Genomic DNA, 71,789 nt, shown 5'->3' on the forward strand with positions numbered 1-71,789 from the left:
GATGCTTATTGAGAGATTTTTTTTTCCACTGCACAGAGACATCAGCACAAAGAAAGCACTGAGGACCAGAGGTTAGCCTCTGATGTGCCAATATACAAACAAGAGTCCCAAACCTGCTGAAATGGTCATTGCTGTAATAACCTGATTATAAATGCTGATTAAACAAACGCATACAAGCAAAAATGCAAAGGTGAAGAAAAATTAGCCTCTATGATTTAAAAAGAAACTGCTTGTTTGCATCTTAGTACATAGAAGCACTACTCATTTTAATAGGCCACGAAAACGCTGTAGGGTAAATTACTCTACAAGCAAAACATGCATAAGCAACATGTTGAAGATATTTGCAGCTAAAAATAAATAAAAATAAATAAATAAATAGAAAGCCTAGTATCGGCTACAATCTTTGTCTCAGTATCAATGGTTTATATATATATATATATATATATATATATATATATATATATATATATAAATAATTTTGCACTGCAAAAATGTTTGATTTTTATACTCAGTATTTCTGTCATGTTTTCCGGTGGAAATATCAAAAATAAATAAATAAATAAACCAAGACACATTTACTTTAAAAAACAAAGTGCCTTAAGTCTTGTTTTGGGGGGGGGGAAATCATCTAAATAACTGATTTTATGCTTAAAAAAATATATAATTATGAAAAGAGATAAATTAAATATGTCAGCTTGGAAAGAAAATTAATTCAAAGGAGAACAGTATTATTTTTCTAACTCCACTGATGGATATTTTTTCGTTTCAAGCAGATTCATTTCATTTTGATATAGGTTTCAGAAAACAAGACTACAAAAATTTTTGAGGTATTTTGTCCTCTTAAACATTAACGTTAAATGTTAATTTAAGAGTGTTTTTGAACTGGAAAACAAGACAAACATTTGAACCCCACTGAACACTTTTGGAATTAATTGGAACAGCAACTGTAAGCCATACTTCATCACCCAGCTTTAATGACGCTTTTGTGTTTGAATGGAAGCAAATCTCCTTTGCCATATTCCACAACAGAAGAGTGATAGCTGTTATGGATGGTCACTTCTCGGATTTGACATGAAATGTTGAGTTGTACTGTACATTCACTATGGGTGCAGTGTATGGGTGTCTTTTTGGCTTAATAAATAGAACAAATAAAAACATTTACTGGCAGAGAACAAAAGAAAATATGAGAGAAGATAAAGATGATGACATTTAATGATGTTCCTTTAATGCAACCAGTTTTCCTGACCCATCTGCATTCTTGTCAAGCTGTGGTAGGATCTTGATTGTGTTAATGAGATAGTGTGAGACAAAGAAAAGCAAAACTAAAATGGGCAAACCACAATCACCTGAATATCCTTCTGTGTTAAAGGAATCAGAACAGAATTATTTATTTTTGTCATTTACTTACCAACAATACAGTGAATGGGTGCCATCAGAATGAGAGTCTAAACAGCTGATAAAAACATCACAATAATCCACCCATTCACTGCAAAGGATCCATTGGTGAGCAAGTGATGCAATGCTAAATATATCCAAATCTGTCTAATGAAATAACAAACTTATCTACATCTTTGAATGGCGTGAGTGTGAGTGCATTTTTTTTTTTGCGTCAACTATTCAAACCTATGAAACTGATAAGTGGTTCAACATTGAGACATGAAAGTGCTTGCTAAACACTATAATCCCCAAACCTGATTCTGAGACATTTAAATAGATCACCACATTACAATTGATGCTGAAATCCATATTTAATGAATCTCAATACACAGTCGGGTAAAAAGGTTTGGTGTGAACTTCCATGTACACTTGACTTATCACATCCAAAACAAGAATTTGCAATTCATTTACAAAATGTAACCAGGGCAGAAACAGCAACCTGAACAATAAATATACAAATTGTGGTCGGAAACCCATTTAACAGATGATTCTTATTAAAAGTGATGTCATGTAGATTGATTGCTGCAATCTGGGATTAATTTCCATGATCAAGCGCACAGTGATTTTACATGGTAAATGTGATCAGAGGTCTCAAATCACCTCTGCTTGGGACTGAACTATACATTTGGCAAACACATATTAACCGCACACAATATATTCAGTTTAGGTAGAAACAGCAGCTTTCAAATCACTAAGCAAAAATGGAGTTCAGCAATCATTGCTACTTCTAGAATTAGATCACTCGCGAATTAAAATTCTGCCATTATTTTCTGACATTCCAGAAGCTTTTCTTTCTCTCTGTGGAACACAAAAAAAAAAAACCAAACAAAAAAACATCTGCTCCTCATGCAGAGCTATCATATGACTTCAGAAGACTTGGATCACTTTTATGTCCACTCTGAAACATTGTGACTCACAGTAAGTACACGTTTTCATTTTACAATGACAATAAGGGTGAGCAAATGATGGCAGAATTTCAAATTCTAGGTGAACCATAGCTAAAAATGAACCTCTAATTAAAGATGTCCACAATTACAGTGAAAAGGAAAACTGTAAACTTTGAGCATCACAGTTGAAATGATATTATCATGAACTGGCAGTGAGCGGTCCATCAGTGATTGATCACAGTGCAGAAAGGACGACTGAGAACCACGTTTATGGATCAAAAGTACGCAGCGGCCCTCGTGTCACGCTTTTCTGACAATACGTCCAGTTTTCTTCAAGTCTCGCCTCCCTGTCCACACCGGCTGGCTACTGACTCTCCATGTTCCATGACAGACACGGGAACTGTGGGTAAAAATAAAGTTGATAGCCTACAGTTATTGTGGCAAAGACAAATGCAAAATAGTCTTTTTTTCAGTGTTTTACTGAAACACTTAAAATGCTGGATTTCCCAGAAGAATGAACACTTCATTATTAAGGATTAATCAAAGTTGCTTCAGTCATGTTAAATATATTCACTTTACATGTAAGCAGAAGCATATTTAGGTTACATTACAGAAGGAATAACGTTACGGAATAACAAGAATGAGGAGGTTGGTCAGAAAGAGTTAACTCAAGGGAGATTTTTAGCGAGGTGGACCTCTTACCTGGAGCAGCACATTAGGCGTTTATTAGGTTTGGCTGCTTGTCTCCTGTACTGCATCAATCCACACACCAGCTCGTGAGCTATCATGACGTAAAGTAAGAATATGAGCACACCAGGGTCCATCCTGCCGGTCAGTGCAAGTGTTCACTATCTGACAGTTTTTTTTAAAGCAATGCAGGCTGCACAGACAGATAATAGTAATGTAGTCACAGCATTACTGTCACTGCAGCTCCGTCACGCGCCTCAAAAACAAATCGCGATATTTCGCTCCTCTCCACTGGTTTTTATAATCCTTTCATTCGGAACACAGCAAAGCTTTATATCTTTCACTGTTGACGTAGCGTGAGGATTTTGTTGCTTGAATTATCCACCTGAAGCCCTTTGACAGACGGATTGGGAGGATGTTGCCGTGGAGACGCCGTTGCTAAGAGACCTCGTGATTTGGTTTCGGTTTAGCGTCTGTAGTGTCAAGTTTGAAAAAGAAAATATATCATCATCGTATATGAAAAATGTGCTACATTCAGAATGTTTTTTTCTATCTATCTATCTATCTATCTATCTATCTATCTATCTATCATTCATCCACATACATGTTCAATTTGTTTATTTACACTTCAAGATATTTGTAAAATTATCCACAAATTATCTTTCTCAGTGATGTCCATGGAGAACCCAAACAACTGATACCACGAAATCTCTTAACATCCGAGAGCTCTCAGTCCCTCCATTGAAGCGGTGTGTACGGTCTACTGTCCATGTCCAGAAAGGTAATAAAAACATCATCAAAGTAGTCCATCTGACATCAGAGGGTCAGTTAGAATTTGTTGAAGCACGAAAATACATTTTGGTCCAAAAAAAAAAAACGATGACTTTATTCAGCATTGTCTTCTCTTCCGTGTTTGTTGTGAGTGAGTTCAAAACACTGCAGTTTAGTGATATCCAGTTCGCGAACTAATCATTCGATGTAACCGGTTCTTCTTGAACCAGTTCACCAAATCGAACTGAATCGTTTGAAACGGTTCGCGTCTCCAATAAGCATTAATCCACAAATGACTTAAGCTGTTAACTTTTTTAATGTGGCTGACACTCCCTCTGAGTTAAAACAAACCAAAATCCCGGAGTAATTCATGTACTCAAACAGTACACTGACTGAACTGCTGTGAAGAGAGAACTGAAGATGAACACCGAGCCGAGCCAGATAATGAAAGACTTTTATTGTATGGTGCTTTAGAAATCATTAAATCACAATTTATATTTTGTAGTTAAGCACAGTAATCTACCTTACCAAGATATTGCAAGATAACAGTACATCCAAACATTTCTTCCAGCTTAAATTAATTACAAATAAGTGATTGTGGGAATTTCAAAGAACACTTCTCTGGACTTTAATATCATTTCAGGATATCAACATTGCACTATATAACTTTTTATGGTTTGGACGAAGTACATGACCTGTTTTATTTCATCATATTTAAAGACCAGTGGACATAAAGGAATATAAAATAAACTAGTAAATAAACTTTATCTTTGTTTGCTGCCATGTGTTAATCTACACATTAAATTAAAAACCAATCAGACATGAGTATGACCTTTCTAGTTTTGGAGTAAACGTCCCATCCATACATCCATCCATCTCAGAAATGTATTCAAGTTCTGTGCTTTCTCAGCCTTGGCACATCAAGACTTGAAAGCTACGTTAAGAAGTTCAGTTTGAAATAGTGTCCTTATTCGCAGCTGTCATTTATCCCATGTAACCCATTCAATACCCTTCGTCTGCCCAGGTCACCTCATAGTCTGGGTAATGGCTTTTTATCTTCTCTGTGGAAACAGAATGATTCGCTTTCCCAAATCCCTGAAAAATAAGAGGAACTGGTTGAACTAATGGAACTAACTCAAGGAATGTATAATCGTATAACACTGGAGCATCATGTGTATGTACCACAGAATAACCGTAGACGTGGATCTTTTTTGCAGCACTGTCATGTTTGATTCTTCCACCTCCGAGACATTCACAATCCAGTCCTCCACCTTTCTCCAGTTCTTCAGCCACATGGTCATAGATATCAGCTGGAGGAGATACAATGTTATGAAGGTTTTGTAGCTAGACACAAAGAAACGTTTGTTCTCCTATCAAATGTGTGGAGAAAGTTCCTAAAACCTGTAATACATATCTAAAAGTATATGAAAATAAACACATCTGTATTTAAACAAACTCAAGTGCTTTTTTGCAGTAAAAAACGTTAGTAAAATTAAAGCTAGTAGTTGAAAACCTAATACAGAGAGAGAAAGAAAGGAAGAAAGATAAATTAATAGCAATAAATGAAATGCAAAATAGATTATTAATTGTCGTAAGAAACAAAAGACCAATCACAAAGGAATATGAACAAAGGAGACCAATCACAATTCAGTATGCTAAACATGCCATTTCTCCCTTAACACCCGTCATTCATTCAAACATTTTAATAAATCCCTACCATGATACTCGGCCCATGCGTATCCTCTCACAATATCAACATATGAATCGTCGTCTTTGCTGTTCACCCGTATAAGGACGTATTTGAAGACACCGTTGGGATCTAAATCAACCTCTGGGATTTTAGCGAGACATTCGGCAGACATAATTGCAAAAGCGGGACTGAAAAATCCCAATACTACAGCGAAGTTCAGTACAACAACAGAAAAGCACTTCATTTACCACTGCTGTGGTTCGACGTACTGGAATGAACGTATTCACATTAGCGACACCTACTGGGGCGGAGCTTAAATACATGCAGCGGCAACCGCAAGGAACAGAATCACAACACAGAATGTTTATATCACATCAAGTATGATGGTGTGCTCATGCAAAACATACATATTATTTCTATATAATTTAATGTATGCTGTTTGGATTTATTTGTTATTTGAATAAGTTTAAGAAAAGGGGAAATGTATACTGTACTGAGATTACAGCAATAAAAAGAAAAACTAGTTAAACTGTCAATACAATAAAACTGTGGTAGCATTACATTAACCATCAATGTGTTGAAAAAATGTTACATGATTTAGTATAACTGCTAAATGATTCTACCATGTACTTTGTACCATGGTATTCTTTAAATTAATTCTTTGTACTGCTGTTTTACACTCTGATCAACACTCACTAGATGCCACAACACATGCTCATTTTGTGCAAATGTTTATTTCTTCAGCCTATGGAAAGCACAATTGATGCACAAACTTTTTTAATACAAACAACACATTTTGGAAAGATCATATTTGCAAATAAGAGTGGTTACTCTAGAGAAAAGTGCACTCCGAGCACCTCTCTAGAGCTCTTCAGGAGCTCTGTGGCTGTATCAAACTCTAGCGGTATCGTCTTCCTTTCAGCTTTGAGTTCTCGCTCCATTAGCTGCCATACAAAATGTGGAGGGGATAATGATTAGTTTAACAATTTTATATTTGTAACCCATGGCAAATATAACTATAAAATAAAATCAAAATACCAATTCTCGCTAACTACCTGAAATGTAGAGAGCTCTAGCAGCTCACTGATATCGTCCTCTTGTTCGGTAAGTGGCTCGTTGATCTTCATTGCAGCCTTGGCCACATCTGGATGGTAATGCTTCTGCAAAGTCTAAGAGAAAATTGGCCTTTTTTCATAGACATCCTTTTAAAATAGTCAAAGGTTAATTCTTTGTGGATGGTAAGTCGGTCAGAATGTCAACGTCAGAAAGGAAAGTATCAAATAAAGAACAATATGAAGAGGCTTACCTTGATCTCCCATAGGCTGCTCTCCAGAGCATGACACTGAGCAGGATCCTCCTCTTCCATCACATACGGGTCGTCACAAGGCTCTGATTGAAAACATTAACAAGAACAATTTTTCAGAATTAATGCTGAAAAAAAAAAAAAAAAAAAGTGCTCCTGTATTCCACCTAATAAACTCTGTTTAGAATTAAGAGAATTATACTAAAAATAATAAAATAAATAAATGATCTCATTGTTAGAATGAACACTAATTAAAATAAAAACAATATATTTTAAACCAACAATTATTAGCAAATAAATGCATAATATTTTTTTGTAAATAAACAAGCACATAAATAATACAAATGACAAATAAATACAAATTAACACACAATACATTCATAAAATATGTACATATACATATGTGTAAATGTATAAACAAATATATATTATATATATAATATATATATATATGTGTATATATATTTTAACAGTGCTGTATGCAAGTTTTTTACTCTACTAAAGCATAAACATACCATAATATGTTTGAAGATATTTAGGAAACATGCTAAGCTAACATATTTGTTTATCTGAAAAACAATGCTACAGTCAGTTATTCTCCTTTGAAAATGTGCGTTCCGGGCCAGATTGTCGGTCTTTGTTTTGGTTTGTGAAACCCGCCCTCTGTTAGTTTACCCAATTGTATTTTGGCACTCCGGGTTGCCAGTTGTCAGAGAAAACAATGCATTTCATTTAATCCACTGTCATGTGTGCTCATTCCTGTTGGTGTGCATCAAGTCTAATGAAATGGGGCTGGGTGAAATAAACCTTCTCCAATATTTTGAATTTGGACTGCAATACCTACCGTATTTTCCGGACTATAAGTCACACTTTTTTTCATAGTTTGGCTGGTCCTGCGACTTATAGTCAGGTGCAACTTATTTATCAAAATTCATTTGACATGAACCGAGAGAAATGAACCAAGAGAAATGAACCAATGGAAAACATTACCGTCTACAGCCGCGAGAGGGTGCTCTATGCTGCTCAGTGATCCTGTAGCCTACACTGAAAACATAGTGCGCCCCTCTCGCGGCTGCAGACGGTAATGTTTTCTCTTGGTTCTTGTTTCTAAATAAATGCGACTTATAGTCTGGTGCGACTTATATATGTTTTTTTCCTCATCATGATGTATTTTTTCCTCATCATGATGTATTTTTGGACTGATGCGACTTATACTCAGGTGCGACTTATAGTCCGAAAAATACGGTAGTTTAACCACTCTGTGTCAATCCTACATACAGCACCTTTAAATGAATAATAATTTACCTTCTGCAGTGCAGGGTCTGTGGATGAGGACTCTACACGAGGGGTGCCGGCGGATGAGATTACAGATGAATGGCAAAAGTATGAGGAGAGATGTAGGTGGCGCTGTGAGAGACAGGCGAGCGAAACGCTTCACAAACGCTGCCACAAGGTAGGCTGGCAGATGTCTGTCAGAGCAAATGGGTTACTATTTTTGATGACTATGTTCTGATGCTCATATTGATCTTTACACAGAATAAAAGTGTAAAGAGTAAACCTACGTTGAAGAAAGGAAGATGTTCGCCAGGTGGAAGAAACGTGCTCTGTACTTCACATGGAAGATAGAGGGATCCAGCAGACCGTACAGCTTCTTATAAAAATCTGGGTAATCCCTACACAACAAACACAGAGAAGGCTTTTTTTTAAAAAAGATATTCGATCTTAAAATATTAAATCGTTCCTTTTGAAATGGTTTAATGCTTACAAATTATGCTCATGGATGAGGATGAACAAACCATTCAGTGATAACAAACTGATCGCCCCACCTGAGACAAACAGAGAGAGAAAAGTGCATTACAGACATCTAACAGATCATGTCATGAATAATAATAATAATTTACACTCTGGACTCACCGATGTCATAGGCAGCGCTCAGGAAGTCAATCAAAAGCGTGGGATCACTCATCTGTGGCATTATGGAATCATGAAGGATGACCAGGATCTTCTTGTACATGTTGCTAGGTAACTATAAAAACCAAAAGACCGGTTAAAAACTGGAGTAAAGTCTGACCTTTCTGCCCTAATTAAATAATTAAAAACTAAGGCATGATAAGATTTTATTTTGGTAAAATAAGCATAATCTAGAGGCCTTTGCCTTTCATATAAGCCACTTCTGACTCCAAATGAACTCCAACTAGAAGTCGAGTTTGCGAACAAGATTTCTGTCAGGGAGTGTACTGTGACATTATAGTGAGGGTTGTTTTACCTTGAACTTGAGAAACACCAACCACATTTGCTCAAAAGCTCGTTTATGCTCCTATATGGAAAAATGTATACATTTATAATTTCAGAATGAACTTTGGACAAATAAATGCAGAAATGTAAAATGAAGTATTTACCTTTGGTTTGGCTACTTTCCATTCTTCAAGTTTGTCTGTAAAGCAGAGAGAACTGGTATTTATGAAGGGCAATGTTTTATTGGGACAATAGCGTGGAAATTAAGCTAACTTACACTCTTGTTTGACAAGGAATTTTTTCAGTTTTGATGCTTCGCTGGGTACATTGATGGTTGAGAGGAGTGTGAAAACATTATTCTGATATACAGGAATCACAGCCTAAAAAACAGATTTGATTACAAAAATAAGTCAGTGAAACTGGTAATACAGAATAAAAATGCAAAACTGAGTATGCATAAAATATACAGAAAAAAAAAAAAAGTAAATAAAAAAAAAAATACACAAAACTGACAATGTAAACACAACCACACTGACCTTTTTGTTTCTGGCCATGACTCTGTAAATGTTGTCTCGCACTGAACTCATGACGTAGTAGCGCACATCGTCCATCTCCAAGAACTCTTGAAACCTGGAGATGAGCAGTGACATGTCTTCTTTCTCTGAGAGGAGATGCTCCACCACCGTCTGTGCACATGACAGGGATAAGCTTTATTCCTATATGACTGCAGTGTGCAACACTTGTCAGTGTCTGTAGTTGTAAAGAAAACCTACCTGTAAGAGCTCCCTGGGAAAGTTAAAGTGCTCATCAAGATTCTGGAGAGGGTGTTTGCCTTCTGCTGCAACAAACTTCATCAGTGCGCAGAGAGACGTCTCCTGGAATATATGAAAATAATAAACATAAATCATATACTGACATTTATCAAATATGGAAGTGTCCCAAGTCTGTTACAGAGCTGTTATTGTTAACTAAAAGTAAACCTGTTTCAGTAATAGAAATGAATCTGAAATAAAGTAAAATATTATGTAAATATTAGATGAAAACCTTAAGGTTAAAACTAAATAATTAGACATGTTATCTGGTCTACTAACTAAATTAAAGAAGTGCTTAAATTAAAACGAATATATATATATATATATATATATATGTGTGTGTGTTTATAAAAAGGCACATAAAACTATGAAAACAAACAAAACAACTGAAAATGAATGTACTTAAATTATTAAAACGGACAAAAGTAAAGCTATAAATGAATATTTAAAAAAAAAGCACATTCCAAATTTATTAAAATAAAAATAAAATATAAAAATGGAATATAATTAAAACTACAAAAATGCACATAATAAAACTGCTAAAACAAAAATAAAAGAATTAAAGTAGAAGTACTAAAATTAATACAACTGGCATTAAATTAAAGCTATAAATAAAAATAATATTATTAATAATACTTAAATTAAAATAAAATCTGAAAATATAAAAATGAGTGAGTTAAATGTTACTGGTATATAAATAATATTAATTCAACACTGGTCTGTATGTTATTGAATATCTGACTCTTATAGTTAATTAGTTATATTCCAATCTACCATATATGTCAAGTACATTAAAGACTAAAAATCTAAACCATCATGTTACATAAATTAACACACACTAATCACCCACAAAATTCACTCACCTTCACTTGGAAAGCTTTATGGCCTATATTTTCCAGTAGAAGTTCCACACAGCTGCTGTAACGGTGTCTCATGAATATACGGTACTTCTCTTCAGCACTGCGATCATCTGGAAATTTAACCATTTAAGTTTACTTTTTAGATTTTATTGCAAAAATAATAAATAAATGGGGTGCATTTAAGCTCATAACTTAATAGCTGTTTTTTCATCCTCAATATGTAATGATCATATATGCAATGTGTCCTATGTAAGTGTTCCTCTTGGTAAAATACACAGTCAGATGTCAGTCTAATACATTAAACTTGTTTACTGAATGATCTTAAGATGCAGTAATTTACCATTCACGAGGTCTTCTTCTTCAGGCAGATCACCAACATAAAGATCTCCTCTGGAGAACAACTGACAGAAAATCTTACTGCAAGCATTGCTGGCGAAAATGATTTCTTTATCCTTTTCGGACTGTAAGGAAGAAGAAAAAATGTAGGTTTTATTGAGTGATTGATGGACCCAAACATTATTAGGTGTGTAGTTCATTAGAGTTCACTATGAAACAAGAATCACATACCTGCAAATATTCAATGATGTCGAATATGTCGTTAGCGTGTTTCTTGTTTTGAAGTACACGAACTGTTTTGGTATTTATAACTTTCTTATAAGAAACCTGACTGTTTTCTCCTTTCACGTTGCTTTCCGTGGACGACGCCATGATTGTTTCACTAAACATGTGTTGCTGGGTTCATGTCAAAGGATGAGGTCGCCTCTAGTGGCCAGCAGGTGTTTTACCGCCGAAAAATAACAATAAGCTGGTAGAACTGAATGAAGCCGTTACGACGAATTGAGACAATTCAACCTTTAGAACTTTTCACTCTGTACTTTCAATTTTTTTTCCAATTCAACTTTTCAATATCATTATAATGGTCACGTGTCAAGAGCGCTGATTCAAGCATGTGTCAGACAGTCGTCACGTGATACGAATTAAGCTGGACAAATCAGAACGATTTGTCATTACAGAGTGATTTCCATATTTCAGAGGCTTTGGTTTCAGGTGAAAAACATTTTCAGGAAATTTATTACATTTAAAAGATGGCACTTTCTAGTGTCTTGAGTGAGACCAAAAATAAAATCATAATAAAAAACAAACAAACATATATATATATATATATTTTTTTTTGCACTTTCTAAAGCACAAAATATTTATAATACAGAAAAGTATAACTCATTTATAAAACAGTAACAATCTATTAGAAAAAAGGGTCTAAACTGAACAGTACACGTTCTTGCATAATAGATATCAACACTGTTTAACGGAAAGGAAACTGTTTAAAGGAAAACTGCAACAAGCCTTAACAAAACCATATTTTTATTTTAGAAACATTGAAAATTAATGTTAGCATACAAGCAAAAACCAAAATAAAGATTAAACACAACAGAAGTCTGCTTCTTAGTGATTCAGTCAGATACATTTCCATCTTCGTCATCATCCTGAAAAAAAAAAAGCCATTTGGATAATTAAATATAGTGTTTATAATCCTTGTTCAATCCATACACAACAGGGCAGAATATAAATTTTCTTTCATCAACATTTTATTCTAATTTATACTAATTTACACACACACACACACACATACATATATATATATATATAAATTATTAATTATATTAGCATCATTACTTTAAACAACCCAGTCAAATAATACCCACTTTGCACTCTTGGTTTCCTGTGGCCGTGGCTTCAAAATCATGGATATAGAGTGTAGCCATCCAGTTCACCATGGACTTCTCATGGAGCTCAGTCTCTACAATGCTGGGATAAATGTGCTCGTCCTTAAAAGCAGCGATGGCTTCTTCTTCCTCAGTCCATTCCAGAGTCTCATGGATGCCATCTCCTCCGAAGCGTTTGTTGTAGCGGTCAAAGTGCACCCTCTCCAGCACCAACCCCAACCCAGGAGCCTTGGGAACGTCAACTTTGTCCTCTCCCCAGCTCTTCTCGATCACCTCTTCATCTACATATCCTTTAACCACAGCGATCACGAGACCGATCATCTTCCGGATCTGGTGCATCATGAAGCTCTGGCCTCTTACTGTGATGATGGCAAACTCAGCTTCCTGTCTCACAAACGGTTCTCCGCAGGACATGTGGGTGATGTAGCGTTTGGCACTGGGGTCCCGTGGACCTTTTTGCGATGTGAAGTTGTGGAAGTTGTGGGTTCCTTTATACAGGCCAAATAATCGGTTGACCTTCTGAAGGGTCTCTGAACTCAGACGGAATGACGTGTCCTCCTGGTTATAGTCCTTTGGGGAGAAAGACACAGTGGGAAGCATGTAGGAATACGTTCTGGCTTCGCAGTTGTTTTTGGAATTGAAGCCTCCTGTGACTCTTTTGTAACCTGCAAGTTAAAAAAGATTTAAATGAAGAGTTATTATTGTTAACTTACACTATTAAAAGCTTGTTTTGTTAACTGAAATAAAATTGTTTTGTTAACTGAAATAAGATAATAAAAAATAATAGATATGATCAAATTGAAAATTAGAAATGGCTCTTGCCAACTAACTAAAATAAAATAAGTTTAAGCTTAAGTATTAAAATAACTAAAACAAAAACTTAAATAAAAATGTGTAAAAGCTAAATATTATATATATATATATATATATATATTTATTTATTTATTTACAAATGTACAAAAGCAATACAAATTGCTAAAACTAAAATGGAAACTGAAAATAGAACAATAAAAGCGGATTCAAAATTTTCATAAACACAATAACAGTATACAAATATTTGATTAATAACATTAATAATAGTATCAATAATACTGTAATTGAACAGGAAAATTGTAAATGAAAAACCTTAAGGTCAGACCTAAAATTCTTATGTGAGGTGGCAGATGTGCATTCATTTTGTCCAGGATGTTGTCAATCATCCACACCTTCAGAGACACAACTTGACCTGCAGCAGAAACACCCTGGTAATGCAAAGAGAAGTCATCACCAATTACACTCTTTTTTTAAATAATAACAACAACAACAATAAAAAAATAATAATAATAATAATAATTATATATATATATATATATATATATATATATATATATATATATAATTTTAAACATATTTTTTATTATTACTTTAATAACTGACTTTCTTAAAGCCTTTTTTTTTATACATATATTTTTTTTCAAAGAAGGAAGGATATAAATAGATTAAAATACATTTATGGTTTTTACATGCATCTTATTTAATTTCAAATAATATATTTAAATTTCAAGTGTGATTTAAAAATAAATAGTTTTAGATGTAGTTTCGGTTAACTATAACAAATAGCACTCACTATGAAAAAGGCAGCTTTTTTTAATCTCTCATTGGAGAACATGAGTAACTGAGCATCAGGTTCACCTTATCCGTCCGTGCACACCGCTGGAAAGACATCTTCTTCATGTCATCTCCATGGCCCTCTGGAATACATCCGGCTCTCACAAGAGCAGTGACCAGTTCATCCTCAATGGTCCTGAACTGAGAGTTCTTTGCATTTCTCTGAATGCACAGGACACATATTAATGCTTGGACTACACAGCCACATATACATCACTATGCTTCATCATCAGAACTCACCTGCATCCCATAATAGCCTTTGCCTGAATATGCCATCAGCAGGGCCACCTTTTTCTTGGGGTATTTCCTCTCCTCCTGGTCTGTTTTAAGCTTCTTGTCTTCATGCTCGGTCTCAGCGAGAGTATCTGCTGGTCTCTTCAAAGCTTTGATTTGGGTGTCTGCTGACTCCTCAGTCATCTTGCAGGACATGTAAAATCCACGGGAATTTAATATAGGATCTTCTGGCCACCCTGAAGAGCATTTCAGTCGAACGTTAAATGATCGTTCATCGGTTACTTTACAGCAGAACGCATTCTTAAGGAACCCACCTTTATTTTTAAGAGCTGGAATTAATATGTGACGTTTTAAAATCTGAATGATCCGACAGCACCTCAGCATCTCATCCAGATCTCATCACTCTCTTTAGTGAGGATCTCACCAGTGCCTTTTGAACAAAACCAGCTCGATTGCTTTTACATCATCTGCCATTTTCTACAATAAGTGAAATTAGAACAGAAAACTCATTTCGTGAGTATCTTTAACAGCAGTATGATCTATCATCAGCGCAAAACACTTATTTACTTCCCCTGTACCATGAATAGACCCACGTGGAGTGGCTGAACTTTCACATCTCGTCGAATATCGCGTGACCTAAAACGGGTTGCCAGGTTTTCAAAATAAAAAGTGACTTAGAGGATGAGACATGTTTTAACCTTTTTACAAGTTCCCCCAACTGTAGTATCAGTGAGATATTTGTATATTTATTATTTATATGTGAGATTATGAATATATTAAATCAGAAATAATTTGAGTGTTTATTTTTATATTTAACATTTTTATTTTAGTCAAGGTTTAAGTAATTTTGTCGTGTTTTCTAATTTTTTATGTCTATATAGTTTGCATTAACTTTGATTTAATTCAGTTTGTTATTTTAAGGAATTTTTGTTTATGGTTTTTATTTCAGTTTGTTGTAGTTGATTATAATAACCCTGATTTACAGTTAATCATATTAATACATATATTCATTTTACATAATTACAATTAATATATATATATATATATATATATATATGTGTGTGTGTGTGTGTGTGTATATATATATATATATAGTAATCATTTAATCATATTTAAATATTTTAGTTATTTAACAACAATTTAATGATTTTAAATATACTTAATATTTAAAATATAAATTATATGTTAAATATATGTTAAAATGATACATATATTATTTATTCAATTAAAATGTATGAAATGTAACATAGAAATTAATAACAAATACATCTAAATGAAAAATATAAATGTAAAATTCTTATATAGAAACTGTTAATAATAAATAAAAAAATCTATTTTAAATATTTATCAGACTACTGATCACAGACAACATTCCATTCTCCCAAAGCCTTAAAGGTAAAGGGAGTTTAAAACCAAAAATTAGGCAATTTATTTCAGTTCTCTTTTATTGGTGCTGTACTGTTTAAAGCAAAAAGTTACATATTATATAGACACGAAAGAGTGTGTACAGGACTTTTTAAAGAACAAACAACTGTAAATGTTTAACAACAGTCACAATTTGGAACGTTCATATCTTTGGTGGGGAGAGGGTGACGTAAAGCAAATCTCAATGCGTTTGTTAAATGTACAAGTTTTAAAGCGATAATTTACAATCTAAATGTACACATGATGAGAGATCAAGATAAAACAGATGTGTGTCTTTATTACTGGTGAACAATATGAGGACGTCAGATACAGAACTGCTGAGCTCACATATTGCAAGTTTTAGTGTCTGCAGATCAATGACAAAGTGATGCTCAAGTCAGATGACCAAACATAGTGATTTAAAGTGTTGCATTGGATAGCCATTTAGGCGACGATTAACATTTGATGGATTTTTATTTTATGCAGTTAAAAAAGCACAACAAATACACTGAATGGGGAAAATATCGTAATACAGCATAATCCTCAAATTGTCCAGACAGAGAGAGAGAGAAAAAAAAATCTATTAGTATTTTAACAAAGGTGTTAAAATTGCAATTTAACTGGTATGAAAAATGCATGTTACTCTGATGGCAACTGGCCTTTGGAAGCTCCGGAGCTTAAGTCTCACTATCATGACACCGCACTTCAGTTTATTCAAAGCAAACTAGTATGTACGATACCTGAACACACAAATACATTCACATGCACATAAAAAAGTGAAGCAAAACTTAATCAATCCCACTGCATCTCAACCCAGTCAAAACACTCACTCACTCCATACTGACAATGTACAAAAAGAAAGGAAATTCAACACAGCAAAATATTTTTTTTTTTCAGTGTTTAGGTTTTTGCTTTTTTCTTCAAAGGCACATTTTAAAAATGTTTTAAATATATTCAGCACATAAACACACGGTTCATATACAACACAGTCGAAATAAGGCTAAAAACCACAATGTGTAACTCTACACAGAAAGAAAGTAAGGAAATGTGATCACACATGATTTTGAATGTCTTACCTAAAAAAAAAAAAAAAAAAAGTCCTCAAACAGTGCAAGCTAGATTTGACTACTATCTTAAGACCTGTCTTTTATATACCTGCTTTAGATTATACACAGCTCACATGAACAACTATGCATGCACGACCCAAAAGGAAGTACATTCTGTCCTTAGAACAAACACTAAAAATGGGCATTAAATTCTCAGTTTAATCTAGATGGAAATCAGGAGCAGGACTGGTCATCAGGGCACACATATGATTCCAATAAGAGGTATAATCAAGAGTTCCTTTTCAATTCTGTCATTTTTGATGCCAACAACAATGCCAACCTAATATTGACCGGGCCAACATTAATACCACCGTTATCTAAACTAGGAAATGCACTACTAAAGACCTTTTTTTGGCATAATATTTGGACCAAATAACAGCTAAAATTCTCTGTGGTGGCGCAGGAACTTTATGTCTTGCCCTAATGTGACTAACTTAAAAAAGCCAAACTACATTCAGACAAATGATTGCCAAACACAATAATAGCGATTTTAAACAGAAGGAACTGAACAGGTCATAAGAGATGTCTAAACACCGCACACAGTATTCATTTCCTAGACATTTTAAAGGAGGAAAAAGGGATCGCACATGGTCTTTCTTGGTAAACATTCATTAAAGTGCTACAAATGATATCGCTGGCTTTATACAGTTGCTTCCTGTGAAACAATGAGAATGTCTTTTAAATAACTGGCAACATTACTTTTATTGTTTTTGAATGGCTTGTAATTTGGTCACTGAATTTCTGATTAATCTCCCCAGTGAGGGAGTACTTGGGCCTCTTATGTAACCAACCAACCAAAATGACTTCAACTTCAAATCATGCCTAAATGCACTATTAAATCACTAGTAATAATCTTAAAAGTGTTTCCTAATGTCTCTCTGCTAGCTTACGTAGTGAATGTGCAGATCTCTGACTACAAACTAAGGAAAAAATAAGAAACTGATGTTCTGAGATGGATAAACGTCATCTACGATTAATTCAGATTGCACAACCCATTTATAACGTGCAACCAAGCCTATTTGAGCCAGCATGTGCACAGAGAAACATGTTTCTACTACACTTTAAACTCGGTGTGAGAATAATTGTGGAAACAGGTTTCATCTTGATTACAGACACAGGTATTATTCTGTCCTTCTGTGCCTATGACTTTGTAAAGTGGCAACACAACTTTGCATCTCTCCACTATTACGACATCAGCTGTAAATAACTTGGTCCAATAAGAGGGCCGTTCTCTCCTCCACGGCGCTTTAGAAAGCTGGAGACGAAAAAGATGGAGAAAGCTGCTCAAGGGAGGAACGGGAATCTTGGCGGTGTAACGGCAGCGTGGTGGAGAGGCTTTACACACAGAGACCCGACTGCAAGGCGGCGAGACGCCGTTCGATGCATTGCTTACCTGTAGGCAAACATCACACTGGTTATGTAAATGATCTTAAAAAGAGAATCTTAAATGAGAAAACGTGCTACCGTATCACTCACACTTGTTAATGCTGAGGATGTCAGCCTGTTCTGTGAGGAGGAGACACAGACCCTCCATGAGCAGCAAGGCCTTATGGTAACGCTGAACCGATACTTCCCCCTGATGAAACATCTCATCTAGAGCAGCCGCCTGTACCTGTAAGACCAGGCCACATCCTAAATACATTTTTATAAACTAAAATTTGTTGAATAAAACATACATATATAAAAGGTGATTTTACAGCCGAGTATAAAAGCCTGGAAGTCACAATGTCAAAGATTCCTGATATTGCTGTTATTTACCATCTGTACCGAGTGGCTAAAGAGGAGCTTCTCTGCGGTGATGCTGTTGATGTGGTCCATGAGTTTGTGTTTACGGGAGAAGAATCGCTCCAGTTGAGCACTCAGAGAACGGCAGGACATCACACTGGACTTATACAAGTCATTCAGCCTTCTGACCACTGAAAAAAAAAAAAAAAAAAAAAGTTACCATATTTTTCAGACTATAAGTCGCACCGGAGTATAAGTCGCATCAGTCCAAAAATACGTCATGACAAAGAAGAAAACATATATAAGTCGTACTGGACTATAAGTCGCATTTATTTAAAACCAAGAACCAAAAGAAAAAACTTTACCATCTACAGCCACGAGAGGGCGCTCTATGTCTTCAGTGTAGACTGCAGGAGAACTGAGAAGCATAGAGCGCCCTCTCGTGGCTGGAGACGGTAAAGTTTTCTTTTGGTTCATTTCTCTCGGTTCATGTCAAATTAATTTTATTTTGATAAATAAGTTGCACCTGACTATAAGTCTAAGGACCGGCCAAACTAATATATATAATAATGTAATATTAAAACAAACACATCAGATAAACACCTACTAAAAAAAGTAAACAAACATTTTATTTGCTTACCTGCATATCATGTGTACATTAACTGTTGTCAGAGAACCGTTAACATGCAAATGTGCTGCATATTGTTTAAATATTAACTTAAAGCCTCGGAGATAACTTGAAGTAAATATTTTAGGTTAAAGGGGTTCAGCTGACAAAAAAAGTTTGGGAATGCTTGCCCTATACCTTCAAATGTCTATACATTTAAATATTTTGCGATAAACATCATATTTTTTGTTTAACTTTAATTTCTTAAATATATTACATTGTACCTGTATTAAAGGAATTATCATCAAGAGTTTTACGGGAAAAATATAAATATTCAGATTTTAATGATTTTAAAACAATAATAGTATAAATATAATAATAGATTAAATCTTACATATTTTATTATTATAAAATCATTATTATATTATAAATAATTACTATATATATATATATATATATATATATATATATATATATATATATATATATATATATATGTATAATTTTTATTTATTTGTTTTTTTTTACAAATACTTTAAAATATTTTTCTATACATTTTTGATGCCTGTTGCGTAAATACATGGGAATTATGGATGGTAACTGTTGTGCTATACTATCGTGGTGAGAAGAAAGTGTGTCTGAAGTGTTGACCTTGTTTGACGGTGGTTGAGGGGTAGAGTTTTCCCTGCTTGATGCCTTCCATGGCTGTGTGTAGTGAAGATGACAGAAGCTCTGCGATCTTCATGTAAAGCACCAACTGTTCTGCATAACTGATACAAAATAAATGCACACATATTTAACACCACTCAACACAGAACCTGACTATAGACCTTTTTATTTCGGTTTTAGTGGACTTTAAAGTTGCTGGTTATTATACAACACTAATGAAACTGTCCTGCTGTCAACATGTGTATATTAAACAGCATCTGTGATCCTTTGCTGGAGAGATTAGCAATGAGCAGATGTCTCCTCACCTCCACTCTCGACTCAGAGAGCTGATCTGGTCGGCAACCAAGCTCTGCTGCTGGAGCAGGCTGGTGGAAGAGTGGTCGGCCTGGGCAGCCTCTCCACCCCGGGCTCCTGCCACCTCCACCACACAGCGGGCGAAGTCCAGCATGAACCGAAGCCTGCGCAGAGTCTCTGTGTGTTCTTGCTGTGGTGGAGAGAGAAGTGTGGCATTCGACTCAAACATCAACTTGCTAACTTGACTCTATCAATCAAAAAGCAATGCCGCATTTTGGTGCTAACCTCCATTAGGGTCTCCTCTGGTAGTTCAGGGGCTTCAAAAGTCACTGCCGAGATGGGATCAGTGAAACCATAGCGGGGACTTGAGGACCCCTCATAGCCGTCCATGCAAACGCCTGTTTGTGGGTAGCGGCTGGTGAGCGACCCTACTGGACTAATGGAGCTTGAAGAGCCTGCTGTCAGACACAGAGGGGTTCAGGTCAGTGCTACCTAGAAGGATCAAAGTTGATAATAATATTATAAAATAATTCACCTGAGAACTTCCTTGAGCGACAACTCTGAGGAGGTGTTCCTCCACTGGGAGGAGAACCCACGGTGAACACCACTCGAGCAGGGCTACCCGAGCCCACCACGAAGCCTCCACCACCAGGTGGTGCTGTGAGCAGAAAAACAAGAGTTTATGTGAAAACTGTATATAACTTCACATTAAAAATAACATTTTAAAATAACAACTGTTTTCAACATTGATAATAAAAACGTTTTTTGAACCCCAAATCAACCTATTAGAATTCTGAAGAATCATGCGACACTGAAGACTGAAGTTATGACTGATAAACAAATCAGCTTTAAATGTATTTCTGTGATTACATTCTAAAAAATAACAATAAAGAGTTATGTTATATATTGATCCAATTAATATAACTGTCAAATGAACTCACCTGTGATGTCTATGGCTCTGTCAGAATTGAGATTGTCCATGCTGCCTCGTTCTCCTCTCTGCCCCCCAAACGCCGCCATCAGCAACACATCAGATAGGCGGCCTACACTCTGAGACCTGCCCCGACAAGAAAAAGAGTGAAGAAGATTATAAAAGAGAAAGCAAAAGAGGAGAAAAAATAAAAGCAAGAAGGAATGTACAGGACAGGGGTGGTTGTATCAGCTTGAATCCAGGGCTCTATTTCAAAACTAAGAGAACTGACCAGCTTTTTGAAGAGCGTCATTGTAACTTAAGAGGTTCTTAAGCGAAAACAGATTTCTGGGGTTTTAAGAGGAGCAAAAAAAACCATTCAATTCTTCTTCACATACCTCCCAAAGCCTTTTTTCTCTTCAGGCTGGTAACTAGCCTCTCCCTGAGCTGGTCTGAGGCCCTGGTGGGTCAGAAATGTGACCATGTTTGGGGAACTTGGGGGCCTGGGAAACTCAAATGGTGGCATGGCCTGGGATGGAGAAAGGAAATTATATTTTTACATTATTTGTTCGCATTTATCAGACAGAACTCACACCAGCATTCAAAAAAAAAAAAAATCCACCTGTCACTCAAGTGGCCATGCCCTTAATTATGCATAACTTTAAGGCTTAATATAATTTAAATGGATGAGTTATAAAAAAATTGACCCCCCTCATAGTTGTCATGAAGGGCAAAATTAGATTTATAAACCTAAATAGTTTTTTGCACCAGGCTGAAAACGTTTTTTTTATGCTGTAAAGTTGGGCATTTTAACATGGGGAGTCTATGGGAATGTCTCCCTCTTGCGGCCAGTTGACGAATGACTGTTTAAGTCACTTCCGTATGGGCTTCACAAGAGAGAGCGGGAGGCTGCCACTTGGTTGGTTTCAGTGTCCAAGCAACAGCAAACTTTTGTCAGCCCAACAGAAGGCCCACCTCTCCATTCATTCGATTGGACAAGAAAAAAAAGAAAGAATGATGGTGCTTTTCTTTTTCCCTTTTTTTTTTTTTTACCAAAAAACATGAGACACAGCAGGCGGCTAAAACACGAAGCGCACAGGGCACATAAATGCTCACTGCCAGTAGAAATACATTTAAAAAAGGTGCCTCTCACTGCAAAAAACACGTTCTGTCTGATCGGGGTCTTAGTAAGCATAATGCCGAGTTCATACTGTACAGTTTTAGCCCGATTTTTCACTCGCCGAAAGGTTTTGCGAAATCAAAGACATAAACATATATATAAAACATCTGTTCTTATGCTGATATAGACAGTTTAGACAGAGCTCATGAACATACAAATAGACAGAATGAAATCTTACTCTGGAAGGAGAACCCAGGATGGTTGGTAGGGGGTTACGTTGCATAAGTTCACTGAGCCTGGGTGAGGAGTGCAGGGTCCTAAAGGACATCACGTTTCCCTGAGGGGCCACCACTGGGTCTGAATGCTGCTTTCTGATCTTCTGTCTGCACCCACCAGCCGCCTCCAGCAAACAGGGGGCGCTGTTTAGCCGAGTGCCCAGACCCTGCTGCTGTGGCCGAGCCTTGGTTTCTAAGCAGATACAGACAGGAAGAGTTCAAGAGGGATCTAAATAAAAACTAATTCAACATTCACAATCTGGGAAAAGAGGAAAGCATTGTTTCCCAGCTTTCTTGACATGCAACATTTACAAAAGGTAAAGTAATTGGGCTATGAAATACTGATGTCCCACTAGAAAAAAAGGAAAAAAAAAAACTATGGAAACAGATGAAGAATGATTTTACCTCCACCCCGAGAGCCCCTGTGACTCGTTTCTGCACTCACTGGGCAAACTTGGCCTGGCAACTCAGGAATTGTGCCCACTTTTGAGACCAAAGCAAAGCAGAGAAGGAGAGAGCCAGAGAGTTCATTTAGAAACACAAGGGTTCTTCAATCATCTTTAGCTACAGTGGCATGACTAGGGAATTGGGGCAAAAGAAAACGGCACTTACCCTGTGGAGAGAGCTGGAAGGGTTTTGTGCCTCCTGTAGACAGCCTGCGGGAAGTGAGAGCAGAACCAGACTGAGGAGGAGAAGGCCCGGTCCTTCCACAGGCCAGAAAACTCCCGCTACCACACCTCTGGACCGTGCCAGACCTGCGAAAGAAAAAAAGACAGAAGGAAGGAAAGAAAACTAAATGCCTTGAAATTCAAATTGAACTGAATAAAATTCAATGAAAATGTAGATACAAGACATTTCAAATAAGAATTTATGTAAATTGAAATTCAAAGAAATTCATGTACTACTTTATTTGTAATTTTTAATAATAAATTTTTTATATATATTTTTGTACTTTATTTTTTCTGTTATTATACGAAAAAAGAAAATTGTTTTTAATTATGTTTAATAAATTAACTTCCATTTTATATACTATGTTAGAACAATACTTTCCCAAATTATTTACATTAATATAAATTTTTATTAGCCGATAATACATTTGAATTATTCGATTTCTTCTTAATTAAATTTAACTACCTTTTGGAGGGGCGTGGCTTGGCCGCAATGGAGTGAGGCTGTGTTTGACGCGAGCTCCCGTTGAACCTCTATTTTAACCAAAACGTAAGGTGTATTCCTTTCCGTAAAACAGTGAACTATTACTGAACTCCATCGGATAGTGGAACAAGTCCACGACAGGGCCCTGATGGACACGAGGCTGAAGAAATTTAAGTATACTGAAACCTCCAAAACAAGGCCCAATACCTCCTCGGACCAGAGTGCTGCCAAGAGCCCAGCTAAAGTGACCCCGCCCTCACCTGCGCCGCGTGAGATGGACGTAGAAGTATTGAAATCAGAAATCCTTCTCTCTCTGAAAGCGGACATTTCAGCGGTGATAAAGTCGGAGTTGAAAAATGCTCTCGCTGACGACTTCGAAATGCTTAAGAATGAGCTGAAGGAGGTGAAAACGGAGATAATAAATAACACCGCGGCGCTGAAGTCTGAGATCGACCAGGTGAAAGTTAGCATCAAGGAGGTAGAGGGGGGGCTATCAGCTTGGTCAGATGAAGTGGCTGCTTTACAAAATTCTGTGAGCGAGATGAAGGCAGAAATGGCAGAACTGAAATCGAAGTGTGAGGATATGGAAGGGCGTATGAGGAGATGTAACATAAGAATCATTGGTGTACCCGAAACTCCTGACTCCAGCACTACAACCTCTGTATCAAAGTTGCTATCTGAAGTGCTACAGTTGGATAAAGAGCCGTTAATCGACCGCTCGCACCGGAGCTTAGGGCCGAAGAAGCCGGGCGGAAAACCTCGAGCCATCGTTGCTAAGCTTCATTATTACCAAGATTGTGTCCAGATACTACGATGCGCTCGCACCCGGGGTCCGCTCCGTTTCAACGGGGAACCAATTACCATCTTCCCGGACTACACGGCAACTGTGGCTAAAGCTCGGGCTGCATTCACAGAGGTGAGGAAACTGCTTCGCGACCGACAGGGGGTCCGGTACGGGATTTTGTTTCCAGCGCGTTTTCGGGTCACCTACAAAGGGGAGGACAGGGAGTTTACTGATCCGGACAAGGCTATGACTTATGTCAAGAAGAATATTCTCCCTTCCACGGAGGCCGCAGAATGTTCATGAGACTGATATTTTCAACTGAGCATAATACATCTGACGTTCTGTGGGTATGGTAAACTTGTATATTACTATGCCAGATGTCATGAGGTACTAGTTCACAACACAATGTTTACTTTTCTCTGTATACTGTCCCAATGTTGACCACCTTGAACAATGTGCCCGTAGACTGACAAACTATCTTTTTTGGATCAGCTTGGTTTAGCCCAAGCTAAAATGAAAGGCATGTTGCCTCTGTTCCTGAACATTTTTTTTTTTTTAGGTCACTTATGTCAGTCATAGATGGCTTTCTGTAGAGAGTCATTACACCTGATTTAATGTTATTTAAGGAAGCTAACGCAGTTTAGTCTTGATTCGCAGTGTGATAAATATATTTTATATATAGGTTTACCGAACATATTACTGAATTGTTTTACTCTACACTTTACCATCTCTATTTTATTTTTGTTGGAGGCTCGACGGGAGCCTGAGCGCTTGGCTTTAGCGTTCCCAACCACAAGCACTTAATGTGTGGATTTTTTTCTGAGGGTTGTTGTGATCACCTTGTTCATTTGGGTGATGAGGAGGGGAGGGGGGAGGGCGGGACTACTGGACCAATCTACAAACTGGTGCTATTTTGCCAGACTTTTATTTTATTTTTGTGTACGTTTGTTTTTTATGTTCTTGTGTCTTTGGGTTTCATATATGGTGCTTACCTCTCTGTATACACAATATGGCCAATATAAATAATACAAGAGGTTATGATGGTTGCCCTGTTAACTTCATAAGCTGGAATGTCAAATCACTTAATCATCCAGTGAAATTGAAAAAAGTATTCTCGCACTTAAAACAGCTCAGTACAGATATTGCATTCTTACAAGAGACCCATATACGTGCTTGTGATAGCTCTCGCTTGGTTAGGGGATGGGCGGGCCAGGTGTATCAATCAAATTTTTGCTCAAAGGCTAGAGGTGTTGCTATTATGATAAGTAAAAAAGTACAGTTCACGGCATCTCATGTGCAATCTGACTCCGCAGGGCGATATGTCATTGTGGTAGGAAAATTATACTCGCTCCCAGTTATTTTAGCCTGTATATATGCCCCGAACTGGGATGACTCTACATTCTTCACAAATTTTTTTTCTCATTTACCAGACCTATCATCACATCATCTTATCCTCGGTGGTGACATTAACTGTGTACTTTCTCCTCTTTTAGATAGGAGTATTTCTAAGAGGACATCCCTGACGAAGTCAGCTCACACTATTCAGCTCTTCCTGAAGACCTATGGTGTAGCGGATGTGTGGCGGTTTCGCAACCCCACCTCTAGGGCGTACTCATACTTTTCCCCGGTGCATAAGACGTATTCACGTATTGATTACTTCTTCCTGGATAAAAGTATTCTGCATCTCACGAAAGAGTGTGATTACGGGGCTATGGTCATCTCGGATCATGGTCCCTTAATCATGAAAATGTACATTCCTGATACACAATCTACATATCGTGCATGGCGGTTCAATCCTCTGCTTCTGTCAGAAGATGAATTCACTAAATTCATATCATCTGAAATTAAAGTGTTTCTCGACATCAACCAAACCCCAGGGATGTCGTCATCTACTGTATGGGAGTCGCTAAAGGCGTATTTAAGGGGTCAAATTATTTCATACTGTGCAAATAAAAGAAGGGCCAACACTGAACGTATTAAAAAATTATCAGATGAGATATTAGAGTTAGACAGACTGCATGGTTATACCCCTTCAGCAGATGTAATTAAGAAACGCTTGTCATTACAGACAGAGTTTGATCTCCTGTCTACCAGACATGCTGAATACCTTATTTCCAAGTCAAGACATGGTCATTATGAACATGGGGAAAAGTCCGGCCGAGCACTTGCTCACCAGTTGCGCCAAAGAACTGCTAATCAAACAATTCCTGAAATTAATGATGAATGTGGTCTAAAATGCACTGATAATGAGAAGATAAATTCCTGTTTCAGAAAATTCTACCAATTATTATATACTTCAGATGGACCCAACAATCCTGTTCTCCTAGAAGACTTTTTTAGATTCCTAGAGATGCCTTCTGTGAGTGTAGAATTCTCAGCTGAACTAGAAAGGGATCTCTCAGTTAAGGAGATAGTGTCAGCAATCGGTGCCTTGCAAAGTGGCAAATCTCCAGGGCCAGATGGCTTCTCAACCGAATTTTTCAAAAAGTTTTCTGAGGAGTTATCTCCTCTGTTATTGTTAGTATATCAAGAATCTTTAGCCAACAACTCTTTGCCCCCAACCACGCGTCAAGCAGTAATTTCTCTATTAATTAAAAAGGATAAAAATCCCCTCAATTGCGGTTCGTACCGCCCTATTTCATTGCTGAATACAGATGCAAAGATTCTGGCCAAGATTTTGGCGCGTCGTCTTGAAAATATTATCCCCTCTATTATTTCGTCTGATCAGACAGGATTTATAAAAAATCGTTATTCATTTTTCAATATCAGGCGTCTATTTAATATCCTATATTGTCCCACTCCACATGATCCTGGCAATATTGAAGTGGTGTTATCCCTCGACGCTGAAAAAGCGTTCGATAGGGTGGAGTGGGAATATCTTTTCAAGACTTTAGAAGCGTTTCATTTTGGCCCTAAATTCATCTCCTGGATCAGACTCCTATACACGCTCCCAGTGGCTGCAATTCGCACCAATAATAACTTATCTACCTACTTTGAACTGAAGCGGGGCACAAGGCAGGGGTGTCCTCTTTCACCACTTTTGTTTGCTGTTGCACTTGAGCCACTAGCATTAGCCCTGAAGCAGTGCCCCACCATCAAGGGGATACACCGGGCGGGTTCAGAGCATAAAGTGTCACTTTATGCAGATGACATGTTATTATTCATATCGGATCCCCTCTCCAGTCTTCCTGAATTATCGAGTCTACTCACAAAGTTCGGAAAAATATCTGGCTATAAAGTCAACTTTCAGAAAAGTGAACTTATGCCTATTTCTTCTGTAGATAGATCATATCTTGGGTCAATCCCTTTTAAATTTAGTCCTAAAAAAATTAAATATTTAGGTATATGGGTCACACATAACCACAAGGATCTTTTTAAGGCTAATTATCATCCCCTCTTAAGCAGCCTTAAACAAGACCTTGAGCGTTGGGACCCTCTGCCTCTTTCCTTAGGAGGGAGGATCAATACGATTAAGATGAATATTCTCCCTAAGTTTTTATATTTGTTTCAATGTCTTCCTCTTTATCTAACAAAATCTTTTTTTTCCAGTTTAAACAGTCAGATTACATCCTTTATATGGCATAAAAGGCAGCCCAGGATTAATAAAAATATATTACAGAGGCCCCGTGCAATGGGTGGTATGGCACTTCCAAATTTTATGTATTATCATTGGGCTGCTAATATAAGAGCACTGCTGTATTGGTTGAGAAATGATTTCACGGATGTCAATAGTACTGATTGGATGGCGCTAGAGAGGGCAACCATTGGATCTACCTCCCCAGCAGCTTTATTATGTTCCAAACTACCTTTAAAACAGCCTATCTCAGCCTTCACCAAGAATCCAGTGGTTATCCATTCAGTTAAAACATGGAATCAGTTTAGAAGGACCTTTAATCTCACTGATCTCTCACTTGAAGCACCATTGATAAAGAATCATATGTTTGTCCCATCAATGATGGATGAAGCTTTTAGTGTTTGGGCAGGAAATGGGATAGGTACATTATCTGACCTCTACATTAGGAATAGTTTTGCCAGCTTTATACAATTGCAACAGAAGTATGGTCTCCATAAATCGCATTTCTTCAGGTATCTGCAGCTTAGAGGTTTCGTGGCCTCTAACTCTGACTGTTTTCCTTTGAGGCCTTCTGAATCTCTGCTTGAAACAATTTTAAAATGTAAAGTTAACATAAAACAAGTAATAGGCAGAATTTATACATTGCTCAATACGTATAACTTGAATAGTCTTGATTGCCTTAGAATTAAATGGGAAACAGACCTAAATGAAACGATTTCAGAAGAAACCTGGCAAAAAATTATACAGCGCATTTATTCTTCCTCTATATGCCTCAGACATGCTGTGGTTCAATTTAAAATAGTGCACCGTCTTCACTGGACCAAAGATAGATTGTCTAGAATTAAAACGAGTATTGATCCTACGTGTGATCGGTGCAGACAGGCTCCTGCCACACTATTACACATGTTTTGGTTGTGCCCTAAGCTGCATAATTTTTGGCAGTCCATCTTTGAGGCATTCTCTGAAATATGTGGAAGAACAATACAACCATCTCCTTTGATTTCATTGTTTGGTGTGGCTCCGGTAGATGCCACCTTTTCTGGGCGCCACCTAAATATGATGGCCTTCTGCTCTTTGTTGGCTAGAAGGCTTATTCTTTTCAAATGGAAAGATGCTTTCCCCCCAACATATGGCCAATGGATTAGGGAGGTTATGAGTTATGTTCACTTAGAAAAAATTAGATACACTGTAAGAGGGTCCACTAGAAAATTCTATACAATCTGGCAGCCTTTTATCTCCTTTGTAGAAGGCATGGCAGCTATCAACATGTCTATGTAACCCAATTGTGTGTGCAATGCATATGTGTATGTATATATATATATATATATATATATATATATATATATATATATATATATATATATATTTTTTTTTTTTTTTATGGATGATGTCATTTTATTTTATTTAGATATTTTAATAATATATGTATGAATCTGCAGACTCATATCTGAGTATGTCTGGTTGCATGGTAATTTGTTGGGGTCCAGTACATGTGGGTGGCGGGCATTGGGGAGCTGTTTGGGTTGTTTGTATTTACAGGAACTAGACTTGACTATTTGATGTGAATATTGTTTATCTTTTGTTTGTTATCTTTGAAAATAAAAGAGACCTTGATCAAAAAAAATTTAACTACCTTTTTATGGTCAGAACATGACAAACACTTAAGGTTTTTGAATTCTTTACATTTTTTCCAGTCACTTATCCTTAACAAAAATAAATATCTTAGCAGAAAAAATGTATTTCTTAGTTTCGGCTTGTTCTTCTGAGTGATATTGTTTCAAATCATGAAACAGGTTTGTGTTGCCTAAATTGATGATGCGTATCTTCAGCACAGTTTGCAGTGCAGGCTGAATATGAATAACATTAGTGTTTTTTTCTGTTAGAAATGCACATTTTACATAAGCTTGTGTTATGTCCTTGCTTTGTGTTATTGTCCCTTTTTTTATTATTATTATTATTATTTCCCAGAGTCTCTCTTCTTCTTAACTTCCACCTTCCTAGTTCCTGTGATGTCATTAACCAGCTCTCAAGTCTGATCGGTGCCCAATGGCATAAAAGTGGAGAGTAAAAGCCACTCACAGATGGGATCCAGATGTAAATTTATTAGGGCCGGGACTTTAACGCGTTAATTGAGATTAATTAATTACACAAAAAATAACGCGTTAACTAAGATTAATTAATTACAGAAAAAAAAATTCCCGCATTTTTAATAACGTATTTTTGCACCGCGGAACGTTTCTCACTGGATGAGTTTCGGCAGACCGATCATACTGGAGCACCAACTAGCGTTCGCATATCACCGCAGCAGCACATCGAGCCTCAAGTATCACCTCAACACAAAACATATAGCAGCTAGCGTGGACTTTACACTTTATGTTGAACTATGTATTATTTTGTTGGTGCAACTGGCAGTTTATGTTGAACTCTTTATTGTTTTGGCCAAGGTTATTGAGAGTTGGACTTAGTATGTTATGGCCTCTGAAGCAACAGAGAGATGTTTTTTAATAGTCAGTGTTTCCAATGTGTTCTGAATGTAATTGACAGTATTGTGTTTTACTTAAAAAACACTTTACAGAAGGTTCCAGCACCTATAAGCTTCCTGAAATTCTGAAATGTACTATTTCTAAATTGTTTCTAAATATGCTATTGCTACACTTCATGGCAAAAATTGCACTGGTCTGCTAGACTTGGTTGAACAAAAATAAACAATATTTTGTTGCTTAAGCTTATGTATTCAGTCATTATTCAATGGTATACTATAAATCCATGTGAAAAAAAAACTTCTCACTGTTCTCAGGTCAAATATTTATATGCGATTAATTTCGATTAATTAATTACAAAGCATCTAATTAATTAGATTAATTTTTTTTAATCGAGTCCCGGCCCTAAAATTTATGTTTGCAAAAATTGTTATAACCTCATTTTTATATGGTGAAATGTAATTATGGTGACCGTTTTACTAATATTAATCACTGGTCACATAATTAATGATGCAGTTATTTAGGTTTTGCCGCAAAACTTTGTCTCTGTTGTTTAAATGTGTTGTCCTCCTTAAAATTCAGTAAGTGTCTCTGCTTGCCATTCCCAAATCAAATTCATTTTCAACTTCCTGTGGAGCATGGCTAAGTGAATTAAAAAGCCAATTCTTCAATTTCAAGGAGGAGATATTGAGAATGTGCTTTCACTCACTGTGGAGAGCCCTCTTGACCTGGGAACTGGAGGTTTTGCTCCATGCGCTGGTAGTTGTGAATCTGCGTGGGGACTGGAATGGGTACAGACTGCCCATAGTTGCCAAAGTTACTCCCAGAAAACTCACTCGGCCTGCTGAGAATGAGGCGGGAATAAAAAGACGCGAGTAAAAGATTATGGAGCAATTAAGACTGACGGGAATCTTTCAGCACCCGATCAATGAAATAAAAACCTTTCAAATCTCAAAGGACATTTCTGGATGGGATGGGAACTATGAAACAGGCAGAAGCAGAGGCTGCATGTTGTGTGTGTCTGTTGGTTTCATGTGCCATATTTAATAATGAAGGAGAAAAGGACAATCTGTGCTCATCATAGATGCAATCCTCATGCCAATCTACGACTCATATTCTTTGTGGCAAAGGCCTTGAACTTCACTGACCCAGAAACCAAATACATACATATAAAATAAAATAAATAATTCCATGACTAGTCAACGATCATGACTCATCTCTATCTGCTTGCAAGCAAACAGCTGTAATGCCCTGAAAAGGTCATTTTGTTAGTCATTTTTTAGTGCCGTACATTCGTCTGGCTGTGATCTTACCCGCTGGGTCCTGGAGTACTGCTGTAGGAGGGAGAGCGTGGCGGGGTTTTTCCTTGACTGCACTGACCTCCAGATGCCAGAAGAGAACTCCTAAAGCATGAAAGAGATGGAGAAAGTTATAACAGTGGACTCATGTACTGTTGGGGAAACGTATCCCATTTAACCTTATCAAACTGCAATAAAACTCTAACCACTAGGCCATGACTTCTCCTAATTACATAGTCAGGACTAGTTACATAGTGAATAGTTACATTATGCAAGCTGTAAAGAGCACACAGCCTTTACAATTTTAATCTACGTTATTTAAAATAAATACTGTTCTTTAGAACTTTCTATTCATCAAAAAATCCTGAAAAAACATGTGGTTTAAACAAAAATATTAATCAGCACAGCTGTTTTCAGCATGAATAATAAAGTTTTTGAGAACCAAATGAGCATATTACAATGATTTCTGGAGAATCATGTTGCAAGCCTGGTTCAAATTTGCTTCAGCTACATGAGCACCACAGCAGCAGTGCAAATTGTAGGTATTTTTATAGTTAACATCTACATTTATGAAACTGGAGGTGGCTTTTGTATTAAAATGTCTGTCCTTAGGAATCAAACCCATAACCTCGCCTATGCTTTTGTCATAATAAACTTTTGACTTGTATGCAAATGACAGATTAACTTTTATAGTCAAGTAGGAAACCGATTTTTTATTGTCTGTAAACAAATCAGATTTTTTTTCCCCCTGTAAACTGTTAAAGTGAGCTCTTACCCACTACACATCAAACTGTCTTGGAGAACCTTTCCTGTTGGCATGTCACAAGTAAGCTCACCTAAAAAGACAGACAGAGGGAAAACAGATGATAAATACCCAGCATTCCACTTTAACAGGACAGTCACAATGTTTTTTAATTGAGGAGAAGGAAAGGCAATAAAATAGCCGGCAGGACAAAGTTCTTGCAGGCTTACTGGGGAAATGAGCTGGAACCATGACAAAATCATCAGTGTCACAGGACGAGTTCTTGCTACTGCTGCCACCTCCGCCACCTCCCGAGTCCTTCAGCAGGTATCCTGGAGAATCCTGGGTAGGGGATGCTAATGCCTTTGCACGGACCTGCTGGATCTCTGCAAGGGATTGCTACAAAATATAGAAGTGGATGAGTCCTGAGAGTGAGTGACTAGACATACAGCCAAGTATGGTGACCCATACTCAGAATTCGTGCTCTGCATTTAACCCAATCCAAAGTGCACACACACACAGCAGTGAACACACACACACACACACACACACACACACACACGGATCATTGGGCTGCCATTTATGCTGCAGGAAACAAACTCTCTAACCACTAGGCCATGACTTCTCCTAATTACATAGTCAGGACTAGTTACATAGTGAATCATTAATATCCAGTCCTGCAAAAAAATTATATTTAAAAAAAAAAAGACTAAAATATAATAAAAGTGGAAAGAAAATTGTGCCCCGATAAAGACATTTTACACAGCAGATGTTTACAAAATAATAATAATGACACTACATTTAATGGAATATACTTAAATATCATGTATTCTTCTTCATGGATTTTTTTGTTGTTGAAAAACTACAAAAATGTTTTGAAAGCAATTACTACTTAAATTGATAACTGAAATTAACACTACATTTTTATCAAATAAATAAAACTAAAATAAAAATACATTTCAAATAAATGCTTTTCTTTTAAACTTTCTATTAATCAAAAAGAAATTCTGGAAAAAAATGGAATCATGGTTTCTACAAAAATATTAAGCAAAAAAGTTGAAATTGTTGGGAATTGAAAAGTTCCCAATATTATTGTTTTACTGTATTTTTGATCAAATAAATGCAGCCTTGGTGAGATAAAAACAAAACAAAAAAATAACAACATGAAAAAAATCTTTCCTCACCCTAAACTTTTGAATAGTAGTAATGGAATTATATCAGTATGATTTCTTTTCTTCTAAAGCACCGACCTTTATACAGCATTCTGATACCATGAGACCCAGACCCAGATAATACAGAGCTGATTAACATATGGCTCCTACCACTGATTAGTGTTACAAGCCACCATAAAATGTTAAGAGAGTGCATCTTTGTTTGAGAAGGCAGCTGGCTGCTGTGCTTATTTATCTTTCTTGATGGGACAAAAACTCCTGAGACTCCAGCACTTATCTGTGCAATGAGCCAAAATTTATTTTACAAAAGAATTACTTGGACATGAACAGACACACACTTACAGGAGGAGAGGCCAGGTGTGAAGTTGATGAACTGCTGCATGAGCTTGCAGAGGCCGAGTTGGGAAAGCAAGTCACAGTCACTGGAGCAGCTGTGAAGAATACACAGACATGCACACATATAATATACTTTAAGATGGAGGGTACGTTCCATATATAGAGTACACTATGATGTCCGATGACTTTAAGCGGATCTTCTCAACCTTCTCAACTCTATCCTACAATTACAATCATGTAGTGTCATCATTTCAACATCTACGTAGTTTATATTCAAATCATTGTAGTAAAAAATAACATGACCTAATTTTAATTAAATGGATTTTAGATTTAGAAATGTCCCACATTTTGTAACCCAATAAATAAATAAACAAATAACCAAAACACCATGTGGACCCTTTTACAGCGTGGTGGGATCTCATTTCATGTTCTCAACAGTTACACAAATTGCAAACGTTTTTTTTTCTCAGTCATTCAACCATGTTATAAGAGATACTGTAAGAAAATATAGCTGCAAGCAGCAATTCGGGGCCAAGCACTGAAGGTGCAGCAAGCCACTACAAGCACTTACATGCACATTACACCGAATGGTCAAAAGCTCCACAATGTGCATCTCAAAAGCACAAAAAACTCTTAAGATTTTGTATATAAGTGTGCCACATGTTATGTGCCACAAAGATGAATATCAATATTCTGTTCAGTCATTTCTGTGCGGCTCTGTCTGAAGATCATCTGAGCCAATTTTCATAAGAATTTCAAGAAATGTACATTTTGAAGGAGTAGTGAAAAAATAAAAAATAAACGGAATACTGTACTTTTTTGCTATTGTACTTTTAAGCTATTGAATGTGAACAGCATGAGAAATCAGGTGTGCTAAGTTTCAAAGCAAAGGGGAAAAGTAAATTTTTGAACCAGTGGTTGCATTATAAAGTTGGTCCTTGGGGCCCCAAAGTTGGTAATTTCACTATTAATGGCCATCACCACAAGTGTGCCAAATTTCATCATTTTCCTATTAACAGTTCATAGGGCTCCCATAGACTCCCACTGGGGAAAAATAATACGACGGAGAAAAATAATGGATGCAATAGAGGGGCAACAGCACCTTCCGTGCGTGGCCTTTATCATTATTTTATGTCGCAATTGTTATATATATATTTCTTATTGTATTACTTTTTGTCAGTTTAATTTGGATGTTTTTTAATATTTATTGATAGAACAGAGTCAGGGTATTACACCAAATTTCAGTAGCAGGAATGCTAACCTGATAGAAAATAAAATAGCTTAAATATATTTTAAATAATAATAAGTCAGAACATTGTTTTAAAGGGCAGTGCAATAACTCACACTTCTTCATAGAGGAGCTTGCCTCCAAGAAAGGGTGTCTGAAAAATTCATCTACAAAAACACAAAGATTTCACAATCAGCTTAAAAAGATTGCACAATGAATTAATGAAAGTCATTGCCAAAACTAAACTTCTAAATAACAAACACTGCCTTATCATCTAGTGGGCATAGACACTCAGGATACTGACCAAAGTCCATACGGTCCTTATGATTTCTCTGCAGGAGGCCAAGCAGCAGCTGTCTGAGATGGCTGGAAGTTTCTCTGGGAATGCTGTAGAGAGAGAGCAGGAAAGAGAGTGACTTTTACACATGGTGTAGCAGAATAGTATTATTAGCTATTAGACTCAATAAGAGATGCACTTACTTTGGGCTAAGAGTTTTATTTTTCTCATAAAACAATCGGAGGTCCTGGGGACTACTAGCCTGATGGATGGACGGACAATCATAACAAAATTAACATAGCACAAAAAAAAAAAAAAAAATTCCTAATGACAGGACAAAGTTCCTAATCATATCTCACACTTAAAAATGTCTAATTAAGTCGAAGTGCCAGAATGGTACACACCTGAAATGGAGCCTTCCCAGTCAGGCACTGAAACACAATGGTCCCTATACTCCACAGGTCAGCCTTGGCGTCGTAGTTCTGTGACATGATAACCTCAGGTGCCTGGTGAATGGCATTTCAGGGTTAGAATCACAATCATGCATATGTATGTAAAGTCTGAGAAGGAACTGTACAATTCATACCATGTACATGGGGGACCCACAGAGTGTGGCGGCCATCATGTTGTTCTGGAGGTACCGTGCGAAGCCAAAGTCAGCTGAGGAGATCGAAATAAGATCTTAGAATCGGTGCTTGTGAAGCAATGCACTCTGGGTAATGGCAAATGAGTTTTCGAGTGGTTTATAATGAGTGATTTTAGAAGTCAATATATTGTTTTATTACAGGGATATATTTTCATATCACTGAACAATGTAATCACTGGCCTTAAGCCATTCAGTTTGCAGACAAGTTTGTCAGTCAATCTGAGATAGATTTAGAGGCCATTTAAAGTCAAATCCTCAAGCATAATGCATCTAGAAGGTTACAAAACAGGCTTGGTCTGCAAATGCCAGAACTCCTTGAATATATGAATGTGGAATCTAGAGTTTCTAATTCTTTGATGCAAAAACAATACAACAGATGGCCACACCTATCTTAATGCAGGTGTTGTTGGAGTGGGACTTTCGGCCTGCAGGATGGGACAACAGGATGTTCTGGGGTTTCAGGTCTCTGTGGATGATCCCTTTGGCCTGAAGGACCCTCATGGCCCCTGTGATCTGCTGCAGGAATACTCGGATGGTGTCTTCACTTAAAGTGCCCTTAGCTAAAACAGCATTAGAGTAAAGATGATTTCACCGGGGCTGGGCAACATATAGCCATCAAATGTTTAAAATATATTTATGAAGATTTAATTATTTACTCATTTCCATTTGGTACACATAAATTAAAATGATTAAATGTCTTTTTAATGTTTAGTGAAAAAACACTGTGGGAAATAAAACTACTTATGCTCACCAAGGCATTTATTTGTAAAAAAAAAAAAAAAAAAAAAAAAAATTCAAACTATTAAAACAATTTAAAGTTTTTTTTTTAATCTTACTGACCCCTGACATTTGAGTGTATCTTAACATTAAACTAGATTAATGAATTTATGTCTTGCATTAAAAAGTCAATCTCATTTACAAAAATCCATTAACATTTAAGTCATTTCAGCTCAAATTCATAAACAGCATGCCATCAAAAAGTAAAAAAGAGATAATGATTTATATTATATCACCTGGCCTTGACTCTGCACTGTTTATGCTATATACAGTCAATGTAACAACTTGTAACCAGTTTTACAGGCAAATTCAAAGGCAATCCTTCCAAAGTGCAATGCATATCAACTAAGATAGAGCCGCATAGTAATTCATTATTAATTCAAATGGGTTTTTAAAACATATCTACATAAATACACACCCGAAACTCTTCTGGCCTAACTTCCTGAGCTTTTAAAATAAACTGATATCACTTTTTTTTTCCATCACGTAAACCCTACACAATTATCTAATTATCTTCACAACCCTACTCTGTGAAAGCAGAATTTATTTCAGTCAAACACAAATGATGTATTAAGAGCGAACACGTAAATTAACAAAGGAGGCTGGTGTACTGAAAATCTACAGCAAAAAATAAAAAAGGGGTCAATGCATGATAAATGAAATGTGCCACTTACAGTGCAAGTAGTCAGCTAGATCTCCCCCATTGCAGTACTGCAGTTAAAGAAAGAACATTGATCTTTGTATTATGAAAAAGAGCACCACACAATGCTGTATGACAAAACCTGCATCTGAATGGGGCTTGGTTCACTGCACAGAGAGAGACAATTCAGATGCATATTAAAACGAGCCACTCAGTAAAGATGGGCCTTTATTTTCCTTTGTGCACCACTGATGGGATTCCCAGTGGCCCCAATCACTTTCCATGGAGCTTTTCTGAAAACTGACATGGTGGTGTGGCATCTGCAGGACACTGAGGTTCATAGCAACTGGAAAACTTTACAAATCCTCACTGTGTCACACAAAACAACCTGAATTCAGGTCTGTTTCTCTCTAAGGAGGTTGTGCAGCTGTCTTCCACTGGCCTCAATATATGGCTAATTGCAGGCATTACCAGATAAAAGACACACAAGATCAACAACAAAAGACACTGGGAAAACAGGGCCACTTACCTCCATCACTAGGTACACGGAGCTTGCAGTTTCCTAGAAAAGACACACGAGTAATTAGATTCAGCACCGGGACAGAAAGGTGGCCGAGACAGTAAATGAATTCATTTTCTTTAATAAGAATATTCAAAGGATCTATGCATAACATATCATGCTGAGACTTATGTGGGAATATGTTTACAGAGGGCATTGGAAACAGTTTTAACAGCTTATTTGTGTGCACTGTAAATGCGGTGGGCTGACACTAATCCCCAAATGGATTGAGTGTGTATTCTCTGCGCTGGGACATAATGGGCTAATAAAGGCCAGTGGGAGGGCAAAGGTCACAGGCTTCATTAGCACTGTATGTTTTCAAAGTTCAATCGTGCAACAGATTTTTATTCAAGGCAGCCACACAGCGCACGGCACTGAACCTCAATCAAACACAAGAGAGTACAGATACTGCTGATAACATTAAATATGAGAAATGCTAACCATAATGCTAGCATGTTTTAGTGCACGTTGAGTTGTTGCTAGAGTGTATAACAAGTTTTCTGTTAAAATTTAACAATGAGTTGAGTAGAGGTTAACCAATACAATATTAGAATGATATGTTATTTTGCTAACAAAATTAGAGATTGAAAGATTTTTTTTTATTAAGACAAAACTAAAATCAATTAGTTTTTGCAAATTAATTTAATTTGCTACAAATTAATTTAGTCATCACAATATTACAAAGTAACTTAATGAAGATTAAAGGGACAATAAGTAACTTTTTAGGTATTTTATTATCTAAAATCAATATTTTTATTCATAAATATGCCCTCAATGGTGTACAAATACCTATGCCAATGTTTAAACTAATCCTTGTAAATGAAGAATTTATTATCTTTATATACATGGGACGGGTAGGTCGACGGAGGCTTCCATGTAGTTCCGCCATCTTGCAAAACTATAATAGCAGAGAGGGACAAAAAGTACTAAGCCAACACGTTTCCACAACGCGTTTTCGGTCAGAGCCAGAAACGCAGGTGCAGAGCATTGAGAGGCGCTTGAAACTGCACCGGCAAGTTTAAAAGTCTGGATTGCATTCTTATTATAGACCATACATATGCCGCGCCACAGGAGAAGAAAACATAGTCGCCAAAACAGTCAAAAATAGAACGTAAAAGGAAACGTGACCGTAGATTACAGAAAACAAGAGTTAATGTCGGGGAAGCTTTTTCTAGGTGGAAAGAGATAATGCTTGATTTCAAAAGAGACGCTGAAATGGCCAGTTTTCTTCTCGACAGGTAAGTCAGTGTTACAATCTATATTATAATATTTTTTTTTATATCTAACAATGCATATAATTCAGAAAATATAACGAATAAAGAAGACATAACTACTAATTACAATATTTCATGTTTTCCACAGTCAGTAATTCATACTGTAACATTCGTTTGTTAGTTGTCATGTTGCAGTTTGTTTGAAATAACACACCTGTTCACCTGAAGGAAAACTCGACGAAGTGCTATTAGAAGACATCCTGTCAAAGCTTTTTGGTACATATCGCCTACCGTAGATGCAACGCGCATTTGAAAAAGCGAGGCGCTGGAGAGCAAAATTAGTTTGAATGCAAAATAAAATTTCACCACTAGATGGGAGTAATTCCTACTTACTGTCCCTTTAATATTAATTTTTTTGAGATTTGGTCTCTTTAAGATTTCATATTTGTGTTACGAAATAATTTGAAAGATCAGATCAAATATTAACTAGAAGTGTTAGATGACAAGCAAAGGTAGTCTGAATGTAAAAAAATAAACATGCACAATTTTATTTATGTATAATTAATTTCATTTTATGATAGTTTTATCTATTGTAAAATGTATTATACATTTTATAAATATATGCTGAAAAATAAATACATCTCTCTTCTGTGTAACACATTCCAGGTGATCATGGTCTTCCACTGAAACATTTTTCTAAATATCTTCTTTTCCACAGAAGAAAGCAATCCATACAGGTTTGGAACAAATAACTGATCATTTTAAATTTATGGTGAAGCGTGATACCAATAAAAACGTTGTTTTAGCTAATGCTTTTGAAACTGTTGCTCCTTTTACAGACAATTGCTAAGCAGCAATGTCAGTAAATAGGCTCTAGGGGAATGATTAACATATACACACACACACACACACACACACACACAAACACCAGATATTAGAACAGAACTGTCCTCAATACATACGAACTGACAAAAAACAAAACAAATGCATGAAATCTTCTTATAACCATGCCAAAAGGCCAAAGCAATAAATATTCAACTATCCAGACAATCAGTATCAGAGAGGACAGGTTGCGTTTGCTTTCAGGTCAGCTTTTATGGCCCCATAATCCTGTCATTTTCCAGAGGCCTATAAAAAAAAATACAGAGTAGCCCACTTGGAATGACCCCATCACTTAGCAACAGATGACCTCCCCCTTTCTGGTGTCCGCCTCAACCAATCAGCCGAATCGACTGATCCGTGACTAGCATATGCTGCTGACTCAGCGTTGCTGAAGTTTTACTTTCTGACAATGAGGAGTCTCTTGCCGGATGTGCAGTCAGACTGAAACTATGTCAAACATCGCTGTTTAATGACAACTAGTGCTTGAACGAGCTTGGCAATTCAGTTGGGAAAATCCAACAGCCTCAACATCACTCACAGACAACTTGGTGCCTAGATGATTGATGGTTATGTGGGTGATAAAGTGAGCTATGCTTATGATTACAGCAGACCTGTGAGATCTGCTATGTTGAATTTAACCACAGAGGCAGTGGAGACCATACTAAACTGGTTCTGGAGAGGAGTTTTTGTTATTTTTACACAATTGCTTATTTGCTCAGGTCATTTCAAACGCAACCCTTATATTTTGCACTTGATAGTTGAGAACCAACTTTCACAGTTATCTATACATTTTTATAAATAAAGGTTGCAAATGTTGTTGTTTATTACAGCAATGCCATAGAACCCCCTTCCTCAAATCTTGCCCTGGAGATCCAATGCACTGCAGTGTTTAGCTCCAACCCTGATCAAAGTCACCTGTCTAATGATCCCAAAGACATTAATTGGCATTGATTAGCATGCTCAGGTGTGTTTGATTAGGGTTAGAGCTAAACTCTGCAGGAAAGTGGATCTCGAGGTCCAGATTTGAGGATTCCTGCCATAGAAGAACCATTTTTGGTTCCCCAAAGAACCTTTCAGTGAACAGTTCTTAAAAGAACCAACTTTTTTCTCAGTCTGAAGAACATTTAAAAAATCTAAATAAGACGTTTCCATGGATGTTAGAAAAGTTTTCTTTATGGAACCATAGATGCCAATAAAGAACTTTACATTTTAAAAAAAAATTATTTTTCTAACTAAATGGCCCCAGTACACTACTAAAACAGCTCTGCTCAAAAGCTTGTTTCTGTGTTTGAAAGAAAAAGATGTCCAGATTAACTCTTGCAAGGTTCATCCTCCACAAATAAGCACAAGTTTGTCACATGTGGCAAGAGGGCAAGCAGCTCACAGAGCAAGAACTTTAATGCCATTCAATTCACAGACAGTCAACACAGCAGAAAGAAATGTGACTATCCAGGAGATGTGAGAAGAGGTCAGATCAGAGAAGTGTGCGGTGGTAAATTTTGAGCTGAAGCATCTCTAACATTAGTTCTTTTAAACTTTGGCTTATTAAATAATAATAAATAATAATATAAAAATAATTAAATAAGAACTTATATATATATATATATATATAATTGTTCATAACTTTTTAAAATCTAATTTAATAACACAGGGATTAACTATAGCCAAACAAATTACTATGGACATCAGCTCAGAAGTCAGTAACAAACACTGTATTGAAGAAGATTTTTTGAAGCATTAGCAACTGGTTAGAGGTACAGTTTGCATGTCTATTGTACCCCCACTGGCTTTTACTTTCAAAAGTAAAAACACTCCTGACCTCACGATGACCCCAGGGCAGACCAATACCGAAAACCAGAGTGTTTGAAAAACATGTCAACATTTCAATGAAACCATTTCTCCAGTCTGGCTGCACAGGTTCCACTTGCAACGTTGCAAGAAAGGCTTTTATGTTCTCAGCATTACACATTAATATAAACTTTGTAATCTTTAGGCCTTAGTATATAATAAGATGTAAATTTGTAACCAAGACTCCAATACCCACAATGCCCTGCAACAGAGCTATTAAAAACAAGTGCACATGTCATGTCAACAGAAGAACATGTGACTGTTTTTAACCAATCAATGCAAAGGAAGCCATGAAACAGCCTTGGGGATGGTAAAACATAAATTTGAACCTTTTAAGCCCATAATACCTAGTAAAATATTTTTTATTTAATACATTTGAAGGATTACAGTTGTAACCACTTTCACTAGATGACTGCATTGAAAACTGTCCATCCACATATCTGCAGAGTAATTTCATGGACAAATCAACATACCTGGAAGTCATGCAATGCAACAATGTTCTCATGTTTCAGTTCCTAAAGAAAACAAATGAGAATTCATATGCACACAAATGTGTTATTATTATGTTCTGGAAATGCAACAAACTGCCAATACAAACAAAAAGTACCTTTAATATCTTGATCTCCTTCCCCAGAAGAGTCTGAGATTTGGCCAAGTTCTTCTTGTTTATGCATTTGACTGCAACTTCCCAATCATGCTTCTGAAAAGTTTAATGACTTTAGTTGTTAACCATAATCATCTTGTAGTCTATATTGTATTAAAAACATATCTGATTATAGACATGCCCGTGCATGCCTATTGTCAGATCCATCGTTTCACCATCTCTGATTAACTGTCATATCTAAAAAGGAAAATTACACATTTAAAGCTTGAGAATGAATTATGTAATGGGTTTTCATGGATTCCATATCGCCCAATAATACTACTGGACTGGACTGGACAATCTCTGATTCTAGCCTCCATCTGTCTGATTCTAGCCTCCATCTGTTGTGCTCGAGGCCTTTAAGGTGGTATGTCAGTCCTGCAACTAGTATATTTATATAATACACAATGACACCAATGCATGCAGACGGAAACAATGCAATATACATTTTTAAATGATATTTTCTCACCTCTCGATGTCTGCCTTTGAATACCACAGCGAAGGCACCGTGTCCTACAAGGTCCTTCCTACTGAACTCGAATTTCCCAACGGTCTCCATCTCCCGCCTGATCCCAAATATTGCAGATTGACTATTTATGTGAAATAAAGCTGGCCCACAAATATCCTCTTTCTGCTTCCCTCTTCTCCTCCGTCTGGACGAGGCTGTTGGAAAGTTGAACCCCACTTCTGCGTGCCATGGGCAGCCTTTCCAAATAAATACTCCTCTCCTTTTTCATGATATCCTGGAGGTGAAGAGATCTACTCCTTTTAATCATGAAAGTTTCCCATGTCGGCTTGTCGTATCTGGTAAATAAATAAAATCGAGCTACGCTAAAAAAAAAAAAAAAATACTGACGTTACCTTAAAACGCTAGCGATGGGTTTGTTTGTGTACATCCGATGTTGTCAGCTCTGCTAACATCCTCTCCTTCGTTCGTGGCTACACCAGGCTCGCCACTGTATGTAACATGGTTGTCTTTTCACCAAATATCCATGAGATATCTGAAAAGCTCGAGCAAGATTTGTATAATGTATATTAGTCTCAACAAAGACCTTAATTTAGTCGAGGTCTGCAGCGCTGCGCATGCGCGCTACTGTTTCAACCAGGCTCGGTGTTGACGTCAAGGAAGCGATGCCACGGGCGCGTCACAGTAACACGAAAATAAACAAAGCAATCTAACATGAAACTAAGTGTCATGAATAAGATGGAAATTTCGTTGATAATTTTGTATTTGTATTAATATTAGTAAAGCAGTCGGGTTGTTCTGTCAATGGGTTGACTGTTGAAATGCAGGACTTTTACGGAATTCACTTTAACAGTAAATTAGTAACACTTTAGCGGTTTTAATATATATATATATATATATATATATATATATATATATATATATATATATATATATATATATATATATATATATATATATATATATATTTACTGAAAACAACAACAACACTGAAAACGACTCAAACTGACAGGAATGTTGAAAAGAGTTCATCCAGAAAACACAGCAAAAACACTGTGATAACAGCAAAACTGCAACGAATACAAGCAAATAGCAATTCACCTTGTGTTTATAGAATTTTAAAATAGCCTAGTTAATTCGAAACTTTGGAAATATTTTAATAACCATATTTTCGAAGTGTAGTTATTCTGTAGAATAGAGTACTTCAGCTGCCATCATGTGGAGTAGTTTGGAATAGCAAAATTAAACTTTTAATGTATGACAAAGTTGTTTAAAACATTTAAAAGTTAAAAATATTTTTTGTCTAATTTTCCAGTACATATATTGAAGAATTCAGATGCAAAAGCCTCTAAGTGCTGTTTGAAATTTTCATCTAAAATTAGCATTTTTTATCAAGCTCCCACATTTATTTCATTTTAATGGCATAGAAAAGGACATATACATTGCCATTAAAGTAAAATCATTGAAACTCATTTTAGAAGAAAATTTTAGATGGCACAGGCTTTTGCATCTGAACTCTTCTCTCTCTCTCTTAAACACACACACACACACACACACGCACACACACACGCACACACGCACACGCACACACACACATCCTTAAAACAAGATGAATAAAATAGTTTCACAAAAACTTGTCTTATCCATTTATTTTCCAAACCCTGACACTGGGCAGTGTTTCTATGTGATTCTGAAATTTGTTGAAACAGTCTGGGAATTTCATATAGACTGTTTATTGAATACTAGGAAAAAGATGAAAACAAGCAGTTGAAAGAAATGACCTTCCTCATTCTTTACTCTACCTGCAACGAAAGAGAGCCGTGCATTCACTGCAAATAACACAGAAGTGGAAACTGAATACATAGGATAAGTTTTTGCTTTATTAGAAAGTAAATGTCTCATAGCAAGTATACAATATGGCATGAAAGCAAAGTGCAATATTATCTTCATGGTATGTTAATAAAAAAACAAAATGAAACACTATACAGCTAAATGCATTATGTACCATGTATTTTGACACAGTAGCATGGTAATGCCATATTTGTTTGGACATTTAGCATGGTACTACCTTGGTATTCTTAAGAGCATCTTGGAGTACCATATAAATACCATAGCATATACTACCATTCAAAAATTTAAAGAATTTAATACTATTATGCAGCATAGATAGCACAGCCAGAACATGTGGGTTAAAATATGTTAAATTCAACCACAAGAGGACGCTGCAGGCTTGCAGAAGACTCTGAGCCTTGGGGACATCAGCATCTTCAAAGCATAAGCACAGTTTGGCAGCTGGAATCGGTCTGGGGACAGTTCACAAGATAGTGAAAACCATCAAATTGCAAATTTCACTCTTGTTGCTCCTGATCTCAACAACTTCCGTGTTTGTTCACATTTATGAATCCAGTCCACTCAAATTGTTTGTACTCAAAGGTCTTTCACGATCAGTCACTTTGCACCAGAGGAAAGGGCTTCAGCTGAACATGATGGGAAATTACGTTTGGAGATAAATCGATGTTATAGATGCCAGATCTCTCCTGTGCCATTGAAGCTAGCAGGCAGAGCTGTAGGAAAGTAATGTCGCAGATGTACTGTGGAGATCAAAGTGCTGCCGCTCCAAATTGAAAGACCTCTGAGCATGTAAATCATAGTGTTCACATGAGTCACCTGCCAGCTTATCAAAAGGAACTGTGGAGGAGCTTAACTTGTGACAAACAAGCCATCACTCGCAGCCCCCGAGTCTTTGGTGTAAAAGCCAAAAGGTTATCAGGAACTGTCAGTTGAGAACTGAGACACGCAGGTGGGTGACTCTTCATGACCACCTGCTGAAACTGTCTATAATCACCACTATCAATACCAGCACAGAACCTGAGCTCTGTGTGCACTTGGCTTGCCTTATGTACAGTGGCTTCATGAATTACATCGGCCCAGAAGGGAATGGATTGGTTCTGCCTGAACCATCTGGTGAATTCCCCTGCTGTGGCTCTGTTCAAAAAACCTACAGCACCAGTGAGGAACCAGCGACACTCTTACTGCTTGTAATTGTCATCCAGTGTGTTCAAAACACCCTGAGTCTTATGCCTACAACCACTGGAGGAGTGAGGAAGAGGGGGCTGGTGTTGCTTTGGCAGAGAGGTTTATATTTAATTGTGTAAAAAGATGATGAGACATGCTTCGACATCAGGGTTGTGCGCCATTCAGAACTGAATTAGAAATGCAGTTGAAATTGAACTGAAGCAGAATTAAAACGAATTGAAATGCAAAAAAGGATCAAACAAACTTTTTTATAGATAGACAGATACACCCTATCTGAAAGCAATAGACAGACATGATGTAGATAGATGGATGGATGGGATGGACAGATAGATGGATGGATAGATATACACCCTATATGAAAGCAATAGATAGATGAACTCATCATCAATTATGAATTTCATTTAATTACAATTCTGTAAATTTGTGGAGTATGTCCAATTCGATTCAAATTGACACTTAAAAGTAGGCAGTTTTTCTCAATTTTGAATTTTGTCCAACTCTGGTCGACACGATAAACCGGCTATTGGTTTTCTATAGGACTACAATCCGCCCTCTTGATTTCACTCAAGCACGTGCGTAGAATCAGCCTGACCATTTTTTCACCTTTAAAGAAAGCGGTAAACCTATTGAAATTTCACTCGGTACTTCACAGGATCCCGCACACAGTCCCTGAGCTGAATAAATGTAGTTTCAGTGACTGGAACATGAGCACTCTGTCTGCTTACCCACGGGCTCTGACGGTCTCCAGGCAGACGCTGGAACCTTTGATGAAACATTTTACCGCTCAAAGTATTTCTGTTATCGCCATCGGAAGGTAACTAGCTGCACATTATTAAGAGTCATTGGTCTTACTTTCAGCACTTTTTAAAACAACTTTGTATAGGCACCCACACACAGATAGCCTACACACATGCACACGCTCGTGCACACTCACAACAACGTCTACAGGTTTTCCCATATATGGCGCGGAGTGGGCTCGTTTCCAAGGCGACGGTTAGTTTCCATACACACTGTGACATATATATGCGTTGTCCTTGATTTACAGTAAGGCAGGCACAAAATAACAAAGTTAAGGCAAGAATACCTGTAGGATGTCTGCACATAAACAAACAGGAACATCATACCAACAGAGCTCTGGGTGCTGATACAATTGTGATTGGTGGCGTGATGTTATTTTGGCATCTCTGGGTGAATGTGGTGAACAGAACAGCGGCGTGAACGCGCTCCCGCCGTCGCGTGACAGCAGCTGTCACGTCTGTGGGGGGAAAGCAGCGTGGAGCTCGCTTTTAGTCTCAGTGTGACATGAAATTACAGCACTCATCACGCAAGTTTGCTCATTCTTCTTTATTTTTCTACAAAAATATTTCACCTTATAAAAGACAGCTCAGAATGTACATTGTTTTTTGTTTTGTTTTTTGCAACTGCCATAAAAGTTTATTTTTATACCTGAAATATATATGTATATGTATTTATATATAGTATATAAGCTTTTCTTTACATATATATTCATAGTGCACTTTCAGTAGCCCAGTATATGAGTTAAACATCCTCCCAGTCTTGTTGAATTATTTCTCATAACCCTCTCTGACTGTGGAAAGACTGTAACGAGAAAAAAATAATTGTATAACTAAATGTTCTAGTTGTGGTGATCCAGGCATTGTGAATCCAGCTTCATGCATGACCTTGATAAACAACACAACAGTGGTGTTTATTTCCAGAAATACAGTCGATTGCTATCATAAGTAACTCATTGCTTTAGAGTGATGATTTTGTGGTGGTTTTACTAAAACAGTGGGTACTGAAGAGGAGATTAAATAGAATTCTTTAGAACAAGGCAGTCTTATGGTGGATCAGAGAGGACGAGAAGATGGTTACAATAAGGAACCCGTAGAATTAGTAAAGGATTACGCTTTTAGTAAGAAACAAGTCGAAAAGGTGCCAATAAAGATGAGTGACAGGATTTCTTAAAGCACTTGAAGCGCAGGAAGGTTATTAGCTTGTGGCTCATGGTATCCCATGATGCCTATGAACTGCAGCCAGCCGGGAGCCCTGTTCATGAGATTTCTGCTGCCTTCCCGATATCAGCATTATTATTACTATCGCTATCATTATCATCATTATCTACTATTACTGGCTCTCCCTGGATACGCCTCAGAAAGCTGGTGACTGTAATCTCTTGATAAAGACATATTCTGAAACACAAAATAATTGAATCAATCTGCTAAAGAATATTCTCATGTTTTGAATAATCATAATAATAATAATACATTTGTACTTTTTATAATAAAAATATCGATGCTTGTTTGTGGAAATCACACTGGCACGATGGGTTGCAAGGGTTACTTATGGATGCATTCCAAGACTTTTTGATAGTCTCTGATAGTTTGGATCCTAAATATGGCTCATAACCCTCCTGCAGGATTTCTTCGGTTGTTTTATTGTCTGTCAGGTGAAGTGGTAGGTCTGATAAATTAACAGCACACTTCGTTGAGCGGCACGATTTGAGATATCATTCATATCTGTAGCACAAACGGTGTGAGATAAATTATGCGTAGAAGTTTAATACTTGGGTTTAAAGGAAAAGCTCACCCAAAAATGAGAATTTGCTGAATATTTTCTCACCCTCAGGCCATCAAAGATGTAATTTAACTTGTTTCTTCATCAGAATAGATTTGTAGAAATTTAACCTTACATCACTCACGAACGGATTCTTCTGCAGTGAATGGGTGCCGTCAGAATGAGACTCCAGTTCCATCATTTAATGTCTTCGTTTCTTACAAACACACAGATTTACACTACATTAAAATATGTTAATTCATGGACTTGAGATATATAGATTAATTGTGGATTATTATGATGTTTTTTTCAGCAGTTTGATGCCACCCATTGACTGCAGAGGATCCATTGGTGAGTAAGTGATGTAAAGCTAAAGTTATGCAAATCTGTTCCGATGAAGAAACAAACTCATCTACATCTGCAGCAATTTTTCATTTTTCACCCTTTGTTCAGATAAGCAATAGCTATCACCACAAAGAATAATAATAATAATAATAATAATAGTAATAATAACAGAATTTCCATTTTCTAGAAAAAACATAAACAAAGTATCACCCCCCACCCCCCCCCCCCCCAAAAAAAACTGAACAGAAAAAGAAAATGTGAATGTGATCCAATCCCTCTCTTTACTGAAGTGCTGAGGCCTTTCCATCAGTCCGGTGCTGTCAAAAGGCTTTTCCAGAGCATTTTAACACTCTCTTTACCCACAGGCTGCTGTATGTTCTGCTCCTGGAGTCTTTTTCAGAACAGGCCTGTGGCTCTGCACTTATCAGAGAGGAGCAGAGGAGAGAACGAGTGTGAGTGTCCAGAGCGGCGCTAAAACCCAGGTGGGCGAGAAGGTCAGTCGCGTCCCCAACGGGGAGGCTGTGTCCGAAGTGCAGGAACACACCTCATAGCCGTTTTCCGCATGGTCTGCGTGGTGCTGCCCGTGAAGCCTTGTGTTTGAGTTGTTCTGCATCTCCGGGGAGTCCGACTGCATTTCTGTGCACATCAGCCAGTCCTTGCCGATGGGACGCGGATAACCCGCTTCAACCTCCATATCACTGCCTGCCACACGCCAGTACTCCTTTCCCTTAAAGAAATATGACGCTCCTGGGAAGAGAGAAAGTGAAAAATACCAGGAAATAAAATGCAGGTTGATGCGTAGAATGGATTTTTCAGACTTGCTTTCATCTGCCATACACATTATTATGGTTTCACTTTTCCCTCTGCGGCTTTTGTCAACTCTATTTCCTGTTTTGAGACCACCCTGGGAAATACTAGAATTTGAGCCTTGGGGGGGCTTGACCCCCAGTAATACTGTAGTCGAATATGATTTGAGCAGTGCTTCTCAAGTCTGTAGTCTGTGGATACAGATGGTCTGTTTCACATTCGTAGTTGTTGGAGAATTGATTGGCTGACAAAAAAAAAAAGATATTTTTGTTCAAAGGACCTTGATCTTTGTATTTTGTTTGTTGTGTGGATTCCTTTTTTCTTTTTGTATTTCTTTTTCTCCATTTATTGAATCTAGGCACCCAATTATATTTTCTATTTTACTCAATTGGCACAGAAGTTTTTCATATTTTTTTTTACTTATTGGATTTCTGTTTTTCTGCTGCCATCGGTGTTTATCCTTTTTCCTTTTTTTGGATTCGGTCCAATTTTGCCTTCATGAATAAGTTGACTGATAATCAAGCGATTACCAGTTCATTTTCCTTTCAAGATTGTGAGGCAGAATTTTTTTAAGGATCCTGAGGACTTTGGCTCAGAATTAGAGACTAAAGATCATTATTTGAAGAATTGCATTGCTTTGGAAGAGATTTGTTAAATCAAGTTTAAGAAATTCAATAGAGACACACTGGGTTACTGATATGGATGGATGATATGATATGGTCCATGGCTATACAAGCTCCAACGTCCATAGATTTCATTCTACATAATGTTCCACCTCCAGTGTCTCTGAATAAATATTAAGATTCAGATTTCTTTAAAGAGGCCGCCCATTCATTCATTTATTCATTCACTTTCAAGTAATTGTTTTACGGAGGATAAGACACGAGACAATAGCCCTCTAGATAGAGTCTAGAATCACCAACGGATATCACCACATTTTGCAACTTGATGAAAGCCTGTTCCTCAGGTTCAGCCTAATGCTTGCATCTTTGTCCCATCTGAAAAAGAGCTTTACTATCTCTCTCTGTCTCACTCTGCAGGTGAAATTGGCTTTCAGTGCTGACTATTTGAAGGGGATACTGTTGCCAGCACCTCCTCAGGCTGATACCCTTTCCCTCCCTCGGAGGCCAGGGACTGTCACTGTGGCCTGCTCTCATTCCTCGTTCAGAACGCTTCCTGTGGGGTTGGCACACAACAAAGAGCAAAAGAAAAAAAGAAAGTAGCCTGTACTAGAAATAGGCTTTCTACCTGTCAATCATTTTGCATAATTGGAATATGCTGACAATGGGTTGGTCAAATTTAATAAATGGGTTAACAGTGTTAACCTTTTGAATTATTGCATGCATCAGCTCAGTTTTGACAGTAATAGACAACATGGAAAGAAGGAAATAGAAGAAGCTGTATGTGTGTTTTTACATGAAAGTACTTAGGCTATGTGCTTTGCAAGCATTGCTTTTATTTAACACAGGCTTGATTCGTTCCACCACAGCATTTCAAATGTCTGCTCTTCATTTTAGAGGACACAAGGAGCTCACTGTGCATTAGACACAATGCCATGCATTAGGCATGACAGGACATTATGCCCCTTTCTCCATTCTGCTCACATAGACCTCAAAACTGCTGCTATGACAACCACACAATCAAACACCTGCCTGGCTAACATCCTCTCCACCTAAATACAATCATATCTTCCAAGAGGAATCAGGGTCGTAAAACTGTGCACAATCCCTCTGAATTACATATACAGCATTAAAGACCCATTTTTGAGTTGTTACTGAATATGTACTGAACATGATAGAAGATAATATGAGCTCATTTTAAATAATTTTAAGAGGAAAGTGGCTAATATAAGGATTTTTATTTTCTTGATAAGCCTAGTTTTCTTTACTGAGTTTTGAATTGAAACTGGAAGCTGAGAGCATGCTGAACAGTGTTGTTATTATTAACCAAAACTATTAAAAGTGTTTTGTTAATAACAAAAAAAGTTTGTTAATTGAAATATATCTGGGAAAAAAAAGAAAATGAGAAATCTTGTCACGTCAACAAACTGAAATAATACTTAAAGTTAAAGAAAAAAAAGACTTAAAATTACTAAAAAAATAAAACAGAAAAATAAAAATATTACAAAACACCGAAACTCATTTAAAAAGATAAAAGGACATAAAATTACTAAATAAAAATGAAACAAAAATGAAAACTGAAAATATAAAAATAAAATTCCCAATATTAATAAACACTATAAATAATAGTATAAATAATACTAAAATAACACATGCTGAGGTGCTAAATGTTTAAAATCACCCAACAACTTTTTTGTATGTCACTGGCAAAAAAAAAACAAAAAAAAAAACACTGATTTGCTATTGCTATTTTGGGGCATTTATACACCGTATTAATTATTTAGGTGGCAAGATGTTCTCATTTCAGAGACCATTTTATTGGACATCTGCGTACACCAACATTTTTGTTCCATTTTCCAAAATGATACTACAAAAAGCTGTTTTTGTAAACTTTTAAGAACATATCAACAGTCTTAAAGCTAACAGACATGCTCTAAATTACTTGTCTTTAATGTTTTGTGTCGTTACGTTTTTTTTTTAAGTTTTTTTTTGCAGACAAAAAAAAAAAAGTTTTTGGCTGTGCTGTCCTCCACCTAGTTCAAAAGCAAACCGGTATGCAACCTAGACAAGAATGAAAATTCATGTCGGCCTTTTTACCCGGGAAGGAAAACGATTCAAGCTTTCAAGGATAACATCCAGGAGAGTTGCTTAAAATTCAAGAGACATTGTACGATTCACAATACTTACTGTCAGACCACCGCATGGCATCATCCAGTTGAGGTGGGATCCCTTTCCACAGCGCTGTATCTTTTGGGTAGCCGAGGTCCATGTGTCGCAGATGGTCATCATAGCGCCAGTAACGGTTGTCCTTGAAGAAGTAGGTCTTCTCATTGTGCAGCCAGACAAATACAGCATCCACTCCTTCCGCAGGCAGCCCGAAGTCAGTGACAGCCCGTGGGTAGCCCTCTTCTACATTATTGTCCTTGAACACCCAATATTTCCCACCTGAAGAATTTAGAATGACTTATTGTGAGGTGGGAAACTGTAGGCTAGCAGCAGACCAGATTAGAAAACCCAGACCTGCTGTGAAATACATTTAAATGCTCTAAATATACATAACAAGTTCTGTTTACCTGCTTGCTTTAGAGCTGAAATTGGATTTGAGATACGACTTCAAAACACACTCGCATTATATCTCTGAAGGACATTGTTTGCTTTATAGTCTAGCTCTTATTAAAAATGACATTTACATAACTTGAGAAATCCAATAATTTAGAGAATTTTTCTTCGAGTGAGTGTTTACGCCCTAGGGAGTATTTTACTTAAAATGTTTGGAATGAACTACATTATCAGAGGGTCTTTTTGAAATACTGCACAAAATGATTTTAAAGAGCTTTTGATAGATGTTCTTGATCTCTTTAACTGTGGAATTACCTCTGATTACTGACTGCCCCCGGCCAAAAAAAAAAAAATCACAGTGCTAAACTAGATTTAGACATTTTCTGAAGTTAATGTGTTGTGCAAAACTCTCGACACCACAATGCTAAGGAGTTGCACTCATTCAGTTCAGGATGAGTTATGTGCCAGAGTTTTATACTTAAGGATTTGAAATTCTGACAAACCAGTCAAGATGTATGAGTAATAATTTAAGTAAAGGTTATATTGAAGGGTGACATTAAATATTAACTTACTAAAAGATGAAATCCAGGTATTTACCTTTAAAGAACACTATCTTATGGTCTCCAGGTCTCTCGTATACAGCATCCACGCTGTCCAGGTTAACAGGCAACCCCCTCCAGAAACGATGGATCTGAGCTGGCCTTAATGACACCAGATGCTTCTCACGCGTCAGACGCCAAAAATACTTCCCTGACGAGAGGTTGGACAGTAAGAATGTGTGGTTATTGGTGTGTTTATGCTTCTGGTGTAATTATGTGCTATCATATGATGTTAAAGGGACAGTGAATAATAAAGCGTGGACTGTGCGCATGCCCGGGTGCAGTGTGGAGGACGGTGCCCAGCTGGCAGAAGCAGCCAAGCAAATACAGTGCACAAATGATAATATATCAAAATGCAGACAGCAGTTGTCTGCAGAGAGCACATCCATGACTAAACAGGAAACCAATACAATGTCACAGCAGTCCAAGTTCAAGAAATTCTAATTCATGATTAAAAAATAAATAAAATAATTGTGTGTGTGTGTCCACAAAACTGATTTGAAGTCCTTAATTTGAAAATGTATTTATTTTTTATTATTTTATTTTATTCAAATGTTCATGCTTAAACATTTAACCTAATTCAAGTGGGATAATTAAACAGGTTTAAAAAATAAACTCAATATATATTGTATCTTAATAACAGTTATTAATATCTTAATATCATCTTAGTATCAGTTTTAGCCATGCAATTATGCTTTTTTATTACATTCATTTTATTTTAACAATGCAAGATATTTACTTTATACTTGGTCTATTGCTATGGCTATTGAGTTCAGTGTGGAATTCAGGATGCTCTTACCTTTGAAAAAGAAGGCCTCCCCTCGAATCTGGGCTACAGCATCAAAGTAACTAGTGCATCTGTCAGGGGCATCATGGGCAGGTCTGGGAAAAAATTACAAGAGAAAACAAATGAAATGGATAAACTTAGCAAGGTGTGTGAAGGTAGAGCACAAGACTTTCACCAGTAGAAGGGTTTGTGTCTACATGAGTAAATCATTGATTATGGAAGGAATAATTGACGATATATATATATATATATATATATATATATAGCCAGCAAGAGTAGTTGAATATATATATATATATATATATATATATATATATATATATATATATATATATATATATATATATATATATATACATTAATTAAAATTTTCCTTTTGTTTTTATTTGTTTTAAATAACTTTATTACATTTTTTATTATTATTACTTATATATATATAAGTAATAATAATAAAAAATGTAATAAAGTTATTTAAAACAAATAAAAACAAAAGGAAAATTTTAATTAAATAAATAAATACAAATTAAATTATAAAAATATAAACATAAAATAGAAAGTAAATGTAATCTAAAATAAATTAATAAAACAATATATAAGAAATTAAAATATAAAATAAAAAATACTACAGCTGACACATTTTTCTGGTTCTCTAAAATATGCACTACTTTCTTACGCCACCATTTAAATATTCAGTTTTGAATTAGCCCAAGCCATCAGTGCTTGTTTGAAAGCATTAGCACTTTTACCATAAGTCTGCATATGAATATTTTTGGCTAGCTATGGCTATGTGCAACCAGTCCTTATTATGTGCTTGGTTTAAGATTGGGCAAATCAATAAAGCTGTTATAACCAGCTTGCAACAGAATCTCTGAATGCGTTATGCCGTTATCCCCTCGGCTAATGACTTGCTTAACACTTTGACGTGACTGGGATGCTAATGATGGAGCAATTACGGTCACAGAGCTGCTTTTGTGAGCCGGAACTCATCTTACACTTTATTAACAAAGATCTTCATTCACAGTTTATTAGATGAGCTCTCTGAGAGTAATGCTATATTTATTACTGACCTTGGTCAAACAAAACCTTCCTGTCTCACACGTCTGCCATCAAGATGGAGAAATAGAGAGGTGCACGCTGCTCTCAGAGTAGCTAAATGTTTGCATACTAGGAGTAAGGAATTGAGTCTGTAATTTGTGTCATTCTGGTATTTGCTTCAGGAAGGTTGAGTGCAGATGCATGCACATTATGAAGTCCATGCATACTCTCTTTCTATATGATAGACTGCTACGTCTGCGATTCAAAATATTCAAGACACGCCGGCCAGAGGAGTGTGGCTTTTGTGGGTGCATGCTTGTTGACTCACGGTATCGTGGATCTGTTTTTGGGGAGGTCAAGCAGAACGGGAGGTTCGGCCGTTTGAGAGGGGTCATCTGGCTGCATCGTGTGCGATACGGACTCCCGAACACCTGACAAAACACAAGGCTATAGTTCAACTTGCACAAAAGCATAAAACCGCCTTATTTCTGAGAGGAGCACACAATAAATGCAGTCTTTACTTTTGGAAAAACTTTATGACAGTCCAATAATCACTCAAAGTTAGAGAAAACAGCCAGACTCAGGAAAAATTTGTATTGCATTGCCACATAAGACATAAGATAATATATGAGTAATAATGTGCAAGTAAAAATAAGCTAATGAGCACAAAGTTTAACAACCAACAAAATGCACAAGTTCATTCCTACTTAGTTCCAAGTCAAATAATATTTCTTTTTAAAGAATGCAATTTGTTTAAGATTTAAACCTGTTTGGGGACCTTTTAAAAGCTAAAAAAAAAAAATATATATATATATATATATATATATATATATATATATATATATATATATATATATATATATATATATATATATATTCATAATTATATATGATGCAATTATGAATTAATCAAATATTAATTATGAAACTATGTTTTTTTTCTTAGTTTTCAGTTATGTTGTATTTTTTTCTTAACTTTGTTTCAGATACTCCTCTTTAAAAAGGAGACACAAATGAGACTGTTACCGTATATCAACTGCTGATATATAATACAGGAAGAGAACGGAGCTATAAAATCAGTGTGGATGGCATGGCTGGGATAATTTGGCCTTTGGAGACTGTTTAGTTCAGTTCATATTGAAATGTCAGAGCACAACTTGAGGCAATATTGAGATGAAACACACAAGAAGACACTTGAGATTACTGGGATCTGTTTCTCAAGAGATCAATCCGACAAGCAGAGTTCACTATGAAATACTATTATTAAAATAAAGACGGTAAGATCAATCTCAGCAGCACATAAGGGTTAATTAATTAAAAAGCAGTGGTATTTAATGTGCACACTCATTAAATTGCAGAAATTACACATGGATATATTATATGGCCCACATTCACCTGCATTACTACTCTATCTCTTTGCTTCCCACATGTGTGTTTGCAGCACCGTTCAGCATTCTGCATGTTGATTGGCAGGTTCCAAATCATGGTTACGACCAATTAATCCCTGTGCTCCTAGCCTGGCTCAACACTGCCATATAATTAAATCAATAGTGCCCCTATACAAACCAAATCACTTCTGCTCTCTGCGTCCCTCGTTTGGGGCCTGTTATTTGCTTGGTGGGATCCCAGAAAAGGGCAGCCTGCAGAGGGTGCATGCCGTGCCAATCACTCCAAATTAGAAATGGGCACTTCAGCTAAAAACAAGGTGGTGTGAGTGGGAAGTGATGGAGGAGAACTACTGAAAGTAACATGGATGCACTCTTTCCATAACAACTGACTAAAACAAACGAAATAACCTTAAATACAAATTAACTAATTAAATAACTAATAATAATAAATAACTAAAGCACATAGGGGATCATATTACAATCGTACAATATATTGTTATTTCAGCAATACATCTTAACACCAGGGTTAGTTATCTAGAACTAAACACATTAAAACTTTTGCTGGTACTATTTGTTAACTGAAATAAAATTAAATTCAATTTATTTTGTTCAGCTAGTTGCCAAAGCAGCATTTCCCATACAAATACATTTGAATATTAAAATAATAATAATAATAATAATAATTACCAAAAATAAAATGGACTAAAACATTAACAAAAATGAAAATAAAAATGTAATATAAAAATAAAAAATAATTCAAAATAATAATAAAATCTATATTAGTATCTCAGTGAGAGTAAAATAACAGTGATTGGCACATGTGTGAATTAATATAATGATGATGATAATAATAATAATGTCTGAATATAATTAATATAATATTCACTGGATTTAAATATAATATTATATATTATTGCATTCATTAACATACAATATAATAAATAAAATAAAATATTAAATCTAATAAATACAGTAAAATAACAAAATACAATATAATGGCATTTAATACATATATTAAAAGAATAAAGTATAATAATAATGTTTAAAAACTGGGTTTAATTTTGCACTCTTAGCAACAGAAAATGCTATTTTTAATTGGTTCTACTAAATACATTAAATACAATGGCTGCTTTATCCATATCTGTGCACTCAGAATAGATGCACAAGATAAGAATTCACAAAACTGTGTTATGAAGATTTTGCTGGCATATTTGTGGCACCTGATTCCAGTTCTTTTAGTGAATATGGCAATAACTGCACTATCAGCAGGCACAACTCATTCTTAGTGTCATCCTTGTGTGTTTACTGTTGACAGATTACAGAATCTATCTGTCTGAATGACTTGCAGAGAGACTGTTGTTGCTACTTGTCACTTTTTTGCTTCTCCAACAATGCCAAGGCATCAGAGATTTAAACAGTGATAGCAGGGTGTCCACATGTGATTGAAGATCTCAGCTCACACAGTCTGACGATCTGCCACAGCGCCTGTTTTCAGCTAACTGATGGAGAGGAAGGAGCCAGACGTGACCGAGGGGTGGACTTTCTTACCGTAAAGTTGCCAGACACGAATCTTGTCTTCGTACGGGAGGTTGTATTTGAGCGGGTCGCCCACTGGCCCCTGGTAGTAAGGGCGCATGATAGACTCAATGGCAGAAGTGTGTGCGAGCCCTATGGCATGGCCAAACTCATGCACCGCCACTGCGAAAAGATCCATTCCATGGGAATCTAATGAGAAAAGACAGAATAAAGAAATGTTTAAGAAAAAAAGCCTTTTCTTCATAATAACAAACCAGAGGAAGAAAGTATTGCTTAGTCCAGAGGTTTGTTTAAACTGGGGTCCGGAGAAACCCAGACACCAAGCTGGCGCTAAAAGGTTTGCAAAAATGTTGAGAGAAAAGCAGTGTAAAAATAAATTAATAATAACAAAAAAAAATTAAATACATTTCCAAAGAACACCATGCATTTGAGGAAAAAAACAGTGGAATATTAAAAAAAATATATTTTTTTTAAAAATTCATTAATTTTTTTTTACATTTATTCAAAATATTTTTTTTAAGTGACAAATAATAATTACCTTATTTTAATTTTTAAATAATTCACAAATTATTTTTATGTTATTGTTGGCCAGTTTTATATTTCGCTTCAGCTTTACACATTTAACAGCATTTTATTGGGGAGTACTAATATTTTCCATATATTAGTTTATAGATAGTATTACATTAGTCTACAAATACATATATTTTATTCATTATTTATTCATGAAATCCCACATAATTTGATGCGATGTCTGACATTGCAAATATGAGCACAATTTGAGAAAATATTGAGAAACACACGGGGAGAACAATCTGAGAAGCAGAAGACCTCAGCAGTTTGCTCTCCATGTAATCTAATCTAAGTCAAACTGAAAACGGATTTCCTTTCTGTTCTATTATACATCAAACTGATTTTTCATGAGGATGAAGACATCCGGTGCAATTATGTCCTGGAAATCATGGTGATTATATTGTGAATAGTTCAGGACGTCCACCCACATTGTCATTTTCAACACAATGAGCTGGTGATTGACAGGGAGGACTGTGCTATTAAACCTTACTCACCTTTTTCATTATCTCGCTTTAGTACACAGCCAGCCGTAAAAACATTCACACTTTTCTGTTAAATGGCCCCTAGGGATGGCAACAAAAATGCAGCCAGAGCCAGGAAAGTGTCATCGGATTTGTTGGAATGGAGAGACAGACAAACAAACAGGAAGAGATCTATAGACAGACAGAATAGGACCTCGAGCTCTACAAACTGTGAAAATGCCAAGACGCATGAAGTTTCCTTACGCAGCAGGTCTGTAAAAGCAGAATGCAAGCTCCTCTGAGCAAAACCGAGGATTAAATCAATGACTTGCTCATTACGACTTAAAAGCAGCTGTGTATCACTAACGGAGGCTCTACTCCCTCATGTGGGTACCTGCTTTTTGCATTAGCGTTATGCGCTTGAAAGAATACACAAAACAAAAGAAGCCCAGACATGGCAGATTTTCACTTTGATGAGGAAAGTCACAGTGCAGGCATAAACTCAAACCGTGCGTCTTTTTAAAAGAACGGCAGAGCTGCAAATGAACATCCTGTCATTATTTACTCACCCTCGTATCACTTTCGAACCCATATGAGTTTCATTCGTTCGTGCAACTTGAAAACATTTGCTGGAAATGTGCTCACGTCGTCCAAGATTTAAAAGAGTTTGTTTCTTCATCAGAACAGACTTGGAGAAATGTAGCATTACGTCACTTGCTCACCGATGGATTCCCCGCATGTGAATGGGTGCCGTCAGAATGAGAGTCCAAACAGCTGATAAACACATCACAATAACCCACAACACTCCATTTGATCAATTGCAAAAAGCTGCTTGTTAAAAATTTATATCTATAAAGATGTTCTAACTGTTGTTTCCGGCTAAAATGTGAGTCCTTTTCCATAATATCGCTTTCTTCAGTGAAAAAGTTGGCTTGTCAAATGAGGAGAGAAATATGCACAAATCAATTGAACAAGTGAAAACAATCCAAAACAGTTCTAAATAAATATGTCAGTGGATTTTGATGTAAGAGGACAACAGGGAAAGGACATTTTCACTGTTATGATTTATGGATTTTGGCAAGAAGCCACAGTTTAAAGTTAAAATGCCTTATTGATGGATTTGTTTCTTACAAACACACAGCTTTTTAACTTCACAAGACTTTAACTGATGGACTAGAGCTGTGTGGATTATTGTGATGTTCTGATCAGCTGTTTGGACTCTCATTCTGACGGCACCCATTCACTGGTGAGCAAGTGACGCAATGCTAAATTTTTCCAAATCTGTTCTGATGAAGAAACTAACTCAACTACAACTTGGATTGGCCGTGGGTGAAATTTTTGGATGAACTACTCCTTTAAAAGGAGAATCACTTTTTATTTACAAGGACATGTGGGTGAGTAATAGATGTCAGACATTTTATTTTTGGCTGCACTGTCCCTTTAAGCGACACATTTAGAAGAAGATTCATGACTGATGAGTTTTACCCAACGTTTGGTTAGCAACAGCTGTATCTGATTGCTAGAGGCTAATTTGTTTAGCACAAGCTAGAGATTCATCCAGATGAACTTAGCGCTGATCCGGGTCCAAAGGAGGAGACGTGGAGGATGACAGATGGATGTGAAGAAATCTGATTAAGACCTTACGCACAGGAAACATCTGGTACATGGCAGCCTAGAGAAGAAAACTGAAGGTGTCTGTCACAGATGACTGAAATAAATGAGTGTAAACTATTTAAAGACTGAAATTTAGCCTGTGCATGCTAACAGTTTGGACCTGGATTTCAAAGGCTTGTTTGAGTGAAGGTTATGGTTTTAAAGTACCTTCTGTTCAGTACACAAATACATGTGTTTGGGATTATCAGATCAGAATGGCTTTAATGGAATAGTTCACCCAAAAACTGAAAATCTGTCATCAATTACTCACCCTTATGCCCTGCATGAGTTTCTTTCTTGTTTTGTATTGGTTGCTCTTTTTGCAATAAATTGTGGTGGCTTTCAAGCTTCAAAAAGATGCAAAAGCACAATACAACACACATATCACATACATAAGAATATTTAAAATCTTCCAAAATTTGACAACTCTGTATCCGAATGTGTTTATTCAATTGAATTCTTCACAACTCTTAATTATGAATCACTAAGACTGAATCATTCTTTTGAGTCAGATCTTTTAAATACATCAGTTTATAATCAGGTCTGAATGATTCGTTAATAAATTCAGAGTAACACACTTAAAGCCTTTATGCATAATGCATTATAAAAGTAGTTCTAATGCACTAATTATGTCCGTTAATGTACTTTTATTATGTATTGTACAATCTAATGCATAACTGTAACCACAGTTTTCAACACTTATCAATTCAGTGTTACACAATGCCTTTTAAATTCAGTTATAATTATTTCTGACAAGATATAATGTATTACAATGCATATTATGAATAATGATATGCAATATATCCTTTAATGACATTTTATAATGCATCATACATAAAGGCTTTAAGTAAGGTGTTCAGTTTTTTAGTTCAACTAACTTTTCAACATCTTTTCACAAAACAACTCTGAATGGTTTATTCATGAATCAAACTGATCTGGTTCTGAAGTTAAACTAACTCAGTACTGTGATCATATGGATTCAAAAGATTTGAAACAAAGCGGAAAAGTTAAATGCACTACTTTCATATTATGTTTTTGTGATTTTATGTCCTTTGTGAATCTTGAAAGCTTCAGTTCCCATTTATTTCGACTGCATGTAAAAGAATAGCCAATATAATTCATCAAAATTTCTCCTTTTTTTTGGGTTATACAAAGAAAGAAAGAAAGAATGACAAAAGAAAATAGCCTACTAGTTTTGAAGGACATGACGGTGCGTAAACAATTTCATTTTTGATGGAACTAATCCGTTAAAGTCGGTGAAGCACTGGCAGGAAATTGATGATTTCTTAAAGGTAAAAAGCGCTCGCTCTCTCGCTCTCTCTCTCTCGCAGTCTGTTTGCAGAAAGGAAATCAACAATACTCACTGCTAATGACTGGCGGCTCGCTTAAATGGACGATAATGGACCAGGGTCTTCTGCCTCATTTTGTCATGCACACAATTAACATGAACATAACACGCACATAGACATTAAATACAATAGTGAATCACGGGCTTGGGCCAAATTGCAAAAAGTTTATAAAATAACAACCTGCTTAATGAGCCTTTTTATTTTGGCCACAGCAATCAGTCTGTATTAGTAAGCAGCCAGTGAAGGAATAATTAATAAAAGCAATCTGCCTGCTGTCCTAACAACAGAGACACTCCTGCGATTCCACTCTTATGACCCATGGGAAAACAGGACGCCTCCACTGCTGTGCAACAAGTATGAGGATAGCCACAGTCTAAAAACAGAGCCGTTTGGATTCTGTCAAGTCTCCATTAAGAGTTAATTATACTCTACACACAGCAGAACTTCCTCCTTCCTGTTGCTTTCCTCTGTTCCCTCAAAGAGGAAGTTCTTGTTGTGTCAAAAACAATATGCTCACAGTTCTCCAGACTGAGCTGGAGGGGAAAAGAAACGTTTGCATGATCAAACTTGTATTTTTTTTTGAGGAGTTCAATCATCTGAGCATTAAAAATTCATGTTCTTGATAAATGTGAGGCTCTGCGTCTTCAAAATGATTGATTTTAAGGTGAAAATTATTTTTTTCCCTGTTACTTAATGATTTAAGATGACATTTTAATTAAATATTGTAGGATTTTGAAACAAATAGCACTGAAACTCAATAATAAAACTGAAATCGCAGGCATGTTTTTAACTATCATCTGTAGACACGTGGATGTTTCGTTCGCAGCAGAAGGAGGCTGTGTGTGTGTTATTATAAGGATCACATTCATTATTTACATCCTTTCGCGGGCACCATGCTGTAAACTACTAAATTCTGTTTCACATTCTGCCTACCGCTTAATAACAAGTTCTTTCTCCCTTTCCAAACAATACATCCAGCTCTTTATTTTAGTATTACTCCATGTTTCGTCACTTAAACTGCACAAACTGAAAAAGTGTGATGTTTATTATACAGTTTCTCTATGCCTAGTCAAAGATTTAGTCAAGCGGTCAAACCACAAAAAAGACATACTTGTTACTGAAAAAATGGCCTATACATTGTTTATCTGCTAAGTTACGATTAAAGGTTTCTTTATTTTATTTCCTTTTTTTTGTGTGTGTGTGTGTGTGTGTGTGTGTGTGTGGCTGAATGCATATTTACTACTGTTCAAAAGTTTGCCGTCAGCAAGGTTTTCTTAAGAAATTAATACTTTTATCAAGAAACGGTACATTAAACATTAAAAAAGACATTTATAATGAAAAAAATATATTTCAATTTCAAATAAATGCTGTTCTTTTGAACTTTTATACATCAAATATTACAGAAAAAAATGTTTCACACTTTCCACAAAACATATTAAGCAGCAAAACTTTTTGATAATAAGCGAATCATCATATTAGAATGATTTCTGAAGGATCATGTTACACTGAAGACTGGAGTAATGGCTACTGATATATAACAATAAATGATTATGTAATATAGCAATTTAACATATATTTTAAAATATATTTATCACAAATAAATTATTATTTAGGTCTACCTAAACTCCATGCCCCCTAAAAAGAAAGCAAAAATCAGATTTGGTCTTTTTTCACCTTGTTGTTGACAATGTCCACTATGAAGTGTTGACTGATGTGAAAAGAAAAAGTAATTTAAAGCACTGTTGCATTAGAGTGCAACATAAAGTCTGGCATTTATACAAACAGTCAAAAAATGAGGATAGTCTTGTTGGACGATCTTAGAGGGCAGATGGAAAGCCCAAAATAACACAGTAATTTGGGACATTTTTGGCTGAAATCTTGGGCTTGTTACAAAGCCGCATTATAAATAATGACTGGTGATGACGAGTTAGGAATAATTGATGAGCATATGGGAGGTCCGGGCGCAGGTGGTCATTAGATGGACAGCTAATGAAGCAGAAACATGGAAATGGCAGTGTTTTGATGAAGGGTCAGTTGAGCACACACAAAGAGGTGCAGGAGTGGGTCTGACGCTCAGCTGTGTATGTCGAGATGGTGTAAGTGGGTCGTGAAAGGCTTGTGGTTTTTAAGTAGGCCTTTCCCTCCCCATTTCTCTTTCTCTCGTTTGCTCTCTTTCCTTATTCAGTCATTCATACTACATCCGCACCTGCCAAAGGATGGAGCAAACAGCTGCTCTTCTGATTGGGGACCTAATTGGGGCAGACTCTACGGCTGTCCATGAGCATATGGCCCATAGCCACAAGAGAGTACAGTAGGGATGCAAAGGGTCGTTTGAACCAATTCAAACAGAGTTCACACTGAATGGGCAGGATGGGGTAAAAGGAAACCCACCTGCACCCATGCAGATTAACAGCCTCTTGGTTAACACAGCCTCTCGGCAAACTTGCTCAACTTTGGCTACCTAGGTGGTGCATCTTGGAGATGGTCAAGTCTGGTTATGGCCTATGAGAAAAGAGTGAGGAACTGAGACAACAGCGTCTGTTGCTTTCAGACAGGCCCTGCCACATGGGCTCAGGATCCAGTTTTGGAGTAATGCACACAAAATGTCTCAATTACCTGACAGAAAAAAAGATGTCCTGAGCAATCACACCTTGTCTCTGTGACAGTCTGAGAGAGAAAAAAAAAGGAGCTACAGGGGTGGACAGCACTCTTTTTAGCCATTTAGACCATTAGCCAATCAGGAAATCTTTACCTGTCAATCAAATCTCAACAGTTATATATTACTTTTTGGTACACAACCCATATAATATTTTTGTACTTTAATTTTGATTAATTTATTTAGATATAGCTTTCAATTTGCTTTTTTTTTTTTTTTTTAAACATTGCTGCTTTGGGATCAGTAAGATCAGTTTTGATTTTGTTTTTTAAAGAAATTATTACTTTTATTCCACAAGGACAAATTCAGTTAATCAAAAGTGAAAGTGAAACCTTTTACACTGAAAATCCTGTAGAAAAAAAAAATATTATGACCTTCACAAAAACATAAAGCAACACAAATGTTTTTAACATTGGTAATAAAAAGAAATCTGCATATTTGAATAATTTCTGAAACATCATGTGACTCCAAATACAGGAGTAATTGCAACTGAAAATTCAGCTTTGCCATAAATGACTAAATTCTATTTAAAAATATATTAAAATGTTATTTTAATATTTTATTTATTTTAATAATTATGTGTTATTTTAATTGAAATAATATTTCCCAATAATACTGTTTTTACTGTATTTTTGATCAAATAAAAAAGTGACTTTTTTTAAAAACATTTGAAAAAATCTTACTGACTCCAAATGTTTGAGCAGGACTGTAACTAATTCATTTATTTAAAATAGATAAAGAGCTCTTTTTCTGAACACAGCGAACAACGCAACATGCATTGCTGCTCATTTATATATGTCATGTTATCTTACCTGGCGATCTGAAGGTCCAGGCTTCATCATCATCAAAGTGTGTGTCACCCGCTGTGAATCGTTCACCTGGAAAGAATGCGTGGGCTACTGTGCCACCGGGTCCATCGAAAGGGTATCCGTCATTATGGTCAGCTTTAGTGAAGTCAATCTGAATGTCTGCCTCATTTCCCGCCACCTCATGGAAGTTGAGAGGAGCGATGTCACTCCACACTTTCAGGGCGTAGTACATAAGCGCCCGCACCATCTCCCTGCCCAGCAAAGCTGACTCCTTTGGAAACGTCCTGACCCTGTGAGACCAAATACATGAGTTCATGTTTGAAACATTTACTTGAAATAGACAAGAATCCTTTTTTGAGACCACCAGCAGTGCTAGAAGATAAATTCAACACTGCTTTGAATGCATAAATAGGACAAGACATTCCCGACTCTTTCTAACTCATAGTTAGTTCAACGGTTATACATTTATACAACATCATCTTCCCCCTTTCCCTCGTTTTTCTTTCACTCAAGGTATTTCAGAAACAAGGGTGATTTGGAGGTCAACTACACCCTACAATCATGGTAATCACTTCATCCAAGGGCAATTTCAGCCCTCTTTCCATGTACAGAGACAGATCGATGAGAAATTAATTTTAGAGAGCCGGTTCTGGTATTCTATTACCTTTACAGAACACTGACTTTTCCAGAGGAGTTATTAGGAGACTTTGGGTGCTGGTAGAATATTGGCACCGGTTACTCAAAGTCAGCGTGTACTGTAGAATCTGTCAAGCTCTATGGCGGTACATGTGATAACGGTTGAGTTTACAGTGTGTTGGTTCAATAGAAAAGGCAGGAGACACACAGTAGTGCCAAGGTCAGTGTTGCTCCCAGCTGCATTTCCAATGAGCTAAGTGACCTCTTTGTGTGCTAACATTCTCCCATGGTTTGTACATGAATTCATATCACCCCCATTGCTCTTCTGCTTGACTTGTGCCAGAAATGCAGTAAACATCCTAAGCACTCCACACACAGCAAAGAATAAAAATCCAAAGTATGAAAGGGAATTTCAGGTGAAATGGAGTCAAATCTGTGCTCATGTTCAGCCTAGAAACACTTGAGACTCATGGCAAATTCTGTCTTTTTTTTTCTCTTTAATTTTTTAAATAGGTAAAATACATTTAGGAAAGCAGACTTTTCAGGGGGTCCTACAATTTCTTCCTAATTATTTAATTAGTTTAATTAGTTTTTATTCTTACACAATCTATTCTGTTTCACTGAAATGTCCTGTCAGAACAGGCTTACATGCAATAAGTTCAGTCTGTCCTAGCCAAAGTATGACGACCCTAATATGAGATCACATGAAAATGTAGGGAGCTATGGAAGGAGGTATGAATTTCTAGTTCAATTTTCCATCAATTTTCGCTATAATGTGCCCTCGGCAGGGTTTCAATAGACGGCCAGCATAAATTGAAAAATAATCAAGGCTGCTTTTTACTTTATGTCGTCTGGTTATTATACAGGCACTAGCAGTGGCAGCTAACCTGAAAGCCTGAAAAAGTGCCTCTGGGAAGATTGGCCATCCCAGCAGTATGTAAACGCTCAAATGTTGAAGTTTAATTTTCAGTCACAATCCCCCTTCTTTGTCTCCATGTGATACGAGACTGATTAGACAGACAAGAGGGGAAAGGGATGAAAAGAGAGAAAATGACAAATAAAAATCAGGGCGAACAAGTTCAAAAGAACTCATTTCCTCTGTTCCTTGGTAATTCTCACAGCGGGTCTGACCCCTGCAGATCAGTGGTCCAGACAGGACATTTACTGTATGGTGTTAATCGCATATCAAATCAATCACATCTAGGTGCCAACAGCACACAGCCAGACAGGGGTTTTAAAGGAACGATTCCTAAAAATAGTCTCTGTAAAATGTGAAAACAGACAGAAATTTGGGCCCCGTCCAAACGGAGACGGAGCTTACCCCAATCCGATCTTTTTTTTCCTCGTCTCAAGAAATATCCGCGTCCACACGAAACCGCAAAATGATGTAGTATACATGCCAGACCAGTATGTGGCACTGTAATTCTGCCACAGAGATACACTAAAAACAGAGAAGAAGACTTGGACTATGCTCATAAACCTTGCGCGTGGTACACAAACGAACATGGTACAATACATTTATTAATCAGTGTTAATGTTAGTTAATAAAAAGACAATCGTTCAGTGTTTGTTCATGTTTTTGTTGCTGTTACGTGACATAGAGGTGTCTGACTAGGGGAGAGACGTGGGCTGATGACATCATCGTTTCAGAAAATATACGGATTAGCCGTCCAGACGAAAACGCAAAGACGGCGTTTTCAGATTTATCCACTCTGGGACCCGGTTTCAAAAAATAGCGGTTTCACCTAACGAAAACGCCGGATCCGTGTGGACGAAACACCTATCCGATAAAAAATTTGTGCGTATTCCTGAAACGCGTCTCCGTGTGGACCGGACCTTAATCCGTTATTCACTGAAAATCTTTATAACCCTCTTTGAGCATTCATCTTTTTTTTTTTTTTTTTTTTTTTTAGCAATGTCCAATTCATGAATTAATCATTCCTTTGAGTCCTTTTTTTAAGTTAATCAATTGATCCATGAATCAACCAATATAGTTCTTGAATTAAATCACACAAGATTATAAAGTGATTAGTGACTTGCATTTGATCTGTTTCTCACACAAAGCTATCGTTCGGCTTCAGAAGACTTGGAATATAATGTACAAATCATATCAGACCAATTGTATGAAGCTTCTGCATCCGTTTTGAAGATTGAAAGTTTCTGTCTTCATTTATCACACAACCCTGCATGTTAAAATTATTTTGCTTTAGTACTTTTGTATTATTTCTGATTATTATTTTGTTTTCCCAGTGGAAAGTGAGTCAGCCAGATTTCGGATAAATAAATGATAACAGTATTTTGACTTTCGGGTGCACTTTCCCTTTAAAGATCCCCTCGTTTCACTGATATGGTTTTTAGTTACTCTCCCTAATCAAACAGGCACGTGCCATGAGGGATGAAAAGAAATCCAACCCTGGTGGATTATCATCATTTGATTCCTTTGGACATGGGTGGGATTATCTGGCTAAACTACAGCATGATGATTTACAACCTCCGCCCTCATTGTGTGGCAGCATCTGGGCTAGATGCTCAAGCGAACACATAGATGCCAATGATAGTGAAATCACACAACAGCTCCTTCACACTCTCATTGGGTCTCGCCCAGAGCGTACTGGGCTATTGTGAGAGATGTTCCCATTTTCATCCAGCGTGGAAAGAATTAGAAGTGTCAAGGGGTTTGACAGACAGAAATGTGATGGGAGTAATGGAGGGGAAAGAGATGCTTATCATAAAGCCATTTCACACTGCTCTCTATACTAATCAGCTTTAGAAATCAACCCCAGAGACACACAATGTGAGTCTGGGGGGAAAACATATTGTCTTCAAAGCAATCACTTCTAATCTGTTTGGGTAATTAATGAGAGTGTAAACGAGCAGGCGGTGGCCCTAGAGAATGGTGAGGGTCTAACGTGGAGAGATGGAGTCATGATGAGACGACGTCTCAGCTTGTGACTGATGCCCTGAATATACATATGTAGACAGCTGGACCTCTGAACCTGCATTCTTACAGGCCGATCAATCATCTATTCATCAGCGTTCACTGAGAGACCATACAACTGTCTATAGTAAACTGTCTGAAAAATAGAAATACTTTAGGAAAAGAAACTTACATTTATTTATTTTTTTCAAAAACTTAAGGGTATTGTTCACCCAGAGTAAAAAGATCTGTCAGCTTTTACTAACTCTCATGTCATTCAGAATTTATATGACTGTCATGATATTTTAAAGAATCTCAATATCCATACAAACGTATAGTGACCGAAAAAAAGTCATAAAAGTGGACCATGTGACTTGTACACTGTATTCAAAGTCTCCTGAAGCTTTCTGAGAGGAACAGAAAAAGAACTGAGTCATTATTGAGAATCTTTCATTTTGCTGACGCGTTAACTCAAGAACCCCTGTGAATGGAGTCAGTGAGTTGAAGTCTGCTACATGAACAATTCAGATTGAACCATGTATGAATCATTCAGTCTGACTGATTCTGATTGAGCCTGCTGAAAAAAAAATATTCATGCATTGATTTTTGTTCTCAAGTTCAACTCAATAATTTGGTCATTATGAAATGATTATGGAATTTCATTATATGGGTGAAAAAAGCATGAAATGTCATAAAAAAATAACAGTAGAAACAATTGCTTCCCTTAAGAATCTTGATGCGTATAAAAAGGCCAGAACCTGTTATCCTTTTCTGATCAAAGCTTATAGTTATATTCTGTTGGTATATTTTGCTCTTATCAACTCTTCTCTTTCCCAAGCCTATTTTAAAAGATCTCTCCTCACACAAACCTATAAGATGGTACAGTGCAATAATTACACAGAATCCATCATAGTCTTTCTCCTTTCCTGTCTGTCTGTCTGTCTCTTTCCTGACACACTTTTCAATCGTCTTGGAAAGGCCTTTTATCACTGCTTCTAAAACAAGCTGTTATTAGCTTTATTAAAGTGACCGGCCTCTTGGCTGGTGTAAAGGTGCACCTCTGTCACTACAGCTGAACCAGGGTGCAAAGCTCCTGAGATGACTTGTACGAGAACTGGTAGAGTTCTTCCAGCTCCGTTATAGGAGTCATTTCACCCCAGCCAGTGCTGGGCGGCTCTGTGGAGGTCACACGGCGGGGTCTGCTCAAACTCAAAAACACAATGAAGGCAGACTTAAGCAAAAATGAAGGTCACACAAAAATAATCCAAAATCTAAGAGCAACAGAGTAAGAAATGGAACCAAGCACAGATATAAATTATCAAACTGCAAAATGTGTAGGTATATTCAAATATATGACTTCAACATCTAAAATAATAGGCCTACAAAATGTTGCTCCCAAAAAGCTGCTTTTCAAACAGCTAAACAGTGAACTGCAATATTACAAATGTAAAGAGGTCAAAAACGAGATTATAAATGCTAAACTAAATATTACAGCAAACTTCTAGCTCCATCTGTATCTCTGAACATTCACTATATGATGTTTATATAATGACTAAATGAGTCACACACATCACATAAAATTATCTTCAAAGGCCAGCATGACAGTGTTGTGTAACATATCACTTTTATCCACTACAGTATTCAAATTTGAGTGATATTTAAAATGTATAAATGTATATTTTGAATATTTTGTTCATAAAAAAAACATAAATTTTAGGGCAAGCCATGCTTCCTGTGTAGTCCTAAAGCATTCGCCGCTGGTCAAACTCTCGAATGACTCTTTTGAGTCAGAAAGCCAAAGGTTTATTAAGCTGCATGTCTGTGAGGTCAGCTTTCTTGAGCAATATATCCCGGACCGTCTGGTTGTATGTTGAAGATGTTCACAACTCCTCTGAATGACTTCTAGGATGACAGAAATGTCTCTGCATTTAATAGTTCAACTCAAAATAATCTCATTATTTCCCTCATGTTGTTCCAAATCTGTATGCTTACTTTCTTCAGTGGAACACAAAAAAATTTAAGCAATTTTTATATTATATTATATCTCAAATATTGTTCACAAATCTGTCTAAATCTGTTTTGGTGAGCACTTCTCTTTTGCCGAGATAATCCATCCACCTCACAGGTGTGGCATATCAAGATGCTGATTAAATAGCATGATCATTGCACAGGTGTGCCTTAGGCTGGTCATAATAAAAGGCTATTCTAAAATGTGCAGACACCGAAAATAAGTCAGTATCTGGTGTGACCACCATTTGCCTCATGCAGTGCAACACATCTCCTTCGCATAGAGTTGATCAGGTTTTGATTGTGGCCTGTGGAATGATGGTCCACTCCTCTTCAATGGCTGTGCGA

General features: G+C 36.7%; 5 protein-coding genes across 10 annotated transcripts in view; all 5 read right to left on the minus strand.

Moving 5' to 3' along the window:
- Positions 1 to 4,220: 4,220 nt before the first annotated feature.
- LOC127942061 (14 kDa phosphohistidine phosphatase) lies at positions 4,221 to 5,747 on the minus strand. The gene is made up of 3 exons (XM_052537602.1): positions 5,500 to 5,747; positions 4,965 to 5,092; positions 4,221 to 4,877 (listed from the first exon to the last, which is right to left on the minus strand). The coding sequence occupies exons 1-3, from the start codon at positions 5,714 to 5,716 to the stop codon at positions 4,785 to 4,787; spliced, it is 438 nt and encodes a 145-aa protein (XP_052393562.1). The 5' UTR covers positions 5,717 to 5,747; the 3' UTR covers positions 4,221 to 4,784.
- A 440-nt stretch (positions 5,748 to 6,187) lies between these two features.
- On the minus strand, positions 6,188 to 11,568 carry LOC127942058 (nucleolar complex protein 4 homolog). Its single transcript, XM_052537599.1, has 15 exons — positions 11,250 to 11,568; positions 11,023 to 11,143; positions 10,686 to 10,792; positions 9,784 to 9,885; positions 9,547 to 9,696; positions 9,288 to 9,390; positions 9,175 to 9,209; positions 9,042 to 9,092; positions 8,690 to 8,801; positions 8,541 to 8,601; positions 8,338 to 8,448; positions 8,081 to 8,244; positions 6,779 to 6,861; positions 6,528 to 6,641; positions 6,188 to 6,416 (listed from the first exon to the last, which is right to left on the minus strand). Exons 1-15 carry the CDS (start codon positions 11,406 to 11,408, stop codon positions 6,300 to 6,302), a joined length of 1,590 nt encoding a protein of 529 aa, XP_052393559.1. The 5' UTR covers positions 11,409 to 11,568; the 3' UTR covers positions 6,188 to 6,299.
- Positions 11,569 to 12,027: 459 nt separating this feature from the next.
- On the minus strand, positions 12,028 to 14,910 carry LOC127942059 (pseudouridylate synthase 1 homolog). The gene is made up of 6 exons (XM_052537600.1): positions 14,602 to 14,910; positions 14,294 to 14,523; positions 14,078 to 14,215; positions 13,545 to 13,647; positions 12,386 to 13,071; positions 12,028 to 12,166 (listed from the first exon to the last, which is right to left on the minus strand). The coding sequence occupies exons 1-6, from the start codon at positions 14,669 to 14,671 to the stop codon at positions 12,134 to 12,136; spliced, it is 1,260 nt and encodes a 419-aa protein (XP_052393560.1). The 5' UTR covers positions 14,672 to 14,910; the 3' UTR covers positions 12,028 to 12,133.
- An 804-nt stretch (positions 14,911 to 15,714) lies between these two features.
- On the minus strand, positions 15,715 to 43,769 carry LOC127941749 (serine/threonine-protein kinase ULK1). Of its 6 annotated transcripts, none has more exons than XM_052537120.1 (29): positions 43,511 to 43,768; positions 43,119 to 43,392; positions 42,614 to 42,706; positions 42,480 to 42,521; positions 38,033 to 38,065; positions 37,538 to 37,574; positions 36,473 to 36,646; positions 36,027 to 36,100; positions 35,845 to 35,946; positions 35,644 to 35,702; positions 35,468 to 35,550; positions 35,280 to 35,330; positions 33,942 to 34,030; positions 32,658 to 32,826; positions 32,461 to 32,521; positions 31,701 to 31,790; positions 31,097 to 31,228; positions 23,010 to 23,152; positions 22,803 to 22,880; positions 22,361 to 22,590; positions 21,401 to 21,531; positions 21,034 to 21,149; positions 20,628 to 20,750; positions 20,378 to 20,547; positions 20,104 to 20,282; positions 19,781 to 19,899; positions 18,556 to 18,713; positions 18,274 to 18,409; positions 15,715 to 18,190 (listed from the first exon to the last, which is right to left on the minus strand). In XM_052537120.1, exons 2-29 carry the CDS (start codon positions 43,206 to 43,208, stop codon positions 18,135 to 18,137), a joined length of 3,018 nt encoding a protein of 1,005 aa, XP_052393080.1. In that variant the 5' UTR covers positions 43,209 to 43,392; positions 43,511 to 43,768; the 3' UTR covers positions 15,715 to 18,134. The 6 variants fall into 6 exon arrangements, with proteins under 6 accessions (XP_052393080.1, XP_052393079.1, XP_052393076.1 ...); XM_052537119.1 differs by having other exon boundaries at positions 20,378 to 20,550; XM_052537116.1 differs by having other exon boundaries at positions 20,378 to 20,550; positions 31,097 to 31,231.
- A 5,498-nt stretch (positions 43,770 to 49,267) lies between these two features.
- Positions 49,268 to 71,789, minus strand: part of LOC127941330 (matrix metalloproteinase-17-like) — a 58,913-nt gene continuing 36,391 nt past the window's right edge. Inside the window, exons 4-10 of the mRNA XM_052536274.1 lie at positions 65,885 to 66,171; positions 58,396 to 58,572; positions 55,788 to 55,890; positions 54,437 to 54,519; positions 53,636 to 53,788; positions 52,667 to 52,924; positions 49,268 to 49,799 (exon numbers count right to left, since the gene is read on the minus strand). Of these exons, the coding sequence (XP_052392234.1) occupies positions 49,477 to 49,799; positions 52,667 to 52,924; positions 53,636 to 53,788; positions 54,437 to 54,519; positions 55,788 to 55,890; positions 58,396 to 58,572; positions 65,885 to 66,171 (1,384 nt within the window). The 3' untranslated portion in view covers positions 49,268 to 49,476. The remainder of the gene's footprint in view (positions 49,800 to 52,666; positions 52,925 to 53,635; positions 53,789 to 54,436; positions 54,520 to 55,787; positions 55,891 to 58,395; positions 58,573 to 65,884; positions 66,172 to 71,789) is intronic.

This window comes from Carassius gibelio, chromosome A21 (genome assembly GCF_023724105.1).
Source record: "Carassius gibelio isolate Cgi1373 ecotype wild population from Czech Republic chromosome A21, carGib1.2-hapl.c, whole genome shotgun sequence".
NCBI lineage: Eukaryota > Metazoa > Chordata > Actinopteri > Cypriniformes > Cyprinidae > Carassius > Carassius gibelio.

Coding starts and splice junctions, on each gene's coding strand:
- LOC127942061 (XM_052537602.1), bottom strand. CDS start 5,716: ATGAAGTGCTTTTCTGTTGTTGTACTGAACTTCGCTGTAGTATTGGGA. Junction 5,093..5,499: donor CGCATGGGCCGAGTATCATG/GTAGGGATTTAT, acceptor TATCTCCTCCAG/CTGATATCTATGACCATGTG. Junction 4,878..4,964: donor ACGTCTACGGTTATTCTGTG/GTACATACACAT, acceptor CTTATTTTTCAG/GGATTTGGGAAAGCGAATCA.
- LOC127941749 (XM_052537115.1), bottom strand. CDS start 43,208: ATGGAGACCGTTGGGAAATTCGAGTTCAGTAGGAAGGACCTTGTAGGA. Junction 42,522..42,613: donor AGGAGATCAAGATATTAAAG/GTACTTTTTGTT, acceptor TGTTTTCTTTAG/GAACTGAAACATGAGAACAT. Junction 22,881..23,009: donor CTTCCAGCTCTCTCCACAGG/GTAAGTGCCGTT, acceptor TGGTCTCAAAAG/TGGGCACAATTCCTGAGTTG.
- LOC127942058 (XM_052537599.1), bottom strand. CDS start 11,408: ATGTTTAGTGAAACAATCATGGCGTCGTCCACGGAAAGCAACGTGAAA. Junction 9,210..9,287: donor ATTCCTTGTCAAACAAGAGT/GTAAGTTAGCTT, acceptor TCTGCTTTACAG/ACAAACTTGAAGAATGGAAA. Junction 8,802..9,041: donor TGGTGTTTCTCAAGTTCAAG/GTAAAACAACCC, acceptor TGGTTTTTATAG/TTACCTAGCAACATGTACAA.
- LOC127942059 (XM_052537600.1), bottom strand. CDS start 14,671: ATGCTGAGGTGCTGTCGGATCATTCAGATTTTAAAACGTCACATATTA. Junction 14,216..14,293: donor AAGGCTATTATGGGATGCAG/GTGAGTTCTGAT, acceptor CTGTGCATTCAG/AGAAATGCAAAGAACTCTCA. Junction 13,648..14,077: donor GGTGTGCACGGACGGATAAG/GTGAACCTGATG, acceptor TTGCATTACCAG/GGTGTTTCTGCTGCAGGTCA.